We start from the raw sequence: 60948 nt of genomic DNA on the forward strand, positions 1-60948 counted from the left end.
CTCAAACCGGTTCCACGGAGGGCCTAGTGTATGCAGGTTTTCTCTTTTACCTTGAACCAAACTGACTGAGTAGGTCACTAATTGGTTAACCCTCTGAGGTCTGAGCTGTTTTCTGGGCACTGGAGGTGTTCTGACATGCTCTGACATTTCTGGTTATTTCTGTTACTTGTGACATTTTCATGGCTAAAGTCTAATTACACTGTATTCAGCACAAACTCTGTTACAATAATATATCAGCAGCATGTATGTAAAAGTTTGTAGTTTTGAGATAATGACATTTATGCGTGGTTTGTGAAAATACAAAAAAAAATACAAAAAAAAACACTGAAATAAGGCCATGAAACCCATACTGATTATTTCTTCACAAGACTTTTGAAAATTGTATGACGTAGCCTAGAATATTTGCTGCAAAACTATGTGAAAATCACCCTGACTGCTCATTCAGATAAGACAATATATTGATTTAAAAATTTTACGACGTGTTTTGTGTGAAAAAGCTTTATGCGGAGGTCATTAATATGTAAGCTTTTCACACCTGAGAAAGACAAAGACCCTCCCCTAACGGCCCTATTAGGAGCTATCAGGCCCTGTCATTCTGAGCAACCTTGCACAATACTGTAAATGAGGAGATTTAAAAAAGAATGGCTTTTAAATTGTTTGGATTTATTTACAACACAACATAATCCAAAGATACACAACAAATGCCAAAAAAGCACTTCAAAGACAGAGACCTTTGTGCCATTCCTAAAAACATTATACATACCTTTCATTTCCAAGATTTTCACTTTACCATGTTCACGTACAGAGACTCATGTGAATGTTGAAGTCCTCAGTGGCATCTGGGCCCTGAAAAAAAAAAAGTGAACATACTGATATCAAGAGAAAGGCCTGCACGATTTTGGAAATAAATATAAATAGATTTTTCTGGTTAAAATTGCTTTTTAAAATTCCTTTTTAAAATTCACAGAATACACACACACACACACACACAAATGTTTCCAACAATATATAATGAACACCAGGTTTGTTGTGCCTTGTAGGCATAAGGTATATGCGCAGTGCCGGATAAAATAATAATAACAATAAATAACCTATAGCAGTATAAATCTTCCAAAAGATTTCAGTAACAACTAAGCTAGAGAAAAATATATTGATTATCATGTTACTTCAAATGTTTCCATCCGTTATGATGATATGAAATGAGATAATAATAAAAACATGAAGCCGTTTGGTGCGTTTTGCTTTCATCCAAAATATGATACAGTACATTCAAACGCGATCACGCTGCAAAATATGATACATTCAAACGCGATCGCGCTGCAAAATATGATACATTCAAACGCGATCGCGATCCAAAATATGATACATTCAAACGCGATCGCGCTCAAATATAAAACATTATGGTTACCATATACATATCTACGTTTGAGCAGATATCCACAAACACAGTAACAGAAAACACGGGTTTAAATATTATAATATTCCCCATATATCTAGCAACAGTTCAACTGCAACGTGACATTTATGCAACAATAACAAACTAATATGTAAGAATTTCTTACCTTACATCTTTCTTGTCTTCAAATCGCGTTCTTCTTCTTCTGAGGTAGCCTAAATCCAATGTAAGCTCAGGCACGTCTTTCAAACTGACGAAAAGTGAAGTGAAGTGTTTTGTTGTTGAGGTAATGAGCGAGTTCGCGTTCCATGTGGAGATTTGCATGTGAATATCTTTTGCGCGAGTGGGCGTGGCCAAATTAACTGTAATGAGCAAGCGTTTGAGAAGCTGGACATCTTGTTGGTTTTATACAAATTACTTAAACAGAGAATATTTGTTTTCAGTTTGAATCTGATAATTTAAAAGTACACACTTAAATGTTTATAAAGGTATATGGCTCATAAATGTGTGACAAGTATTCGCTGAGTTTTGTTTCAGTTTATAGACGTGCTCAAGAAAAAAAAGTTCACCGCGACGGAGAGGCAGAACGCACACCCTGTTTATTTTCTTTATTTTACAAAAGCACAATGTTTTGATTTGATTGTAAGTGGACACATACAAAAGGAGAAATATCACAGATTCTTTTTTTATATTTCTTTTTTCTGTATGATCATAAATGACGGCGTAATTTAAGTTTATAGTGCTACAATGTGGAGAAAATCCAGCAAAACGCGCCGGCGCGTTTGTCGACCTCAGATCTCCCCTCACCTGGTAGTCTAGGTCTTAATTGGGCACTAATTGAAGGGAAAGACCAAAAACCTGCATACACTAGGCCCTCCGTGGAACCGGTTTGAGAACTCTGCATTAGACGATCTGCAAATCCGCCGTCGAACTGGGCCTTGTTTATAAAACCTATGCAATGCAGCACTGCCGATGATTTCCTGTTGAAGCGTGTTGATGTGTGCGGCCTCGCTCTCCTCTGGTCGACGTGTGCGCGGGCGCGCCTTTCCAAAAGAAATGCTCATATAAGGAGTTCCACTCTCGTCTACGTCATTAGATCCACGATCGAATAAAAAACAGCTGAAACTTGTACCAACCCGGAAGTAAGATTTTCGGCACAGAAATTTTCCGTTATTCGTCCAAAATATTTTTTTTAAACTTTGGCCATGTTTAGCATGAGAATCCATCTCTTTAACACTGTAAACAACTCTGAATACATGAAACACCATTTTATGGGGGGCTTTAAGATACAGTACACAGCATTAATTATAGCTTACAAATGCCTTTTCAGAATTTGCTACAGAATAGAGGAACAAAATGAAACCCAGCAAATTATTAAACCCAGCAAAGTAGATATTACAGCATTATATAGTGATATTAATCATCTAACTTTTTGTTGGTGAATAACCTAATAGGAGAAAGTATGAGGCAAGTACAGTACACAGCATGAATGATTACACCCCATCTGAACATAAAATATCAACAACAAAAACAAAACAAAAACTGCCAGAACCCCTTTTACATTTAATAGAAAATATAATAGGGATGGGTCTCGTTAAGGTTTTAACGGTATTACTACTCTTACCGATACTCCTTATCGATCCGGTTCTTTAACTGTATTCTTATCGGTTCTTTTTGTTATATTAAAGGAAAAAATAATAATTTAGAACATAATTAATATTGCTTTATATTTTGAAATGTTAAATAAATATCCATAGCAAAAAAAAAAGTAATGCTTTAACAAAACAAATAAAACATGTATGTTATGCAGAAGGGTGCAGGCTTTTGTGTTTTATATACAGAAGACATAGGACAACAAAAGTACAAACACATGGTCAAACAAAAAAAAAGTAGCCTACACAATAAAACAAATATACAAATTATATACACAGTACCCAGTGCTTTAATTTCAGTAATGTCTACTGACATTACTGTTCAGGAGTAATATGGGCTAAAAAGACATCTAATGACTTCCGCTTCCGGTCGCATGGCGTGAACAGAGCAAGAGACCAGCTCCGTGTAAATTGTATTAAATTTTATTTTCCAGACCAATTAGTTTCAAACAAACAGAGTCACAACGTTCGCGATATTAAAATGTCTCAAAGGAAGGGCAGACAATACACGCAGACGACTCTGGAGGTCGAGTCTCACGCCGCCACCGCAGAAAAAAGTGAAGGCGCTAAAGCCAGTGGAGCCGCGGGGCTAACAGAAGAAGGCCCAATCTCACTAGGCAGTCTGCGTGCCGAACTGAGATCAGAATTCAACTCGTACGGAGACACCATGCGAACATTTCTTAAAACAGAAATAGAAGGCCTTGGCAAAGAAATACGCGACGAGATCTCATCCTTGCGGGAGACAACCAAAGCGGACATGAAAACTATTCGTGACGATCTAACGGAAAAAGTCGAGAGACTGTTTTCAATGCAAGCAGAAGCAGCTAATACGCAGACGAGCATGGAGCAGTCCCTCAGCGACACTTCTGACAGGCTCACGGCTCTAGAGAATTCTTGCCAATCTCTTGCTGCTGATCATAAGAAACTTCAGGAAAAATGCGTCGATTTGGAGAACAGGAGCCGCCGCCAAAACATCAGGATACTAACCATCCCAGAGGGATCCGAAAACAACACACCAACCGTGTTTGTGGCCAAGTTTCTGTCTAAAGTGCTTGGTGAAGAAAACTTTGACGGCCCCATTCTTGTTGATCGTGCCCACAGAAGCCTTGCCCCAAAACCACATAATGGTGAACAGCCCCGACCCATAATCGCCCGCCTTCACTACTACTCGGATAAAGAAAAGATCATGTCGTTGTCCCGGTCCAAAGGCAAGCTGTCCTTCGAGGGAGTACAGGTTCATATCTTCCCTGATATGAGCCCAGAGGTAGGACGACAACGAGCAGCCTTTAATCAAGTGAAAGCCAAACTACGTGACGCTGGAATCCAGTACAGAATGCTTTTCCCTGCCAAGCTGGAGATTACAGCCGATGGTTCCAAAATGTCTTTCACCGACCCACGGGCAGTGGAGAGGTTTATTGACAGCAATAAATCATCATGAGCGTTGAACGTAAGAACACTAATTTGAACACTTGTGTGTGGTAATGCTATGGCCTACACGAACTGAGTAACGGACTCTCAACCAGGTACCCAAAGAATGTGAATCCTTTTACCATTTATTTATTTTATTTTTATGTATTTGTTCTTACATCTCTTTACTATAGAATATAATTACGGTTATTTTTATTTATGGGGAACTCTGGGTTACATTAGACATAGGTACTGGCCAAAATATGGTTAAGAAGGTCTGGAAAACGAATTTGGTTTAATTTTCTTTCTTTTTTTAGGAGCTTAGTGGTAAGTCAAATGTTCACACACCTCTCTGCGTGTATAAATAACTTTTCTTTTGGGAATATGCGCTTCCTCTGTAGTTCTGACGGAGCAGCTAGTTCAGGGGAGTTCAGGGAGGGAGCAGGGTTTGTTGTATTTAGGGACTTTGGTTTATTCTGTGTTTTTACCTGCACTACAATTGAATATAACTTTGATTTTTTATTGGAGACCGTCCAAAAAAACAAAACTGAGCAATCTAATTTTTTTTTTTTTTCCAACTAAACAGTTATGGCTAAAAACTATATTTTAGACTCATTTAGTCACAAAAACTTGGTCAAAATTATTTCCTGGAATTGTAAAGGACTCAATGGACCTATTAAATGAGGAAATGTATTGACCCACCTTAAAAAATTAGAGATGGATATCGGGTTTTTACAAGAAACACACTTGAGAGATCAGGATCATAAACGGTTACAAACTAAATGGATTGGACAGATATTTCATTCTAAATTCCCAGTAAAAAACAGAGGCGCAGCTATAATTATTAGAAAGACAACCCAGATAGCAACATTGTTTCGGCCCGGATCCGGCCCACATCTGGCACTTGTGGAATACGGATCTGGCCCACATGCAGCGTGGAATGACGGCCCTTGTGTGGCCCACTCCTGTTTGCCAGATCTGGGCCAGAAGCAGGCCATAGCAATGCCACATGTCAGCCAAGAGCAAAGAAATAAACCAGAACTGGACCTTATCTGAGCCACAAAGTCTGTGTATATTAAATATGGAGTCATCTCAGCCTTAATAAGCCTGTTAACAAGCAGAATCACTGAAGGAAAGAAGAGAACAGAAAAAGAGACGAGCAGAAACACAAGAACTACAACTGACTTCAGACACAGTCTTAGATGAAATCAACTGAAGAGAAAAGAAGACATTAAATCTGTGAAGATCTCAGCAGAGGAGGATTAAACAACTCCACAAACAGCATTACCAGCTTCACTTATTACTAACCAGACTGACTTTATTTCTGTCAGACGTCTACAGAAGTTTTTATTGAGAATTAACAGAGGTTTAACTCTGTTTCATTTGAAGTCACCATAAGAGTGATTAGTGTTTCCATTAGTTGGGCTCTTAACTCTTAGTATAACTTATGTCTTTTTTGGCTGCTGTGACAGTGTGTTTGTCAAACACATTTGCAGCAGCAAAGAAAGCTAAAGTGAAATGAGATCAGATCAGGTGATGATGGTTACCTGTTGATGATTTTATATTCATCATGAAATAACCTTTTTCACTGATGTTTTTGGAATCTAACAATTGTGTTGATCCATTAATATTGCCACATCACAAACCCTGTGTTACTGCAGAATAAGATCCAGCAATATAATAACAATAAGTTAGAAGACTTTTACAAACATGAGCACAAAAAGTCAGTTTAATATGACACACACAGACATCAACAATCAGCGTATGAATCTCAACAATGGTGACAATCAAAAGTACTTTGCTGCAATGCATGCTGGGTACCAGCATAGTACAAAATTCCCAGCATGCATTGCAACATTAATAAATGATGCTGCTGAATTGTCCTATAATTTTGTTTGATTCTAAGTATTTGCTTTTATTTTTTGCTGTTGTTTTTGTTGTGAATTGGTAGCTTTTCAGTGATGTTCTGAATTAATCTATCTACATATTTGTGATTGTCACCATTGTTGAGATTCATACGCTGATTGTTGATGTCTGTGCGTGTCAGCATAAGCTAATATTTTGATCTCATGTTTGTTAAAAGCTTTAAACTGATTGTTATAATATTCCTAGATCTCATGCTGCAGTAACACAGGATTTGTAATGTGAAAGTATTAATGGATCAACGCAATTGTTAGATTCCAAAAACATCAGTGAAAAAGATTATTTCATGATGAATATAAAATCATCAACAGGTAACCATCATCACCTGATCTCACTTCACTTTAGATTTCTTTGCTGCTGCAAATGTGTTTGACAAACACACTGTCACAGCCGCCAAAAAAGACATAAGTTATACTAAGAGTTAAGAGCCCAACTAATGGAAACACTATTCACTGTTATGGTGACTTCAAATGAAACACATTAGAATTAAACCCCTTTTAATTCTCAATAAAAACTTCTGTAGACGTCTGTTACGTGGAAGTGCATTTACTGTGTGGTGTTCATGGGGAAGATGTGTATTGGTGGGCTGGTTTTCTCTGGCATGTTCTCTCTCTTCCTCTCTCTTGCTACTCTCACTATAATGACTCACAGGTGGAGCTGCTAACGAGTGACCTGATTGGAGACTGGAGTGATTGGTGCTGTATTTAAGTCTTCTGAACCAGGGATCTACGGCTCCCCGCTCTCATGGCTTCCTTGACGGACAGACAGACAGATGTGGTGTTTGTATAGTCTGGTGCCCATAGTGATTGTTAAATGATTGATTTGATGTAAACCACTACCTTTTGTTAAGTTGGGATTTGTTAAGTCCTTATCCTTATCTACTTGGAGCATGGTAGGGAGGTGGGTGCCTTTTGATTTATTATTTGTTTTCTCTTGGTTACGATAGTTAGGGAGGGAAGTTTTTGTACTTTTCTTTTGTTATCTTAATTCTAGGTTAGTATCTTTAAAATTAGTTAGCTTTGTTTTGTTATTTGTTTTGGCTTTTCCCCCTCCTGAAGCTTATGTTGCTCCTTATTTACATTTGTTTAATAAATTCACTTTTTCACTTTAAAGAGTGTTTTTGGTGTTTTGAAGCCTTGGGAGTGAGAGCGGGGACTCCAGGGAGTCTGTTGATTAGATCCCTGTTAATTGTTATGAATGATTTTAATGCTCTTTGAGTAGGGATTTCAATTAATTCGTAACAACGTCTGACAGAAATAAAGTCAGTCTGGTTAGTAATAAGTGAAGCTGGTAATGCTGTTTGTGGAGTTGTTTAATCCTCCTCTGCTGAGATCTTCACAGATTTAATGTCTTCTTTTCTCTTCAGTTGATTTCATCTGAGGCTGTGTCTGAAGTCAGTTGTAGTTCTTGTGTTTCTGCTCGTCTCTTTTTCTGTTCTCTTCTTTCCTTCAGTGATTCTGCTTGTTAACAGGCTTATTAAGGCTGAGATGACTCCATATTTAATATACACAGACTTTGTGTCTCAGATAAGGTCCAGTTCTGGTTTATTTCTTTGCTCTTGGCTGACATGTGGCATTGCTATGGCCTGCTTGTGGCCCAGATCTGGCAAACAGGAGTGGGCCACACAAGGGCCGTCATTCCACGCTGCATGTGGGCCAGATCCGTATTCCACAAGTGCCAGATGTGGGCCGGATCCGGGCCGAAACAATGTTGCTATCTGGGAATTACCTTCTTAGCATCAAAAATAATATCTGATCCTCGAGGACGATATATTATTGTTACAGGAAAATTGTACAATAAACCAGTTACTCTAACTAGTGTATATGCCCCCAATATTGATGATGAGGCTTTTATTACCTCTTTCTTTACAGCATTACCTAATATGGATTCTCATAAATTGATTATTGGAGGGGATTTTAATTTGGTGTTAGACCCAATAATTGATAGGTCATCACAAAAACCATCCAACATGTCAAAGTCTGCTAAAGCCATTCATGCGCTCATGAATACCTATAAATTATTTGATCCATTTAGAGTTTTATCTCCCAACACAAGGAAATATTCTTATTTCTCTCCGGTTCATCATTCGTTTTCTAGAATAGATTTCTTTTTAATTGATTATGCATATTTAACAAACATCAAATACTGTGACTACGAAGCAATTGTGTTATCTGATCATAGTCCAGTATCATTCCACATAGAGATGGGACATGATCTGACAACCAAAAAATGGCGGTTTAATAATGCTCTTTTATTGGATGATAAAGTAATAGAAGAACTGCAAAAACAAATTGATATATTTTTGCATACAAATGATGATCCAGAGATTAAAAGATCCACCTTGTGGGAAACATTTAAAGCATACATGAGGGGCCAGATTATTTGCCTGAATAGCTTGAAAAATAAGCAGCGAAGGGACAAGGAGTTGAAATTGACCCAAGAACTTAAGGAAATTGACAGAGTTTATGCTAACTCCCCCACACCAGAACTTTATAAAAGAAAGCAGTCATTGCAGACCGAACTCAATTTATTATACACTGCAGAAACGACTAAATTCTTGACACAATTAAGACACAAAAATTATGAATATGGGGAAAAAACAGGTAAATTATTAGCCCAGCAAATTAAAGAAGAAGCAGCGTCAAGGTTAATAACAGAGATACGGACAGATTCCGGTCAGACAACAACCGATCCTAAAATAATAAATGACACATTCAAGAATTTTTATTTTAAATTGTACTCTTCAGAATCCAAAAATGATTCAAACTTAATAGAACAATTTTTTGATAAACTTCAGATACCTACTATAAATTTAGAAAACAAAAAATTATTAGAACAACCTATTTCAAACTTAGAAATAAAACAAGCTATACAGTGTATGCAAAACTCTAAGTGCCCTGGACCTGATGGTTACAGTGTTGAATTCTACAAGGCTTTTATAGATCAAATTTCAACACTTCTTTTGAGTGTCTATAATGAAGCATTGACTACAGGTTCTCTACCTCCAACGTTATACGATGCATGCATCTCTTTAATCCATAAATCTGGCAAAGACCCTCTAGAACCAGGTTCATATAGACCCATAAGCCTTTTGAATGTGGATAATAAAATTTTGGCAAAGATCTTAGCCATACGTTTGGAAAAGGTCCTTCCGACCGTTGTGTCACCAGACCAAACTGGATTTGTTAAAGACAGGCAGTTGTTTTTCAACATCAGGCGACTGTTCAACATTATCTACACTCAAAATCCAAATAAAGAGGTGTCCGAAATATTGGTCTCACTAGATGCCGAGAAGGCCTTCGACAGGGTCGAGTGGGATTTTCTCTTCTCGGCCCTGTCGAGGTTTGGATTTGGCCCCTACTACATTTCTTTAATACAACTACTTTATGCTCAACCTAAAGCATGTGTTCACACAAATAATATGGATTCTTGCTCTTTTCCTCTTCACCGTCCAACACAACAAGGCTGCCCTTTATCTCCCTTGTTGTTCGCGCTGGTCATAGAACCTCTTGCTATTTTGCTGCGCTCTACGGGGGATTATAAGGGGATTGTAAGAGGAGATAAGGAGCATAAGGTGTCCTTATATGCAGACGATCTGCTTCTATATATTTCAGATCCATCTCTGTCTCTACCAAAAATTATGACCATGCTATCGGACTTCGGTAAAGTATCAGGATATAAAATTAACCTGTCAAAAAGCATATTGTTTCCGATCAGCTCTAGGGCAAAAGATCAAGTACATACACTCTCCCCTTTTCCCTTTGCTGTTTCAGACTGTTTTAAATATCTCGGAATAAATATCACACAGGAAATATCTGGCCTCTTCAGCAAAAACTTTGTAAACCTATATAAACAAACGGAGCAACAGATCGAGAGGTGGTCTAATCTCCCGATCTCTCTCGCTGGCCGAATTAATATTATAAGAATGAATGTTTTACCGAAATATTTATTTTTATTTCAGTGTGTTCCAATTTTGATTAATAAGAAATTTTTTACCAAAATAGATTCTTTAATTGCGTCCTTTATTTGGAATAAAAAGATACCAAGAATTAAAAAATCCTTTTTACAAAGACCCAAACCCATAGGAGGAATGGGATTGCCCAGCTTCCGGCTCTATTATTGGTCCTGTAATATTCGATGTATGTCATTTTGGAATGGATCTCACAAACCTGATTGGGAACAGATGGAAAATCAAGCTTTTTCTCCTAATACATTGAAATCATTAATACATTACACCTCTGATCTTTCTAAATTTAAGGCTCAGAATCCTGTTGTGTCCCACTCACTAAAAATTTGGTCTCAGATTAGAAGACATTTTCATTGGAATCAATGTTCAGTCCTTACACCAATAATTGGTAATCAAGCACATAAGCTGTTTTCAGGTCAAACATTTCAACAATGGGACCTTAAAGGAGTGCACACAATTAAAGACCTCTTCATTGATAAAATATTTCCAACATTTGAACAATTAATACATAAATTTAATATTGATAACAAAGACTTTTTTAAATACTTGCAAATGCGCAACTTTACTAAAGCAACATTTCCCTCTTTTCCCAATCAGCCTGAAGTATGTCCTATGAACAATGTATTATTGAACAACCCACTTAAAAAAGGTTCTATTTCTAGAATATATAATTACCTTTCACAGCTAGATAGTACAACTACACTTGATCATATAAAGGATGCTTGGAGTGAAGACTTGGGAATAAACATCACAGACGACCAATGGATCGAAGCTCAAGAGCGGGTCCACTCCTCTTCAGTTTGTATCAGACACGGTCTGCTGCAGTTTAAAATCCTGCACCGATTACACCTTTCCAAACAAAGACTATCCAGGATGTTTCCGGGAATGGACGCCTCTTGTGAACGTTGTGGCTATGCCCCTGCTTCATTGTCACATACATTTTGGGACTGTCCCCACATCACCCTCTATTGGTCTAAAATAATTGAGACTTTGTCAGCAATTTTTAATGTTAGACTCCCAGCAGATCCAGTAATGTCACTATTTGGTGTTGTACCTACAGATATACATTTGAACAGCTCACAAATTGGTGGTGTGGTGATGGCGCAGTGGATAAGACACAAGCCTTTGGTGTGAGAGACCCGGGTTCGAATCCACTGTGAGACACCAATGTGTCCCTGAGCAAGACACTTAACCCCTAGTTGCTCCAGAGGCGTGCGACCTCTGACATGTATAGCAATTGTAAGTCGCTTTGGATAAAAGCGTCAGCTAAATGAATAAATGTAAATTAATGTATTGTGTTTTGTGATGTTGCTAGCCAGACGTCTAATTTTACTAAACTGGAAAAATAAAATTCCTCCTACTCACCAAAACCTTCTTAGAGACGTAATGCAATATTTACAATTGGAAAAAATTAAATATTCTTTAAGGAAGAAAGAACAAAAATTTTACTCAATTTGGCAACCTTTTATTAATTATTACAATAAGTAAAATTGGACGGCCCCCCTAATGCCTGATTTGATAAAGTTTTTTAGAAAAAACCTACCTACCCTGCCTTTAAGCCTTGTAGCACTATTGTATCACACACTGTACCGATGCTTGTATCGAAATGACACTACCATGTGATTGATGACGTTAGAAGCTTCGAATGTCGTGCAGTATAATTTTTTTTTAAAACCTCATCCGATGCATAAAAAGGGAAATGATTATTGAGGAAGCATTATTTAAATGATTTAACACTACACATCCCTATAATATAAATTATATATATTTTAAACAGAACACCTAAAATATTCTTCTCAATTACTTTAATTATGATCACATACTTGTATATTTTATATCATTGATCAGTATGTGAATCTGTTTACCAGACTACACATCACACGAGTTGTGGCCTCATTGGCACAAATGATATATTTCTCATGTCTGTGAGGCATCTAGCCTATACGCTGAGTTTTGGTTCATTTATGAGACGAGCTTCAGTTCACGTGCAATGCAAGTGATCGCGCCGGCGCCTCCATGCCCTGATTATATTGTCTGCTATATTTGCATATGTATTAAATCCAGGTGGGATATAAGATAACATAATCTGATACAGAATATAATGTATATTGTAGGCCTATATGCAGGGGCGGACTGGGACAAAAATTCAGCCCTGGCACTATAGCCACACAAACACAGTATACTGCCAAAAATGATTGTATACTGCCAGAAAGCATTTCAAGGTCAAAGGGGCAATGACCACTGGGCCACCTCCCCTCCAACCTTTCTTAACATTTCTGAGAACACTTTTTTCTGACAACACACTTTTTCATGAGACATTTCCTCAGTAGCAGAACTTAACTAGAACTACAGCCTCAGACTTCTTACCATATCAGGAACAGAGACTCCAGGTAAGATGTGATTTTAAAACAATATCAACAGGCAGTGTCAGTGTGTTTTGGAGTAAAGGTTAAGAGAAGGTTAATACAATGCTCAGCAAATCAATCTACATGTTCACTGAAAGAAAAAGTTAAAGCAAGTTTTCAGAGGATAGACATTAGTAATTGTGAAAATATTGTAATATCTCTGTAAAGCTGCTTTGAAACAATCTACATTGTTAAAAGCGTTATATAAATGAAGATGACTTGACTTGACTTGAAACCATGAAGTTGAAACTCGAAATACTAAAAAGTGCAAAGTTGTATTTAACTATTATATTATCTTTTACCTTTTATATTACTGATATATATGTGTGTGTGTGTGTGTGTGTGTGTGTGTGTGTGTGTGTGCTGTGCTAGCAGAATGAGTCAGAATGTTAATTCTTCTTAATATCATTAATTCATCTTTCTCACTAGGATACGTACTAAAAACCTTTAAGCTGGCTATGATTAAACCCCTTGTTAAAAAAACGCAACTTGATCGTACAGAATTAGTCAATTACAGGCTGATCTCAAATCTACCTTTTCTGTCAAAGATACTAGAAAAGGCAGTATCTCCACAACTGTGTTCCTTTTTAGAAAGAAATGATATCTGCGAGGATTTTCAGTCAGGATTTAGACCGTACCATAATAAATGGTAAAAAAAAATTAAACAATAAACCATTATAAATGATTTGCTCTTATCATCCGATCATGGTTGTATCTCTCTATTAGTGTTACTCGATCTTAGTGCTGCATTTGACACTATCGACCACAACATTCTTTTAAATAGACTCTGAAAATGATGTTGGCATTAGTGGAATTGCATTAGCATGATTTAAATCATACTTATCTGACCATTATCAGCAGGGGTTAAATTGGGATTTATTATGTGGGGGGGATCTCCTTAGGGGGGTCCGGGGGTATGCCCCCCTCTGGAATTTTATTTGAAAAATAAACCATTTAATGACACTTTCTGGAGAGTTTTGTGCAAAGAAATAGAGAAATTGAGTCTTACATGATATGTGAAAAACTGCAAGGTTAAGAGCATATGCTTTGCATTGTTGTAGTATCAACAAGTATTAGGACATTTAGCATTTACATTACTGTTAATCAGTCATCACTTGATTACACATTGTATTACCCTGTTATGATACAGTGACCCATACAATGTGCCAAACATAATGTGCCACATGAAGAGACAGTGCAGCATATGACAGTAGCAACAGCTGAGAAGATTTGGGTCTGTGGTGACAAGGTCCACCTCACACAAACTTCCTTCTCCCATTCTCTCTCTTTACTAAAAGAGAAACCCACTCTAAATCCAGCACATCTGGAAAATTACAGTATTACAGACCACATTGCTAGAACTGCCCGGTCATGTAGATTTACCTTGTACAACATTAGGAGGATCAGGCCCTTCCTTTCAGAGCTACACAACTCCTTGTCGATGATGACGATCCATAACAACAGAGCCTAAACCAATGAGAAAGCAGGACAGTGATGACGATACATAACAACAGAGCCTAAACTAATGAGAACGCAGGACAGTGATGACGATACATAACAACAGAGCCTAAACCAATGAGAACACGGGACAGTGATGACGATACATAACAACAGAGCCTAAACCAATGAGAACGCAGGACAGTGATGACGATACATAACAACAGAGCCTAAACTAATGAGAATGTGGGACAGTGATGACGATACATAACAACAGAGCATAAAATAATGAGAACGCAGGACAGTGATGATGATTCATAACAACAGAGCCTAAACCAATGAGAATGCGGAACAGTTTTGATGAAACATAACAACAGAGCCTAAACCAATGAGAACGCGGGACAGTGATGACGATTCATAACAACACAGCCTAAACCAATGAGAACACAGGACAGTGATGACAATTCATAACAACACAGCCTAAACCAATGAGAACGCAGGACAGTGATGACGATACATAACAACAGAGCTTAAACCAATGAGAATGCAGGACAGTGATGACGATACATAACAACAGAGCCTAAACTAATGAGAACGCGGGACAGTGATGACGATTCATAACAACACAGCCTAAACCAATGAGAACACAGGACAGTGATGACAATTCATAACAACACAGCCTAAACCAATGAGAACGCAGGACAGTGATGACGATACATAACAACAGAGCTTAAACCAATGAGAATGCAGGACAGTGATGACGATACATAACAACAGAGCCTAAACCAATGAGAACGCGGGACAGTGATGACGATTCATAACAACACAGCCTAAACCAATGAGAACACAGGACAGTGATGACAATTCATAACAACACAGCCTAAACCAATGAGAACGCAGGACAGTGATGACGATACATAACAACAGAGCCTAAACCAATGAGAATGCAGGACAGTGATGACGATTCATAACAACACAGCTTAAACCAATGAGAACGCGGGACAGTGATGACGATACATAACAACAGAGCCTAAACCAATGAGAACGCAGGACAGTGATGACGATACATAACAACACAGCTTAAACCAATGAGAACGCGGGACAGTGATGACGATACATAACAACAGAGCCTAAACCAATGAGAACGCAGGACAGTGATGACGATTCATAACAACACAGCTTAAACCAATGAGAACGCGGGACAGTGATGACGATACATAACAACAGAGCCTAAACCAATGAGAACGCAGGACAGTGATGACGATACATAACAACACAGCTTAAACCAATGAGAACGCGGGACAGTGATGACGATACATAACAACAGAGCATAAACTAATGAGAACGTGGGACAGTGATGACGATTCATAACAACAGAGCCTAAACCAATGAGAACGCGGGACAGTGATGACGATTCATAACAACACAGCCTAAACCAATGAGAACGCAGGACAGTGATGACGATACATAACAACACAGCTTAAACCAATGAGAACGCGGGACAGTGATGACGATACATAACAACACAGCTTAAACCAATGAGAACGCGGGACAGTGATGACGATACATAACAACAGAGCCTAAACCAATGAGAACGCAGGACAGTGATGACGATACATAACAACACAGCTTAAACCAATGAGAACGCGGGACAGTGATGACGATACATAACAACAGAGCATAAACTAATGAGAACGTGGGACAGTGATGACGATTCATAACAACAGAGCCTAAACCAATGAGAACGCGGGACAGTGATGACGATTCATAACAACACAGCCTAAACCAATGAGAATGCGGAACAGTTTTGATGAAACATAACAACAGAGCTTAAACCAATGAGAATGCAGGACAGTGATAACGATACATAACAACAGAGCTTAAACCAATGAGAATGCAGGACAGTGATGACGATTCATAACAACAGAGCCTAAACCAATGAGAACGTGGGACAGCGATGGCGATACATAACAACAGAGCTTAAACCAATGAGAATGCAGGACAGTGATGACGATTCATAACAACAGAGCCTAAACCAATGAGAACGCGGGACAGTGATGACGATACATAACAACAGAGCCTAAACCAATGAGAATGCAGGACAGTGATGACGATACATAACAACAGAGCCTAAACCAATGAGAATGCAGGACAGTGATGACGATTCATAACAACAGAGCCTAAACCAATGAGAACGCGGGACAGTGATGACGATACATAACAACAGAGCCTAAACCAATGAGAACGCGGGACAGTTATGACAATCCATAACAACAGAGCATAAACCAATGAGAATGCAGGACAGTGATGACGATACATAACAACAAAGCCTAAACCAATGAGAACGCGGGACAGTGATGACGATACATAACAACAGAGCCTAAACCAATGAGAATGCAGGACAGTGATGACGATTCATAACAACACAGCCTAAACCAATGAGAACACAGGACAGTGATGACAATTCATAACAACAGAGCATAAACTAATGAGAACGCGGGACAGTGATGACGATACATAACAACAGAGCCTAAACCAATGAGAATGCAGGACAGTGATGACGATTCATAACAACAGAGCCTAAACCAATGAGAATGCGGAACAGTGATGACGATACATAACAACAGAGCATAAACTAATGAGAACGCGGGACAGTGATGACGATTCATAACAACAGAGCCTAAACCAATGAGAATGCAGGACAGTGATGACGATTCATAACAACAGAGCCTAAACCAATGAGAATGCAGGACAGTGATGACGATTCATAACAACACAGCTTAAACCAATGAGAACGCGGGACAGTGATGACGATACATAACAACAGAGCCTAAACCAATGAGAACGCAGGACAGTGATGACGATACATAACAACACAGCTTAAACCAATGAGAACGCGGGACAGTGATGACGATACATAACAACAGAGCCTAAACTAATGAGAACGTGGGACAGTGATGACGATTCATAACAACAGAGCCTAAACCAATGAGAATGCAGAACAGTGATGACGATTCATAACAACAGAGCCTAAACCAATGAGAACGCGGGACAGTGATGACGATACATAACAACATAGCCTAAACCAATGAGAATGCAGGACAGTGATGACGATACATAACAACAGAGCCTAAACCAATGAGAATGCAGGACAGTGATGACGATTCATAACAACAGAGCCTAAACCAATGAGAACGCAGGACAGTTTTGACAAAACATAACAACAGAGCCTAAACCAATGAGAACGCAGGACAGTGATGACGATACATAACAACAGAGCCTAAACCAATGAGAATGCAGAACAGTGATGACGATTCATAACAACAGAGCCTAAACCAATGAGAACGCGGGACAGTGATGACGATACATAACAACATAGCCTAAACCAATGAGAATGCAGGACAGTGATGACGATACATAACAACAGAGCCTAAACCAATGAGAATGCAGGACAGTGATGACGATTCATAACAACAGAGCCTAAACCAATGAGAACGCAGGACAGTGATGACGATACATAACAACATAGCCTAAACCAATGAGAACGCAGGACAGTGATGACGATACATAACAACAGAGCCTAAACCAATGAGAATGCAGGACAGTGATGACGATACATAACAACAGAGCTTAAACCAATTAGAACGCAGGACAGTTTTGACAAAACATAACAACAGAGCCTAAACCAATGAGAACGCAGGACAGTGATGACGATTCATAACAACACAGCCTAAACCAATGAGAACGCAGGACAGTGATGACGATTCATAACAACAGAGCCTAAACCAATGAGAACGCGGAACAGTTTTGATGAAACATAACAACAGAGCTTAAACCAATGAGAATGCAGGACAGTGATGACGATTCATAACAACAGAGCCTAAACCAATGAGAACGCGGGACAGTGATGACGATACATAACAACAGAGCCTAAACCAATGAGAACGCGGGACAGTGATGACGATACATAACAACAGAGCCTAAACCAATGAGAATGCAGGACAGTGATGACGATTCATAACAACAGAGCCTAAACCAATGAGAATGCAGGACAGTGATGACGATACATAACAACAGAGCCTAAACCAATGAGAATGCAGGACAGTGATGACGATTCATAACAACAGAGCCTAAACCAATGAGAATGCAGAACAGTGATGACGATACATAACAACAGAGCATAAACTAATGAGAACGCGGGACAGTGATGACGATACATAACAACAGAGCCTAAACCAATGAGAACGCGGGACAGTGATGACGATTCATAACAACAGAGCCTAAACCAATGAGAACGCGGGACAGTGATGACGATACATAACAACAGAGCCTAAACCAATGAGAATGCAGGACAGTGATGACGATACATAACAACAGAGCCTAAACCAATGAGAATGCAGGACAGTGATGACGATTCATAACAACAGAGCCTAAACCAATGAGAACGCGGGACAGTGATGACGATACATAACAACAGAGCATAAACTAATGAGAACGCGGGACAGTGATGACGATTCATAACAACAGAGCCTAAACCAATGAGAATGCAGGACAGTGATGACGATACATAACAACAAAGCCTAAACCAATGAGAACGCGGGACAGTGATGACGATACATAACAACAGAGCCTAAACCAATGAGAATGCAGGACAGTGATGACGATACATAACAACACAGCTTAAACCAATGAGAACGCGGGACAGTGATGACGATACATAACAACACAGCTTAAACCAATGAGAACGCGGGACAGTGATGACGATTCATAACAACAGAGCCTAAACCAATGAGAATGCAGGACAGTGATGACGATACATAACAACAAAGCCTAAACCAATGAGAACGCGGGACAGTGATGACGATACATAACAACAGAGCCTAAACCAATGAGAACGCGGGACAGTGATGACGATACATAACAACAGAGCCTAAACCAATGAGAATGCAGGACAGTGATGACGATTCATAACAACAGAGCCTAAACCAATGAGAACGCGGGACAGTGATGACGATACATAACAACAGAGCATAAACTAATGAGAACGCGGGACAGTGATGACGATTCATAACAACAGAGCCTAAACCAATGAGAATGCAGGACAGTGATGACGATACATAACAACAAAGCCTAAACCAATGAGAACGCGGGACAGTGATGACGATACATAACAACAGAGCCTAAACCAATGAGAACGCGGGACAGTGATGACGATACATAACAACAGAGCCTAAACCAATGAGAATGCAGGACAGTGATGACGATTCATAACAACAGAGCCTAAACCAATGAGAATGCAGGACAGTGATGACGATACATAACAACAGAGCCTAAACCAATGAGAATGCAGGACAGTGATGACGATTCATAACAACAGAGCCTAAACCAATGAGAATGCAGAACAGTGATGACGATACATAACAACAGAGCCTAAACCAATGAGAACGCGGGACAGTGATGACGATACATAACAACAGAGCCTAAACCAATGAGAATGCAGGACAGTTATGACGATTCATAACAACAGAGCCTAAACCAATGAGAATGCAGGACAGTGATGACGATACATAACAACAGAGCATAAACTAATGAGAACGCGGGACAGTGATGACGATACATAACAACAGAGCCTAAACCAATGAGAACGCGGGACAGTGATGACGATTCATAACAACAGAGCCTAAACCAATGAGAACGCGGGACAGTGATGACGATACATAACAACAGAGCCTAAACCAATGAGAATGCAGGACAGTGATGACGATACATAACAACAGAGCCTAAACCAATGAGAATGCAGGACAGTGATGACGATTCATAACAACAGAGCCTAAACCAATGAGAACGCGGGACAGTGATGACGATACATAACAACAGAGCATAAACTAATGAGAACGCGGGACAGTGATGACGATTCATAACAACAGAGCCTAAACCAATGAGAATGCAGGACAGTGATGACGATACATAACAACAAAGCCTAAACCAATGAGAACGCGGGACAGTGATGACGATACATAACAACAGAGCCTAAACCAATGAGAATGCAGGACAGTGATGACGATTCATAACAACACAGCCTAAACCAATGAGAACACAGGACAGTGATGACAATTCATAACAACAGAGCATAAACTAATGAGAACGCGGGACAGTGATGACGATACATAACAACAGAGCCTAAACCAATGAGAATGCAGGACAGTGATGACGATTCATAACAACAGAGCCTAAACCAATGAGAATGCGGAACAGTGATGACGATACATAACAACAGAGCCTAAACCAATGAGAACGCGGGACAGTGATGACGATTCATAACAACACAGCCTAAACCAATGAGAACGTGGGACAGCGATGACGATACATAACAACAGAGCCTAAACCAATGAGAACGCGGGACAGTGATGACGATTCATAACAACAGAGCCTAAACCAATGAGAACGCGGGACAGTGATGACGATACATAACAACAGAGCCTAAACCAATGAGAATGCAGGACAGTGATGACGATTCATAACAACAGAGCCTAAACCAATGAGAATGCAGGACAGTGATGACGATACATAACAACAGAGCCTAAACCAATGAGAATGCAGGACAGTGATGACGATTCATAACAACAGAGCCTAAACCAATGAGAATGCAGAACAGTGATGACGATACATAACAACAGAGCATAAACTAATGAGAACGCGGGACAGTGATGACGATACATAACAACAGAGCCTAAACCAATGAGAACGCGGGACAGTGATGACGATTCATAACAACAGAGCCTAAACCAATGAGAACGCGGGACAGTGATGACGATACATAACAACAGAGCCTAAACCAATGAGAACGCGGGACAGTGATGACGATTCATAACAACAGAGCCTAAACCAATGAGAATGCGGAACAGTGATGACGATTCATAACAACAGAGCATAAACTAATCAGTCCCTCCAGGATTTCGCGATTTTTTTGTGTGATTTTTGCGATCAAAATGACTGATTTTGTGGTGGTAATTTCCAGAAATTTGTGAAAAAATTTGCGATTTTTATATTTTATAATTAGGACATCACATTTACCATAATAGTATTATGTCAGATGCACAATAGTCATACATGACACAAATCACAAACAAAAATTCTAATGAAATTCTCATCAAATGAAAAACTTTTGAAACAGCCTATATTAAATATTATTAGAGCAGGTGTAGTAATCAGGCATGTGATTGGTGAAGGACAAAAAAGCAGGAAAATATACTGAAATTCAGTCAGGCAATCATACATTTCACAATTTTATATTTATATATGAATGTCAAGAATTCAGAAGTGTGTATATTTATATAGCCTACTACACTACACTACACAGAAATAACATACAATCAAATTATGCTTATTTTAAATGTATTGTGCAGGCTAGGTATACAAAAATATAGGCTTTTAATAATATTTCAGTGCGCAAAACCATGAAAATATGAAATGCTTCAAAACAGAGCGTGCAAAGCGCGTATGCGCATCGCGGGTGCAGAATGATGTGCTCAAAGCAACATGGAGTCACAGTGTGCTGTCCTGCACAAGTGCGCATTTAAAAGTTAACGGCACAAAGCGAAGAAATGTCGAGCGCACAAATCCTAGTGTCTATCTGTCCAACAGTTTATTGATCATTTGTTTCTTCACAGTTTTAAATTCCAGTTATTGTGCGTTTGATGCCGATTAGTCCTTGTGATGTGTGTGATCTAACAGGCACACGGTAGCGAGTCGTTTAAAAACAGCAACAAACTCCAACAAAATAAAGTCATTTTATGCAAATCCACAGCCTTTTCTCTACAGATCAAGCATTATAATGTGAATATCATATTGGAGAGAGTTTTACCGTGCATGTATGCTGCTGCAACCGGACGAGGCGCGCGCGCTGTTCCTACTGAATGGAGAATGATTGACAGCCGCAGAGGAGGGAAAACGAGTTTTCGTAAACTTTAATGATGTAAATAAACTTCTGTCCCTCACATTAAGCTATGAAATAGGCTTCAGATGAATTTGTCACCCAAACTGACGTGAAAAAAGCGGGAGGCGCCGAAAAGCGCGCTGTTTGCATCCCTGTACTTGGAAAGGAAGGAAAAATGCATCTCTTTGCCATCTGTAACCATGGTGACGTGCCGCCCGGTGTGCGGGTGTGGCCCTGTTGCGCCGGGATGGCGATTGTGGTTTAAATGCGTTTTACATTACAGGCTTCAGTAAATCGAGGAAAAGGAGTTTCCCCTTTTCCCGCAACATCTGTATCCACGTAAAAATGCATTGAAACTTAATTAAACTAGATATATTTCAAACGGGTGATTATAATTTAATGTTTTGTGATTATTAATTTTTGTGATTATTTTGCGGTTAAATTAGGAATTATGCAGGATCGCAAAAAAATGCAACAATTTGTTGATTTTGCGTTGTATTCAGCGATCGCGGAATCGCGAAAAACTGGAGGGACTGACTAATGAGAACGCGGGACAGTGATGACGATTCATAACAACAGAGCCTAAACCAATGAGAACGCGGGACAGTGATGACGATACATAACAACAGAGCATAAACTAATGAGAACGCGGGACAGTGATGACGATTCATAACAACAGAGCCTAAACCAATGAGAACGCGGGACAGTGATGACGATACATAACAACACAGCCTAAACCAATGAGAATGCGGAACAGTTTTGATGAAACATAACAACAGAGCCTAAACCAATGAGAACGCGGGACAGTTTTGACGATCCATAACAACAGAGCCTAAACCAATGAGAACGCAGGACAGTGATGACGATACATAACAACACAGCCTAAACCAATGAGAATGCGGAACAGTTTTGATGAAACATAACAACAGAGCCTAAACCAATGAGAACGCGGGACAGTGATGACGATTCATAACAACAGAGCCTAAACCAATGAGAACGCGGGACAGTGATGACGATTCATAACAACACAGCCTAAACCAATGAGAACGCAGGACAGTGATGACGATTCATAACAACACAGCCTAAACCAATGAGAACGCGGGACAGTGATGACGATTCATAACAACAGAGCCTAAACCAATGAGAACGCGGGACAGTGATGACGATTCATAACAACAGAGCCTAAACCAATGAGAACGCGGGACAGTGATGACGATTCATAACAACACAGCCTAAACCAATGAGAACACAGGACAGTGATGACGATTCATAACAACAGAGCCTAAACCAATGAGAACGCGGGACAGTGATGACGATTCATAACAACAGAGCCTAAACCAATGAGAACGCGGGACAGTGATGACGATTCATAACAACAGAGCCTAAACCAATGAGAACGCAGGACAGTGATGACGATTCATAACAACACAGCCTAAACCAATGAGAACACAGGACAGTGATGACAATTCATAACAACAGAGCATAAACTAATGAGAACGCGGGACAGTTATGACAATCCATAACAACAGGGGGTAAACCAATGAGAACGCAGGACAGTGATGACGATTTATAACAACAGAGCCTAAACCAATGAGAACGCGGGATAGTTTTGACGATCCATAACAACAGAGCCTAAACCAATGAGAACGCAGGACAGTGATGACGATACATAACAACACAGCCTAAACCAATGAGAACGCGGGACAGTTTTGACGATCCATAACAACACAGCCTAAACCAATGAGAACGCGGGACAGTGATGACGATTCATAACAACAGAGCCTAAACCAATGAGAACGCGGGATAGTTTTGACGATCCATAACAACAGAGCCTAAACCAATGAGAACGCAGGACAGTGATGACGATACATAACAACACAGCCTAAACCAATGAGAACGCGGGACAGTTTTGACGATCCATAACAACACAGCCTAAACCAATGAGAACGCGGGACAGTGATGACGATTCATAACAACAGAGCCTAAACCAATGAGAACGCGGGACAGTGATGACGATTCATAACAACACAGCCTAAACCAATGAGAACGCAGGACAGTGATGACGATTCATAACAACACAGCCTAAACCAATGAGAACGCGGGACAGTGATGACGATACATAACAACATAGCTTAAACCAATTAGAACGCAGGACAGTTTTGACGATTCATAACAACAGAGCCTAAACCAATGAGAACGCAGGACAGTGATGACGATTCATAACAACACAGCCTAAACCAATGAGAACGCAGGACAGTGATGACGATTCATAACAACACAGCCTAAACTAATGAGAACGCGGGACAGCGATGGCGATACATAACAACATAGCTTAAACCAATTAGAACGCAGGACAGTTTTGACGATCCATAACAACAGAGCCTAAACCAATGAGAACGCAGGACAGTGATGACGATACATAACAACACAGCCTAAACCAATGAGAACGCAGGGCAGTGATGACGATTCATAACAACAGAGCCTAAACCAATGAGAACGCAGGACAGTGATGACGATACATAACAACACAGCCTAAACCAATGAGAATGCAGGACAGTGATGACAATCCATAACAACAGAGCGTAAACCAATGAGAACGCAGGGCAGTGATGACGATCCATAACAACAGAGCCTAAACCAATGAGAACGCAGGACAGTGATGACGATACATAACAACACAGCCTAAACCAATGAGAATGCAGGACAGTGATGACAATCCATAACAACAGAGCGTAAACCAATGAGAACGCAGGGCAGTGATGACGATCCATAACAACAGAGCCTAAACCAATGAGAACGCAGGACAGTGATGACGATACATAACAACACAGCCTAAACCAATGAGAATGCAGGACAGTGATGACAATCCATAACAACAGAGCGTAAACCAATGAGAATGCGGAACAGTTTTGATGAAACATAACAACAGAGCCTAAACCAATGAGAACGCGGGACAGTTTTGACGATCCATAACAACAGAGCCTAAACCAATGAGAACGCAGGACAGTGATGACGATACATAACAACACAGCCTAAACCAATGAGAATGCGGAACAGTTTTGATGAAACATAACAACAGAGCCTAAACCAATGAGAACGCGGGACAGTGATGACGATTCATAACAACAGAGCCTAAACCAATGAGAATGCAGGACAGTGATGACGATTCATAACAACACAGCCTAAACCAATGAGAACGCAGGACAGTGATGACGATACATAACAACAGAGCCTAAACCAATGAGAACGCGGGACAGTGATGACGATTCATAACAACAGAGCATAAACTAATGAGAACGCGGGACAGTTATGACAATCCATAACAACAGGGGGTAAACCAATGAGAACGCAGGACAGTGATGACGATTTATAACAACACAGCCTAAACCAATGAGAACGCGGGACAGTTTTGACGATCCATAACAACAGAGCCTAAACCAATGAGAACGCAGGACAGTGATGACGATACATAACAACACAGCCTAAACCAATGAGAACGCGGGACAGTTTTGACGATCCATAACAACAGAGCCTAAACCAATGAGAACGCGGGACAGTTTTGACGATCCATAACAACACAGCCTAAACCAATGAGAACGCGGGACAGTGATGACGATTCATAACAACAGAGCCTAAACCAATGAGAACGCAGGACAGTGATGACGATTCATAACAACACAGCCTAAACCAATGAGAACGCAGGACAGTGATGACGATTCATAACAACAGAGCCTAAACCAATGAGAACGCGGGACAGTGATGACGATTCATAACAACACAGCCTAAACCAATGAGAACGCAGGACAGTGATGACGATTCATAACAACATAGCCTAAACCAATGAGAACGCGGGACAGTGATGACGATTCATAACAACACAGCCTAAACCAATGAGAACGCAGGACAGTGATGACGATACATAACAACAGAGCCTAAACCAATGAGAACGCAGGACAGTGATGACGATTCATAACAACAGAGCCTAAACCAATGAGAACGCGGGACAGTGATGACGATTCATAACAACATAGCCTAAACCAATGAGAACGCGGGACAGTGATGACGATTCATAACAACACAGCCTAAACCAATGAGAACGCAGGACAGTGATGACGATTCATAACAACAGAGCCTAAACCAATGAGAACGCGGGACAGTGATGACGATTCATAACAACAGAGCCTAAACCAATGAGAACGCGGGACAGTGATGACGATTCATAACAACACAGCCTAAACCAATGAGAACGCAGGACAGTGATGACGATTCATAACAACATAGCCTAAACCAATGAGAACGCAGGACAGTGATGACGATTCATAACAACATAGCCTAAACCAATGAGAACGCAGGACAGTGATGACGATTCATAACAACACAGCCTAAACCAATGAGAACGTGGGACAGCGATGGCGATACATAACAACAGAGCTTAAACCAATTAGAACGCAGGACAGTTTTGACAAAACATAACAACAGAGCCTAAACCAATGAGAACGCAGGACAGTGATGACAATCCATAACAACAGAGCGTAAACCAATGAGAATGCAGGACAGTGATGACGATACATAACAACAGAGCGTAAACCAATGAGAATGCAGGACAGTGATGACGATACATAACAACACAGCCTAAACCAATGAGAATGCAGGACAGTGATGACGATTCATAACAACACAGCCTAAACCAATGAGAACGCAGGACAGTGATGACGATTCATAACAACAGAGCCTAAACCAATGAGAACGCGGGACAGTGATGACGATTCATAACAACAGAGCCTAAACCAATGAGAACGCGGGACAGTGATGACGATACATAACAACAGAGCGTAAACCAATGAGAATGCAGGACAGTGATGACGATACATAACAACACAGCCTAAACCAATGAGAACGCAGGACAGTGATGACGATACATAACAACACAGCCTAAACCAATGAGAACGCAGGACAGTGATGACGATTCATAACAACAGAGCCTAAACCAATGAGAGCGCGGGACAGTGATGACGATTCATAACAACAGAGCCTAAACCAATGAGAACGCGGGACAGTGATGACGATTCATAACAACACAGCCTAAACCAATGAGAACGCAGGACAGTGATGACGATTCATAACAACACAGCCTAAACCAATGAGAACGCGGGACAGTGATGACGATTCATAACAACATAGCCTAAACCAATGAGAACGCGGGACAGTTATGACAATCCATAACAACAGAGCCTAAACCAATGAGAACGCGGGACAGTGATGACGATTCATAACAACATAGCCTAAACCAATGAGAACGCAGGACAGTGATGACGATACATAACAACAGAGCGTAAACCAATGAGAATGCAGGACAGTGATAACGATACATAACAACACAGCCTAAACCAATGAGAACGCAGGACAGTGATGACGATTCATAACAACACAGCCTAAACCAATGAGAACGCGGGACAGTGATGACGATACATAACAACAGAGCTTAAACCAATGAGAATGCAGGACAGTGATGACGATTCATAACAACACAGCCTAAACCAATGAGAACGCAGGACAGTGATGACGATTCATAACAACAGAGCCTAAACCAATGAGAACGCGGGACAGTGATGACGATTCATAACAACAGAGCCTAAACCAATGAGAACGCGGGACAGTGATGACGATTCATAACAACACAGCCTAAACCAATGAGAACGCAGGACAGTGATGACGATTCATAACAACACAGCCTAAACCAATGAGAACGCGGGACAGTGATGACGATTCATAACAACATAGCCTAAACCAATGAGAACGCAGGACAGTGATGACGATTCATAACAACATAGCCTAAACCAATGAGAACGCAGGACAGTGATGACGATTCATAACAACACAGCCTAAACCAATGAGAACGTGGGACAGCGATGGCGATACATAACAACAGAGCTTAAACCAATTAGAACGCAGGACAGTTTTGACAAAACATAACAACAGAGCCTAAACCAATGAGAACGCAGGACAGTGATGACAATCCATAACAACAGAGCGTAAACCAATGAGAATGCAGGACAGTGATGACGATACATAACAACAGAGCGTAAACCAATGAGAACGCAGGACAGTGATGACGATTCATAACAACAGAGCCTAAACCAATGAGAACGCAGGACAGTGATGACGATTCATAACAACACAGCCTAAACCAATGAGAACGCAGGACAGTGATGACGATTCATAACAACAGAGCCTAAACCAATGAGAACGCGGGACAGTGATGACGATTCATAACAACACAGCCTAAACCAATGAGAACGCAGGACAGTGATGACGATTCATAACAACATAGCCTAAACCAATGAGAACGCGGGACAGTGATGACGATTCATAACAACACAGCCTAAACCAATGAGAACGCGGGACAGTGATGACGATTCATAACAACATAGCCTAAACCAATGAGAACGCGGGACAGTGATGACGATTCATAACAACACAGCCTAAACCAATGAGAACGCGGGACAGTGATGACGATACATAACAACAGAGCCTAAACCAATGAGAACGCAGGACAGTGATGACGATTCATAACAACAGAGCCTAAACCAATGAGAACGCGGGACAGTGATGACGATTCATAACAACATAGCCTAAACCAATGAGAACGCGGGACAGTGATGACGATTCATAACAACACAGCCTAAACCAATGAGAACGCAGGACAGTGATGACGATTCATAACAACAGAGCCTAAACCAATGAGAACGCGGGACAGTGATGACGATTCATAACAACACAGCCTAAACCAATGAGAACGCGGGACAGTGATGACGATTCATAACAACACAGCCTAAACCAATGAGAACGCAGGACAGTGATGACGATTCATAACAACAGAGCCTAAACCAATGAGAACGCGGGACAGTGATGACGATTCATAACAACACAGCCTAAACCAATGAGAACGCAGGACAGTGATGACGATTCATAACAACATAGCCTAAACCAATGAGAACGCAGGACAGTGATGACAATTCATAACAACATAGCCTAAACCAATGAGAACGCAGGACAGTGATGACGATTCATAACAACACAGCCTAAACCAATGAGAACGTGGGACAGCGATGGCGATACATAACAACAGAGCTTAAACCAATTAGAACGCAGGACAGTTTTGACAAAACATAACAACAGAGCCTAAACCAATGAGAACGCAGGACAGTGATGACAATCCATAACAACAGAGCGTAAACCAATGAGAATACAGGACAGTGATGACGATACATAACAACAGAGCGTAAACCAATGAGAATGCAGGACAGTGATGACGATACATAACAACACAGCCTAAACCAATGAGAATGCAGGACAGTGATGACGATTCATAACAACACAGCCTAAACCAATGAGAACGCAGGACAGTGATGACGATTCATAACAACAGAGCCTAAACCAATGAGAACGCGGGACAGTGATGACGATTCATAACAACAGAGCCTAAACCAATGAGAACGCGGGACAGTGATGACGATACATAACAACAGAGCGTAAACCAATGAGAATGCAGGACAGTGATGACGATACATAACAACACAGCCTAAACCAATGAGAATGCAGGACAGTGATGACGATACATAACAACACAGCCTAAACCAATGAGAACGCAGGACAGTGATGACGATTCATAACAACAGAGCCTAAACCAATGAGAACGCGGGACAGTGATGACGATACATAACAACAGAGCGTAAACCAATGAGAATGCAGGACAGTGATGACGATACATAACAACAGAGCGTAAACCAATGAGAATGCAGGACAGTGATGACGATACATAACAACACAGCCTAAACCAATGAGAACGCAGGACAGTGATGACGATACATAACAACACAGCCTAAACCAATGAGAACGCAGGACAGTGATGACGATTCATAACAACAGAGCCTAAACCAATGAGAGCGCGGGACAGTGATGACGATTCATAACAACAGAGCCTAAACCAATGAGAACGCGGGACAGTGATGACGATTCATAACAACACAGCCTAAACCAATGAGAACGCAGGACAGTGATGACGATTCATAACAACACAGCCTAAACCAATGAGAACGCGGGACAGTGATGACGATTCATAACAACATAGCCTAAACCAATGAGAACGCGGGACAGTTATGACAATCCATAACAACAGAGCCTAAACCAATGAGAACGCGGGACAGTGATGACGATTCATAACAACACAGCCTAAACCAATGAGAATGCAGGACAGTGATGACGATACATAACAACAGAGCCTAAACCAATGAGAACGCGGGACAGTTATGACAATCCATAACAACAGAGCGTAAACCAATGAGAATGCAGGACAGTGATGACGATTCATAACAACACAGCCTAAACCAATGAGAATGCAGGACAGTGATGACGATTCATAACAACCGAGCCTAAACCAATGAGAACGCGGGACAGTGATGACGATTCATAACAACATAGCCTAAACCAATGAGAACGCAGGACAGTGATGACGATACATAACAACAGAGCGTAAACCAATGAGAACGCGGGACAGTGATGACGATACATAACAACAGAGCTTAAACCAATGAGAATGCAGGACAGTGATGACGATTCATAACAACACAGCCTAAACCAATGAGAACGCAGGACAGTGATGACGATTCATAACAACAGAGCCTAAACCAATGAGAACGCGGGACAGTGATGACGATTCATAACAACAGAGCCTAAACCAATGAGAACGCGGGACAGTGATGACGATTCATAACAACACAGCCTAAACCAATGAGAACGCAGGACAGTGATGACGATTCATAACAACACAGCCTAAACCAATGAGAACGCGGGACAGTGATGACGATTCATAACAACACAGCCTAAACCAATGAGAACGCGGGACAGTGATGACGATTCATAACAACATAGCCTAAACCAATGAGAACGCGGGACAGTGATGACGATTCATAACAACACAGCCTAAACCAATGAGAACGCAGGACAGTGATGACGATTCATAACAACATAGCTTAAACCAATTAGAACGCAGGACAGTTTTGACAAAACATAACAACAGAGCCTAAACCAATGAGAACGCAGGACAGTGATGACAATCCATAACAACAGAGCGTAAACCAATGAGAATGCAGGACAGTGATGACGATACATAACAACAGAGCGTAAACCAATGAGAACGCAGGACAGTGATGACGATACATAACAACACAGCCTAAACCAATGAGAACGCGGGACAGTGATGACGATACATAACAACAGAGCTTAAACCAATGAGAATGCAGGACAGTGATGACGATTCATAACAACACAGCCTAAACCAATGAGAACGCAGGACAGTGATGACGATTCATAACAACAGAGCCTAAACCAATGAGAACGCGGGACAGTGATGACGATTCATAACAACAGAGCCTAAACCAATGAGAACGCGGGACAGTGATGACGATTCATAACAACACAGCCTAAACCAATGAGAACGCAGGACAGTGATGACGATTCATAACAACACAGCCTAAACCAATGAGAACGCGGGACAGTGATGACGATTCATAACAACATAGCCTAAACCAATGAGAACGCAGGACAGTGATGACGATTCATAACAACATAGCCTAAACCAATGAGAACGCAGGACAGTGATGACGATTCATAACAACACAGCCTAAACCAATGAGAACGTGGGACAGCGATGGCGATACATAACAACAGAGCTTAAACCAATTAGAACGCAGGACAGTTTTGACAAAACATAACAACAGAGCCTAAACCAATGAGAACGCAGGACAGTGATGACAATCCATAACAACAGAGCGTAAACCAATGAGAATGCAGGACAGTGATGACGATACATAACAACAGAGCGTAAACCAATGAGAACGCAGGACAGTGATGACGATACATAACAACAGAGCGTAAACCAATGAGAATGCAGGACAGTGATGACGATACATAACAACAGAGCCTAAACCAATGAGAACGCAGGACAGTGATGGCGATCCATAACAACAGAGCGTAAACCAATGAGAATGCAGGACAGTGATGACGATACATAACAACAGAGCGTAAACCAATGAGAACGCAGGACAGTGATGACGATACATAACAACAGAGCGTAAACCAATGAGAATGCAGGACAGTGATGACGATACATAACAACAGAGCGTAAACCAATGAGAACGCAGGACAGTGATGGCGATCCATAACAACAGAGCGTAAACCAATGAGAATGCAGGACAGTGATGGCGATACATAACAACAGAGCGTAAACCAAACCCCGGCGAACAAATGGCTTTGGGGGATGTAACACCGCCAGTCTGCGACTTTCTAAATTCCCCACGGATTTCAGGACTCGGCGGTGGCGTCGCAACTGTTTTTGAAAACTCTTTTAAATGCAGAATGCTATCTATGGACATGTATTCCAGTTTTGAGGCCAAGTTGTAAAAAATTGACATCTTGGATCCTGTTTTCTGTGTACTCGTCTACAGACCTCCCAAATTTAACAAGGATTTTATTCAACAATTTTCGGACTTCCTCTCTGGACTGGTGACTCGTGGTGATAGACTCCTCACTCTTGGGAATTTTATTATCCATGTATGCTGTCCATCAAAACTGCTGGTAAATTAATTTAGCTCACTCACTGAGTCACTAACCCTTGTACAGCACATCACTGATCCTACTCACAACAAGGGTCATACATTAGATCTGGTATTATTGTATGGTCTTTCTGTGTTCAATTTAGAGATTTTATATACTGGCATTTCTGACCATTATTCAATCATATTTGAGTCTGTGTCAACCTGCCCTCGCCCTACATACACTCAGCCTTTATGTAAAGCCCGGTCTATTCACTCGTCTACTGCCAATCTTTCTTCAGAATTATATTTAATGCATTTTTCAGATGGGTTAGGGTGAGGGTTAGGGTTAAGGTTAGGTGTCTCGTGTGCTCGGCCCGTTATGCCTCTTTATGGAGTTTCTTGTGTCGACTTCATGATCGTGTTTCATAAGCCCGTTCCCGGAGTGGAATGCACGTCTGTTAGATTCAGTTTATAACTTTATTTAGAGCTGGTGGTAATTGGTGATGGGTTTTTCACATGTTATTTAGTTTAGGATTAGTTAGGGTAGCAGTCAGAGGACCCGGAAGACTCACGGAGAACATTGTCTTTTGTTTTCGAAAGGGAGGTAGGCAAGTATTATTCCTCCGGTAGATATGTGGGTGCAGGGTAATCTTTTTGTTTGTTTTGTTACTTTCTTTTACCACCATGCTCTGCTTATGACAAATTATTCATTATTTAAATCATTTATAAATAAATAATTTATGCACCGTCACTGAATCTCTGTGGTCTTTATAAGTTATGATGTTCCATTTTAATTCATTTGATGGGCTCGTAACAGTCACCAATGAAAATTAAAAACAGCTTTATTTCAAAAACAGGTTGTGTAACATGAACATTGTTTAACAAATTAATAAAAGAGACAGGGTGTAGCTACATCACAGGTGGCTTGAAAGACATGGGTAATATGGTTTATCCATTTTGCAACACGAACTGAAGGTAAGCAACAGTAATTTGTGGCTAGTTTGATATCTACAGAACTTAAAGATCTCCCTCTTTTCGTTTTCTTTCTTGCTACATTAAAGATGAAATGGTGACACTTCTGTTTTCGCGCAGGCACAGTGAGGGAAAACACACTGAGTTTAGGGCAATCGGTTCGTAGCTCTGCTTCAGCTGTGCGATTTAGTCACGAGGAGCAACCAAAATGTCTGACATGCCAGAAATTCATCCGACCATCCGATTGCCGGTCAGGAGAGTTTTATCGCCTCTCGTATCCCCCCAAACACTGTGCGATTAACTACGCATGACAAAGCTGAAAATCGGCCCGACCCGAAAAAGAGTCGCACGAGTCAGATTTCGGCTCAAAATCGGACGAAGATTGCACAGTGTATGCAGTGACTGTGCCTTTTTGGTGAAGGGTCTGCAATTATGGAATAGTCTTCCTTTCCATGTGAGGTCATCTTCATCGCTAGCCATTTTTAAGTCTTCTTTAAAAACATATCTGTTTTCTTTGGCTTTGAATAGATCATGAAATGGGTTTTTGAAGCTGATATAATGTATGATGTTGTATTTAAAAAGAAAAAAGTTTATTCTTGCTTGATCTGTAAAGCACTTTGGGTCAACTTCGGTTGTATGCTATAAAAAATAAAGGTTGACTTGACTTGATCAGAGAAGGTTAGGAGAGGTTAGGAGGAGTCAGCAGGACTCATCAGTGGCATCTGGTCCCTGTAAAAAAACAACAACAACTGTGAACCTGCTGAAATCAGGAGCAAATAGGGCTGCACAGTTTAGGGGGGAAATCTGGTTACATTCTGGTTAAAATTGCGATTTGACATTCACATTGTGCCTACTTGTAGGGTTGCACTATTTCATTATTATAAAATTACAGTATTTAAAAATAAATATAATATAGTAATTAAAATAATAATAATAATTTTACCTTTATTTTATAAGAAAAATGCAGGCAGCCTATAACTATAAATAATTAGAAAGGAACACTTAAGAAACAACAAACAAAGAATGAGAACAAAGTGTGACAGGGGAAACTAAGCAGAATATGACCATGACACTAAACAAGACAAGGTCGTGACAGGCATCTCCTTCACATTGACATTCAAACAGGTCTCCTGGTTGACGATTCCAAGATGGCAGCACTTTTGACGTACCTGAAGCAGCCGAGCTGCATCTACTGTACATATCTATGGTTGGCGACCCTAGCTGTGGTGAATGCACAGGTAAGTGTGCAAGTGTAACCAGATGTATTTCATGAGATTAAGGATAAAAAACCTTTGTGGAAGTTTTTTTTTTTAACTTTTTTTTTTTTAACTATTCCTTCAAAAATAGGAAGTGTTACAACCCAAACCTGATGAACTTCAGATTTTAAATAAAGACAACAGAGGACTTCATTTCTTAGCAGACGAAGGAAATAAAAAACATCCAGGTAAGATTGAAATGTTGTTACAAAATGTGAATGTGCTATTTCACTGGACAGATTCAATATCATTTGAAGGAAAAATTGTCTCAGGTTACGAATATAACCTGGTTCCCTAAGAGGGGTTGAAATGACATTTCCATAGTGTCAACACCATGACAGCATCTAGTTCCCATTTCAGGGAACCAAGTTACATGCGTAACCGGAAACGTTCCCTTTCGGAACTCAACTCTGTCATGGCATTGACACTATGGGAATGTCATTACCAACGCTGCCACACTGAGGAAGATTGTCTGCTCAACAAGGCTGTGTAATACTGGCACAAACAACTGTTGAATGCAGACATGACTTGGTAAACCCTGAAGGACCTGTGACCCTGGGGTTGTGCCCATGTCCAGACTGTAAATCCTGTGTAATGTGTGCGGAGAGGGCCAGCCGGCTGCAGCACAAACCTTACGTCAGGGCCCACCCCTAGATAGAGCTATAGAAGATGCTACACTCCTTGTGGATTTCCAGAGGCAAAGCCATTACGAGAGCCTCATAGGACAGAGCAATAGCATCTATAATCCAATGGGAAAGGCACTGCTTGGTGACTGTGTTACTAAAGCAGACCAGAAAACAAGACAGGGGTAGCTGCAGGTCAGAGCACTGGGCGTGCAGAAAGGAGGTGTGTTTTGGAGGTGTGAATTGCTACAACAGAAACTAACCCTGCCGCACACCTTGGTCGACAGCTTTCGCGACCAATAATAGAGACCCTTCTACGCGCACCTACCATTCGGCATGCCCCAAACTTTCATAATGCTCATAACTCCAACCTGCAGATATCCACACTTGCAAAAGATTAGGAGAATGTACGCCACTGGCCCGACATAAATCCTAAGAGCCTGGATTGGTTATAGTAGATGCAGCCTCTCTGTTGCTATGGCGATTCATGCGGCGAAGGGAAGTACGACCTTGTTACAGGAGCTGGTTACAGGAGGTGTGCAAAATAGCTCTGATCATACCTGGGGCAAAGTCTACAGACAGGGCCTGCAGATCTCCTACTCTTTTGTCAATGCAAATAGTAGAGCCACCTTAAAAGTGAGAAGCCCCTCTGAGGCTGACTCTAAGGGCTCAAATGGAGCCTCTAATAAAAACATTTTTAAAAAAAACTTTCCAGGACCACAGAAAGATCCTACAAAGGAACTCTGCAATTTTAGGTCATACAATTTTCTTGTGGTGGGAGCTCTGGAAGTCAAAAGTGTCTCAAAATCCTCAGTTGAGAGATCAGAATCTATGAGCTGTTACCTTTCAGGGACAAGACCCAAAGTTTCCAAATCTTCAGCCAGAAAGTAAATTGCCCTCTGGAAGAGCAGTTTGGTTTCTGCCAAAAGCAGGAACTGCTGTGCTTGCCTGAATAGGAGGTGCAAGCACAGCTCGCTCTGGTGATTGATGTAAGACACTCTATTGTAAGTTGCTTTGGATAAAAGCGTCTTTTAAATGTGTACATGCAAATAAAGCATTTTATATGATATAATTATAGTTAAAGTTTAAAGTTTAAATCTGTATTTCCAAAGACCATTTTCTTTGCCATGCCATGTGCTTGCTATGGCTTCAGTGCTTGCTTGACCCCATATTACTGCTTGCATCTTTATTTTAAAATGGATTTCTTCAGTATTAACTCTTTCCCCACCATTGACGGAAATTTCCGGCATTTCGTGTTTTCACTGTTTTACAGTAGGGGGCACTATTATGTATCTTCTGAAAGAATACCGAATCTCCTGATCAAAACACAGGTGAAAAAGAAGCAGAAACATTCATTCATCAACATTAAATAGCGCATTAATCAAACTGCCTAATGTTACTGAATGAAAAGTCAACCCAGGACAAGCTATAGGACTGTGCAAGCTTTGAGGGTGTTGACTCAATCTACTCTATCCATCTATGTTTTGATCATCGTTCTGAATTAGATCTAGATGTAGTCTTTGACAAAAACTTTTTTTTGCTTTTTCAGCTTTTTGCTCAAATTGTTTCTTTTTTTAACTTAAAAAGGAAATGCATAGAGATAGAATAAAACCTTTTTGTTTTTTTAAAGCAGAGGGTGTGCTCTTTATTTTGAAATGTTGCATGTTTGAGATATTCACACAACAAAATATTCTGGGATCATGAAAATTTTGTGAAAATGATCAAAAATGCTGGCAGTGGCTAGCAACTTTTTTTTTAAATGCTGGCGGGTAAACAGTTAAACAGTATTCGTTACCATCAGATATAATTTTGTTAATATATGATAAATATTCTAAGTATAAATAATACCTTTTATTTGTTATTTACTGCAGCCCTGGCATCACAGACCATTGAAGTGGCAGCTCTAGGAAGACCTCTGTTTCCTGGTATGCTGTATGACTGCCGCAAGGATACCTTCATTCCAGGTGCTTTACAAACCTAAAATATATAAATAAATAAAAGTTTATTTTCCCCTCTTCATCAAATATTGCATCACTAATTACCAGTCCTTGTTTAACAACACTATAAAACCTGCATGTTTCTTCAACAGTAAATCACTTCCTCATACATCTATCTATAAATTACAGCAACGTCTGTCTGTCTGTCTGTCTGTCTGTGTGTGTGTGTGTGACCCTGTGTGTGTGTGTGTTATTCGCATATCTCTCGAACCGTTAGTCCGATGGATTTCAAACAGGTGTCTTGCTACAGGCACGAGTAAGTGCAGTGCCAAGTTTGACGTTGTTTGAATTAGAAATGCAAAAGATATTGTTAATATATATCGGTAAAAGAAGCACACACTTCACACTGAGTGAGCACAGCTGGCCCATCCCCCTCTCACACTGACACTGAGTGAGCACAGCTGGCCCCTCCCCCTCTCACACTGACACTGAGTGAGCACAACTGGCCACTCCCCCTCTCACACTGACACTGAGTGAGCACAGCTGGCCCCTCCCCCTCTCACACTGACACTGAGTGAGCACAACTGGCCACTCCCCCTCTCACACTGACACTGAGTGAGCACAACTGGCCACTCCCCCTCTCACACTGACACTGAGTGAGCACAGCTGGCCACTCCCCAGGACCAGAGACAGAGAGGGTCGTAGAAAGCAGTGGATCTTAAGTAGTGTTTTCTATGAGTTCACTGTGTAGCCTGCTCCCTGAATCGTGTAGTTAAACTTTCCACATTTATTGTATGTCATTATGTCAGTATCAGTATTTGTTTTCTACCATGCACAAATAAAAATGTCACTGAACCTTTGCTGTGTAATTGTAACAATGAGCACTCAAACACACCAAACTAACAATTACTAAAAACACACAAAAACTGATTTTGCACGGGCACTTTGCACTGCTCCCTGAATCGACGCACTTATTCATTTGTGGATGTTAACTGAATCTGTAAGTCAGCTATGCTGTTTACTTCTGAATATTATATTTCATTCTGCTGCGCTTAATGTTATCGCTACTGTGTAATAGTAGCCTATGCTATTCACCAGCTAAACATATCCTATTCAATGCGTTCACTGTCTCTTTCACAGACATCATTTGTAGTAGCCTATGCACAAACTGTTTGCTCAAGCATAGCGTTTTCTCGGAGTTCACTGTGTGCTTTCTATCATGCACAAATAAAAATGTCACTGAACTTTTGCTGTGTAATTGTAACAATGAGCACTCAAACACACCAAACCAACAATTACTAAAAACACACACAAAAACTGATTTTGCATGGCCATTTTGCACTAGTAACTCTAAAAGTAATTTCTCATTTCAGGTGTCACTCTGTGGGATAAGAAATCATTGAGAGAAGATTTGGACAGTCGTCCACAGCCCAGGACAGATGTGAAGTTCAGTAGCTCCGACTCTCTCTCTAGTAAGTCCAGTCTCCTGGATGTGAGTGCTTCCCTGAAGGCCAGCTTCTTGGCAGGGCTGGTGGAGGTGGGAGGATCTGCCAAGTTCCTGCGTGACACCAAATCCTCAAACCAACAGTCCAGAGTTACAATGTATTACAGTGAAACATCTAGATTCGAACAGCTCAATATGACTCAGCTGGGACAGATCACCTACCCTCAGGTCTTTGACCAGAAAACTGCAACTCATGTGATCACAGGTGTACTATACGGAGCTCAGGCCATCATGGTGTTTGATCGGACATTTACAGAAGAGGAAGACAAGCAGGAGATTGAGGGAGAACTGAATGTTATGGTCAAGAACATCCCTGGATTTTCCATTCAGGGACACGGAGCTGTAAATATGACAGATGCTCAAAAGAAAGTGGCTGAGAATATTGCCTGCACATTTCATGGTGACGTCCGCCTTGAGCAGAACCCCACCACTTACATGGAGGCCCTAGAGGTTTACAAGAAGCTCCCCACTATACTGAAGGACAATCCAGAGAGTGCAGTTCCAATAAAAGTCTGGCTCTATCCTCTTTCTCTACTGGATACAAAAGCTGCTCAGTTGGTTGGAGAAATTAGCACAAGTCTGGTTTCCAACACTAAAGATATAATAGAGGGGCTGGGAGAAGTACAGAGGACATGTAACGACCTCTCCAGAAAAACACTGGTAAATGTTTTCAAAGACATCAAAGAGAGGCTGCATTCGTTTCAGAGATCTCTTAGCACTTACGAAACGGTGCTCCTGAAAGCAGTGGCCAAGGTCTTGCCTGCTATACGAGGAGGAGAGATGGAGCAAAATTCATTGGAAGACATCCTGAAGATCCACTACAGCTCCCCCTTTAATGTTGACATGCTTAACCAGTGGTTAGATCATGCAAAGGATGAACTTGACCTCTTGAGTTCTCACAACAAGATGCTGGAGGGAATCAATACTGAAGACTCAAACAGTCTCAACACCCTCCTCTTTAATCCTGATATTGATGTTGTGGTGTGCTTGACCTTCACATCTCTGAAGTATGAAGACCCGTATCTTTCAGCCATGAAGAAGTTTGTGGAATCTGATGAGTTTAAAGGGCTAAATGTGGGAATGAAACCGCGTTCTAGCACGTTACCATCTATCAGAAAGTGGTTCACCGATACTGGTGTCATATCAAAGATGAGAGAGAACTTATCTCTTTTCAGACGTTTTTCAGAGGCTAATAAAGATGAAAAGAGATATCGATTCATTATTTCTGCCATCTCCGATCCCTCCAGTCCTGGCTCCTCTATCTATCTGTATGAAAAAGGGAAGCTGACAGACACACAGTTCCAGCCCGTGTCGAAGCCTCCTCCACCAGAAGTGATGAAGGTCCTGGAGCGCAGTGTGTCCCTGAAACTGCAGAAGTCCCCAACTGGAAAAACTGTGCAGTTCAGAGTGGAGTACCAGCCGGTGAAAGCAGATTCTGGCGCGGAGGAACAGTGGATTATCATAAACACCGCTGATGAAGTCTTTAATCTGACTGGATTGGAGTCTGGAAAGCAGTACTCGATCCGCTACAGGATAGTGGGTAAAGTGGGAGTGAGTGAAGCCAGTGACGCTATCGGCCCCATACAGTCTTCAGGTGCACTTTTTTTTTGCATTAATCTTTATCTTTTAAAAATATATATATTTCGCTTCATTCACAGTCAATGTTTGCATTGACAACCATATTTCCTACCATGTGTGGCTATAATTAAATGTGTAACATGTTGTAAAGTGTTTCCCACTTGACTGTATATATGAACGTATTATTTCCTTCGTTCATGTTGTTACAAATAGTCCTTAAAGACACAGAGTACAGATGTGGCCTTTAAAAACGCGCGTTTTCTCCCGCGGCATTCGGCAATTCGTCTCGCACAGTCTCGCAGAATTCTGCAAGTGCTTTCGGGGGGCGCTACTTACAAATTCCCTCAATGTGTTTCGCTTCACAGAATATCCACCAGGTGGCGCATAAAAACAACTTTACATTAGATTTTTCATTTTACTTCACATTATGTCATGATTGTGAGAAAACATCCACAGTAAAATATAAATTATAAATAATAATAGACACAAATATTTACAGTACTGTATTATACAGCCATTTGAAAATATTTGTAAATCCAAAAGGTTCATCAAAGTATTCTTAAGACGAGAAGGGGTATTGGACAACGTTTACGAATTTTTATATATGCTTTGCCATTGCTATGGTTTCCAGGAGATGAGTGCATGCAGAATATTTAACATTGCTTTTATTAAAACAGCAAAGTGACGTTCTTGCCAGCGCATAACTTTTTTTGTACAACTATTAAGATGATTGTGCGTGCAATGCGCATTTAAGTGCAACAGAGAATTTAGTGTGAGCATAATACACGTGACTCTGCCTGTAAAAACCCAGCATTATTTTTTATTTTATTTTTATACACAAAATCATCCTAACATAATGAAAGTCTTAAATAATGCGACTTACCCAGATTCTTAATTCCTGCAGATATTTATTGTGTGATTGTTCTTGTGAGATAATGTTGCAGCACAACGCGTTGCATTTATTTTGGGCGCATCTGATTGCCATTACAATTACATTATTAATAAATATTTTAATTAAACTGTCTATTTTTCCACGTTAGTCGCAGAATGTCCGGGGTTGGCTTGAGGTCTTGCCGACAGTTTGTAAATCTTTTAAATATTCATATTCACAAAATCCATATAAAGGGTGATCAAAAATGGCCAGATAAGAGGTATCTGATTGACAGTTTGACAGATGTTTTAAAAATTAATTACATCATTATGGGGAAGTGGTATTAAATATTTGGTAAAACATAATAGGTCTACAATTATTTTAATTACGCATTTTGTTCAGTTTTGTTTTTACAAAATGTTCCCTGTTTTTTATATAATTAATTTAACCTGAAATGTGCGTTATATCGCCTTTTGATAATTCTTTGTGTTGTCGAATTTTGACACAGTTTCATTGTTTGTTCATAATAATTTGATTCATAATTATGTCATTTTTTTCTAAAAGTAGCAATATTTTAAAGAGATAAAAAGACAGAGAAATGACAGAGAAATTACGTTAGTCTGGTCACAATTATGGCCAGATCAATTAATCTATTGCAGAAATACAAGACAAAGTGCATGAGAAAATTAGAAGTATGCAAAAGAGCACAGTTCAGATATTGTTAACTATTGAAGCAGGTTTTATACACGTTTCTGCTTTTTTTAAAATTGACCATTTAAAATTGTATTCGCCAACACATCAACACGTTTTGTGATTGATTTACGGATTTATTACAGAAACTTGTCAGAAGCAAAGATATTGTACTAGCATAAGCGTCGATTTCGGTGGGCACGGTGCGGTGTACCCACCAGATTTCGTCATGAGTCATTTTGTACCCACCACTTTTAACTTAAAGTCCATAATAATTTGACTTTTGTTTCGATTTTTTGACCGTTTTCAGTGGTTATGAGGAGCAATATGAGACAGAAATTTGGTAATCATTGTCTGACCCATTATAATATTCATTTTATTTTATTTTTCGTGTTCGCATTTATGAGGGAAAAAACAACGTGTCAGTTCTCTGTTACGGACGAGCGCCCTGAAAGCGCCACTAAAAGACTGCTTTAAAACTATCACAGAGACCTCAAACAGAACAGCTGCCTTTCTTTAAATTGAATTTCGTTTTGTATTAATTGTATCTTAATTTTAATCAATGTTTCATGAACCAATTGCCTGGATTTATAAGAAGTAAATATAGCAGACAATCACGACATTGGAGGCGCTGGCGAGTGAACTGGAGTTCGTCTCATAAATGAACCGAAACTCAGCGTATAATCACATTCACGGCGTATTTAGACACATTTAGACGCATTCATTACTTTTACTGGTTCTTTGTGGCAAGCTTTATGCGTGCGGTCGTGCGCTTGAGTGCGGCTATATAGTAGCCTAAACGCTCATTACTTAATACAAAGCATAAGCCTTTTCCTGCATGCAATCTAATCTACTAGCCTACAATGTCAGTTGGTTATATCAACATATGTCAAATTAAGTTACACGATATCAACTTATTTTTATAAGTTATAAACATTAATTTAAAATAACTTAAAGCGTGTATAGTAGATTTGCTTAAATAGCATTTAAACAAAGGAACTGCAAGGGATTAAAACCCCGCCCACACGCTGGTGAAAACTGGAAAAAACGGTTTTCTTTTGATTCCCTGAGAGGAGATCGATTAGCATTGGGGGTTGGCAAAGAATTAGCAGACCTGGGGGGTGGGTGGTTTGTAATTTCTTGACTCTGTGTCAATTGGTAGCAGCTAAAACAAGCAGCTAAAACAAAGACTGCAATTAATTACATTTTGGAACTAACTGCCTTCATGTCGTTTTATTTATACACTGTAAAAAAAAAAGTTTTTTTTTTTTTTTGTAAGTAAAGTTAGCATTAAATATGTTTTACAAATAAATGGTTTACAAACTCTTGGAGGTTTGTTACCATCATTCAGAAGAGTGGTGCTTGTGTTTTACGTGATTAAATCAGGAAGATTACATTGGTTTCTTTTCAGTGTAGGACAGTTTGTCAACAAAATGCAAAAATATAGTATATTTATAAACATTGCTAAAACAAAGAGTGAATAAGAATTAAAAAAGTAATGATGTTTTTTATGTTTATGCACTTTTAGTTTTGTTGCAATTTCACCAAAAGCTTATAATTAGGAAATACACACAACACGCTAAACTTATATTCTCTATATGTTAAAAATGTTGTAAAAAAAATACGTATTCTTATATAATAAGAATAACAATATGATAGCCTAAATTTATATTGCGCTCAAACTGATTTAGACATGGAAAGAGGAATTCTTCTCAACTACCACCAATAAAGTTTTAAAATTCTTCTTTAGAAAATATTATATTTTGATGTTTCTGCGCAAGTTCAGCAGACAGTGTGGTTCGGGTTTGTTCCGATCAGAGCTCGTGAGTGGAGAGCGCATTTCTGAATATTCCGCAGGGTCGCTCGCTAACCCAGATGTCCTGTTGCCTGGTTCGAAAATATGTGGAGTAAGGGCTGCTTCCAACTAAAAGTTTTAGTTGTTCATTTAAGTCATTCGTGGACAAATCTCCCCTTTATATTCATTTAATTACTACTTTAGCCTACAGGATAATGAGCGTTTACGTAATATAGCCGCACTCAAGCGCACGACCGCACGCATAAAGCTTGCCACAAAGAACCGGTAAAAGTAATGATTATGAATGCGTCTAAATGTGTCAAAATACGCTGTGAATGTGAATGTGCATTATACGCTGAGTTTCGGTTCATTTATGAGACGAACTCCAGTTCACTCGCCGGCGCCTCCAATGTCGTGATTGTCTGCTATATTTACTTCTTATAAATCCAGGCAATTGGTTCATGAAACATTGATTAAAATTAAGATATAATTAATACAAAACGAAATTCAATTTAAAGAAAGGCAGCTGTTCTGTTTGAGGTCTCTGTGATAGTTTTAAAGCAGTCTTTTAGTGGCGCTTTCAGGGCGCTCGTCTGTAACAGAGAACTGACACGTTGTTTTTTCCCTCATAAATGCGAACACGAAAAATAAAATAAAATGAATATTATAATGTTTTTTTGTTGGATCAGACAATGATTACCAAATTTCTCTCTCATATTGTTCCTCAACCACTGAAAACGGTTTAAAAAAATCGAACCAAAAGTCAAATTATTATGGACAGAAGTTAAAAGTGGTGGGTACACAATGACCCATGACGAGTCGTCCCCACCGAAATCGATAAAGGGAAACATGACAATATAAAAAGTACTGTACAGTAATGCAGAAAAGCGCATTACAACCATGTTAAAGCTATTTAAAACGTTCTGATGCAAAAAGGAACTAAATGTAAAATTAGATAAACTAGTTAATGATATTGCGCAAATGCTCTCGGTCTCTTCAAAGGTCTTCGCGAATTATTGTGTTAAGACTCAGTTATCATACATCACGTCTCTTCTACTGTAAGTACATAGAAAAAAAAAATGATGCGCGTTTGAGTCGGATTTTTATGAGTCGGATTTTTTATGAAGAATATGTGACTGTTTATGTAACTGGCAAAAGAAAACTTTGCCAACCAAACGCTTGCCAAAAAGCATGCATGTGCATGACATCAAAGTACTGCCAAAGCACCGAGAATCCCTGTCATGTTACTTCAATTTCATACAGTATGCTCAGCATGATGTCGAGCACACATACAGTATTGTCGTAAGTATGGCCACATGAAACACGACTGCCATCTACAGGTTTTAGTATTTCCTGCGTCCAACACCTAATCCCCCTTCTGCAGAATCCCGCAGAATTTCAGAAGTGCTCGTGGCATTCTTCTCTCTGAGACGCGCATTTTTAAAGGCCACATCTGTATATTATGTATTTGATGTCTAATGTAGGCTAGTGTACTTAATCATATGACATTCACAATAAACAATACAAAGCCTTGAACAAGTGACACGTACATTTCGCTGTATGAAAACCAATAGGACATTTAAATGCCTAATAAACTAGGGAATGAACTTCAGTGAAAAGAGGAGGCAAACGTACCCTGGTGCTATTTTACAGGTTTAGAAAACAATTCCGCCACTGACCAGGAGAAACCTCGTCTAAAGTTATTCATATGCTATTTAAGGGCGCATGCTTGTAGTAGTAGTAGTAGTAGTAGTAAAATCTTTATTTGTCCCTTTACATGGCAATTTAAGCAGCTTCAACCTCACAAACATATATAATATAGGCAGAAAATAGGCAGAAAAATAGGCATAAATCTAGCTTACACATTTACCCAAATTATCATACGCCTGTTTAAGCAAAGCTAATCTGGGTGTGTTTCTCCATCCTCAATGTCACTTCTCTGTGTTTTACGGCCCTGACGAGAACGCCGGTCTCCTCGGCTGTGAACCACTCCTGGCAAATCCGCCGTTATAATAGCAACATCGCCCGAGATCCGCCCACTAATCTACTTTTACATTACATTTATTCATTTAGCTGACGCTTTTATCCAAAGCGACTTACAATTGCTATATATATGTCAGAGGTCGCACGCCTCTGGAGCAACTAGGGGTTAAGTGTCTTGCTCAGGGACACATTGGTGTCTCACAGTGGATTCGAACCCGGGTCTCTCACACCAAAGGCATGTGTCTTATCCATTGCGCCACACCACCCCTATAACTACTTGCGATTCGCGCTTGCGTTTCAGATCATTAAAATAGAGCCCTAGGCATTTTAAATCAATTTTTGAAGGCAGATTAGCGCCATCTGTTGTAATTGCATGGTGTTACCTCAAGATGCCTGTATAGCTCTCTATGGAGAGGCTTAGTAGTTTTTGGACAGAATTAATTACTTTTAAGATGTGGATTTGAATGTGTTTTTTTTTTTTTTTTAAGAAATTCATTATTATAACTACAGCCAAACTTGAATACAGAGACATTTTGTTACACATAACATTAAAATGCAATAAAAATGTAACAAAAATAAACAGGAATGCTTTATCACAGCTTAATCCATCTGGATCTGATCTCATTTCAACCTCTTATTTCAGTCTTCTGACTCATTTTTGCTGTATGGTAGTAGCCCTAACAGTTCATTTGTGTGTAAAATTGTGTGTGTGTGTGTCTGTTTTTTCACCCCTTCATTGCTGAGCACTTTTTTTTTGCATCGTGGCCGATTTGTAGATTGTACAAATCGTACAAATGTGTTTTTGTAGATTTCACATTCATTTCCTATGGGCGGTCATTTTTGATCGAAGAGCACAAGTGTGACTACATTTTTATGACCACTTAGCCTGCTCGAACCATGCCCTCAATTTTTTTTGTGTGTTCACATTGCAAATGCCATGAAAGTCACCAAGTTTCGTACCATTCCGATGAAGCTGCGATTTAAAAAAAAAAAATTAAAACAGAAAATTTAACTAAAACAGACCAAAGAGCACCAGATGATATAGCTGACATAAAAATAAAATAAATAAATAAACAACAACAATCATACAACAAAACACACACACAGAAACAAATCAACTTAAAACACAAAAACTGTTGACTCTTAAAGGATTAGTTCACTTTAGTTTTGCTGATAATTTACTCACTCCGATGTCATCCAAGATATCCATGTCTTTCTTTCTTCAGTCGAAAAGAAATTAAGGTTTTGAGGAAAACATTCCAGGATTTTTCTTCATATAATGGACATACAATGGCAACCAACGGTTTGAAGGTCTCAATGCAGCTTCAAATTCTCGACACGATCCCAGTCGAGAAATAAGAGTCTTATCTAGCGAAACGATCAATCATTTTCTAAAAATAAAAAAATAAATTAATATATATATATATATATATATATATATATAATTTTTTTTTTTTTTTTTTTAGAAAATGACTGATCGTTTCGCTAGATAAGACTATTTCCCAGACTATTTATGTATGTGTGTGTATATACAGGCTTGGGAGGGTTACTTTAAAAATGTATTCCGTTACAGTTACAAATTACTTCATAAAAAAAGTATTCAGTAACGTAATCCAAGTACTATAATATGAAAATAATGTAACTGATTACTTTTGGATTACTTCAAGGTCACGTATATAAATAAAGTCAAGCAAGAAGAAATATTTTTTTTAAAACAACAACAACAAAAAAAACATTTATTTATTAAGAATTTGGTCCAGTGTACAATTATTTGCAAAATATACACACAGGCCTGAATATATTTATGTAAAGGGCTATACAGACATCTAGTGGCTAATGTATGGTATTACAAATACTTACATTTTTAACTAATTTTTAACTAAAAAAATAAAAAACATTTACATTTTTTACACAATATACATATTAGTTTATTTTAAAATAGGCCTGCATGTTGACTAAGAATAAGAATAAGAATCTTTATTGTCAATGTATATCAAGTATACAATGAAATTGCAATGCTCTACGGCCAGTGCATAGTAAATATAAAAATTGTTAAGACAATAAATAAATATATAAAAAATATAAGAAGACAGAATTTAAGAATATATAAGACAGAGACTACAGCTCACTCCATATTGTCCACATGTGTTATGAATTCAGTGATCTGATGGCCCAAGTATAAAAACTGTTTTTCAGTCTGTTGGTCCTGCACTTAATGCACCTGTACCTTCTGCCAGAGGGCAGGAGGTTGAGCAGGTGCTGACCTGGGTGTGAGGAGTCGGCAGTAATAGCCTTAGCTCTTCTGAGACACCGCATGTTGGCGATGTCTTCCAGTGAGGGTAGGCGACTGCCAGTGATGTATTGTGCCGTCCATATGACCCTCTGCAGGTTTTTCCTATCCGCCACTTTACAGTTGGCATACCAGGCTGTGATACCATATGACAGAACACTCTCGATAGTGCTGCGGTAAAAGGCCACTAACAGTTTCTCTTCTAGTTGGTTTCTTCTAAGTATCCTTAGAAAGTGGAGTAGTTGCCGAGCCTTTTTTACCACAGCAGAAGTGTTAGCAGACCAGGAGAGATCGTCGGTTATGTGTGTTCCTAGGAATTTATAAGACGAAACACGCTGAACACAATCCCCATTGATGATCAGTGGATCTGGTTCCCCCTTATTTTTCCTGAAGTCTATAACCATTTCTTTGGTTTTACTGGTGTTAAGCAGTAGGTTATGTTCAGAGCACCAGTCAACCAACCTGTTTACCTCGTCCCTGTATGCAGACTCATCCTCTCCGCTGATGAGACCGATGAGTGTAGTATCATCGGCAAATTTAATGATGGTATTTGAGGAGTGTATAGATGTACAGTCATACGTATACAGGGAATACAGAAAAGGACTCAGCACACAGCCCTGGGGAGAGCCTGTGCTGAGAGACAGGGTAGAGGAGCAGGTGGTGCCTACCTTAACCGTTTGAGGGCGGTCAGTCAAGAAGTTCTTAATCCAAGCACAAATGGAAGGGGGGATAGCGATGGTGGTCAGCTTATCCTCTAGGATATCAGGAACAATAGCCGCGTTTCCACTGTCGGGCCAGGGCCGGGCCGTGCTAGTGCGTGCCAGGGCCAGTCGCGTTTCCACTGTCACTTCCGGGGCTTGATCGGGGCTTGCTCAGGGCCAACGGCCAGGATTTCTGGCCCGTCGAATACCTTGGGCCAAAGCGGGCCAGCTCGGGCTAGAGGAGTGGTTACGAACAGAGGAGGAGTTCACCTTAGTCGGGAGACGGCAGCGCCGGATGATTCTGTCAGCATTAAAGACTTTTAAAATAATTTAACTCGCGTTCATGTTTGAATGCCTTCTGTTTGTGATGCAAAAGACTATGCGCGCTAACATTACCATAGTAAACATAGTAAACGCTTGAAGATACGCATAGTAAAAAAACAGTGAACGCTTGAAGAAATCAGACCAATCATAATTTTATCTGTCAGTAGCCTAAATTAGGTCTCGTCTCTTTATACCGGACTATCATAAAATAAAGCAACTTTTTTTTTTCGGGAGCTTCCTCTGTTTCTCTGACTGAAAATATCTGTATGGGAGTCGAGAGAGTGCTAAAGCTCCTCAGGTCGTATTTTTGGTGGCATATATTTGTAGAAATTATCATTCTTTCTAAATGTGATGTATTATGTCCTGTAACTACCAAATAAACAGAAACAGACGCGACTGAAGAAGTAAGCGTGTCCTCTTTCTTTTGTGAAATAGACCTAACGGTAATTTATTTCTGAGTGACTAATGTGCAGTTTTGACATAAATTCATTCATTATGATCAATGTATCACGTTTTATTGTAAACCTGAGGTAAAACATCGATGCTTGGGTTTTAAATATTCAAGTAAACAACAAAAATGCCAGCAAACGGCCGCTTTTATCATGTTTGTTTTCAACGCTGTTTCCAGTGATTTCTGATTAGTTTTCTGATAAAACTTCCATTTGTTGGTGAAATGATGGGTTAGTGTGACGTTGTTCCAGAGAGGCGTGTTACGGGCGTGTTTTAATGAAGCGCTGTGGAGCTTCTGGCCCGACAGTGGAAACGCAGGCCTAGTGCTTTTAGCCCGAGGCTATTAGCCCGGCACGGCCCGATTAAAGCCCTGGCTCGCACTGGCCCGACAGTGGAAACGCGGCTAGTGGTGTTAAATGCGGAGCTGTAATCTATAAACAGCCTTGACATAACTCCCTGGCTGCTCCAGGTGGCTAAGTGCTGTATATAGAGCTGTATTGATGGCATCCTCCGTCGATCTGTTTTCTCTGTATGCGAACTGATATGGATCTAAGTTTGGGGGAAGCCATGACTTGATGTGCTGCAAGATGAGCCTCTCAAAGCATTTCATAACGACTGATGTTAAAGCGATAGGTCTATAGTCATTTAGACACTTTGGAACCGAGGACTTTGGAACAGGTATGATGGTAGATGACTTCAGGCACTGAGGGATGGTAGCCTGTGACAGTGAAAGGTTGAACAGCCTAGTCAAAACTCCCACTAGCTGGTCGGCACAGGCAAAGAGTACTTTACCAAGTACCCCATCCGGACCAGCTGCTTTATTTGTGTTCACAGTCTTCAACACCTGCCTCACCTGATGCTCCTGGAGCGTGAGTGAGCTGTAACTGAAGGTCTGTGGTGAACGCGCTGCTGTGTGTGGTGCCTCACTCTCGAAGCGGGAAAAGAAAATATTCAATTCCTCAGCCAGTGATACATCGGTGATGGTAGCGACAGGTGAGGGTCCTTTGTAGTTGGTAATGCTCTGTAGCCCCTGCCACACCATCCTTGAGTTATTATTGGCGAGATGTTCTTCCACTTTCCTTTTGTAGGCTGACTTAGCAGCTTTAATGCCTCTCCGCAGCTCTGCCCTCGCCAACCTGTACTGTTCTTTATCACCCATTTTGAAATCATAGTTACGGTTTCTCAGGAGTGTCCGGACGTTCGAGGTCATCCAATGTTTTTGGTTAGGATAAGTCCGGATGCGCTTCTCCACTGTGACATTATCAGTACAGCTTTTTATGTAAAACAGTACAGTCTCTGTGCCCTCCTGTAAATCGAGTTGCTCAAATATGCTCCACTCTGTACGCTCAAAGCAATCTTGGAGCTGAGAGAGTGCTCCATCAGGCCAGGTTTGAACGTTCTTTATGGCAGGTTTTGATTTTCTCCTAAGGGGAGTGTATGCAGGGACCAGGAACAGTGAAAGATGGTCCGACATGCCCAAGTGTGGGAGGGGTACTGTCCTGAAGGCTTGCTTCAAGTTGGAATAGACGTGATCAAGTATGTTATTCCCCCTGGTTGAGCACCGTACATACTAGGGATGTCCCGATCAGGTTTTTTTACCCTCGAGTCCGAGTCCGAGTCATTTGATTTTGAGTATCTGCCGATACCGAGTCCCGATCCGATACTTAATAATACATAAAAAAAGAATAAAGAAGAGCGAAAAAACAGATCCAGGATGTTCCTTATTTTTTATTTAATTCACCTTATTTTAACATTCAACAACTCTGTTAACAAACAGAGCACTTCTGTGAGGTAGCTTGAACAATCAAGTAATACATAAATTCTTCACTTTTGGACTTTAGTGCAACAGTAAATATAAAAAAAGTCTAATATATAAACAAATAGCACCTCAACTTAAAATACCCGGCAGGCATGTAAACAAATAAAAAATAAAAGTGCTGCAGTGTTTGCAAAGCCAGTAATGTGCTTTTAGGAACTACACTCCTAACTCTTACGCCGGTTTCACACTGCACTGTTAGCAGAGCGTGCAGCGCGTATTTTTTTTCGCCGCCCATGTTACCAGATTAAACCAGGCTTTAGAGCATTCACACCGCGCGCAGAGGCGGCGCGGCAGTGCGTAGTAGAGCAGAGCAGCAGTGCCGCGATCGTTTCGGCGCCGAGTCTATTTTTGCTGCGCCGCTTTTGCTGAATTAAAGTGACAATACATTGATCATGGCCAAAATACACCGCAGTTTTATCCAAAAAGTGCATTGATGATATCTAATGTGTTTTAAACAGTCAATCAAATGACCAACAGCAATTTAAAAAGAAAACAAATGTCCAAAAACAAACTTGTTGCCATAACAATAAAATCAAAGATGAAACAAAAGTTATATAAATGAAATTATTAATAAAATAAGCTTCTTGACAAGTCTTTTCTCTTAAATGTATTTGAAAACGAAAAAAAGCAATGCCAACTTATCCATTATGGAGTACTCTGTCTGTAGCCTACACAACCCGCGGTTCAGCCGCGCGTGACAAAGTGTGAAAGCAAAACGCGCGTGTCCTGCTCCTGCTCACCATACGCACTGCTCCTGCGCTGCTTACTAACGCGTGCAGTGTGAAACCGGCGTAACTCTGTGCCACCGCATAAATATTGATGTGTTAAAAAATAATGAGAATATATATATCCGAGTCCTGATCGGGAGGTAACGTCCGATTCCGATCGAGTCTGAAAACACGTGATCGGGCCCGATTTCCGATCATGTGATCGGATCGGGACATCCCTAGTACATACTGAACAAAGTTAGGAAGCACAGACTTGAGGCAGGCTTGATTGAAGTCCCCTGCCACAATGAAAGCTCCCTCTGAATGAGCCTGCATTTGTTTATTTATAATGATATATAGCTGAGAGAGCGCTGTGCTAACATTAGCATTAGGTGGAATGTACACGGCAGCTATAATCACTGTTGTGAGCTCTCTGGGCATGTAAAAAGGTCTACATTGTACAGTCATTACTTCTAAGTCCGGTGTGCACTGTGTATGTATGACTCTGCTACTAGTACACCAATCCAAATGAACATAGATACAAAGCCCCCCTCCTTTGCTCTTACCGGAGCTTATTGTCCTGTCAAATCGGTGCATGCAGCGGCTGGTTAGCTGAACGGCCGAGTCCGGGATGAGCGGGTGAAGCCAGGTTTCCGTGACAATCATCACACTGCAGTTCCTGATATTTTGGTTGTCTGCTGTTAGTAACTCCAGTTCGTCAGTTTTATTGACGATAGACCTGGCGTTTGTAAGGAAGATGTTTGGCAGTGGGGGTTTGAAGGGCTGTTTCCTTAGTCGAACTAATAGACCGCCCCTGCAGCCTCGCTTCTGCCTCCGCTCTCTGCGCCGCCTCCGCCGTCTCACAGACCCGACAACAATCCAGGGTGAGCCCGGCGATCTCGCTATACCCAGCGGAGTGTTGTGACGCCGCTGGAACTCCAATGTGATATCAACCCGAGATGAGAATCCCACTTTTCTCAGCATCGCTAGGGTGTAGGAATGTTTTATCTCTCTCATATTCCCTCTTACACACATAAACAACCATAGCATTACAAAAACAAAACACTGAAACCGAGAGCTAAAAGCCGCTGCGTCTGCGCGCGCCGCCATCTTACACTTAGACTAAAGCCGTGATCTTTCTTAATTTGCCTGACTGAACTTGGGGCGTTGGCAGTGGGAGTTCCCCTACGTTACCTAGACAGCGAACATCCCGTTACGTGAGAAAAGATTAAGAAAGGACATTTTGGGTACTAAAAAAGCTACTCTCCTAATTTCTACAAAATAGCAGCGGAATTTCCATGAATTAAAAGCGATTTTACCCGCGGGCAGCATCGTTTCTACTAGCAGCAGTGATTCAATCTGCGTCTGAGGAGATTGTAGACAGCTGTTATTTGCACATGCACCAGCGCGTGGCACAAGTGAGTCATTACTGGCAACAGAACCAGGAACTACTGTATAAACAAGCAGCGCTTAATATAGTGTTATTATGCCAAAATACTGATTTATTTAGTTTTAAATGAAACCATTGTAATCCTGAAAATATTCCCCCTTTTTTCAAAATGTAACTATAATCTGATTACTACGTTTTTTGACGTAACTGTAACGGATTACAGTTACTGGATTTTTGTATCCTGATTACATAACGCCGTTACATGTATTCCGTTACTCTCCAACCCTGTGTATATATGTATTACATATAGGACAACAAGTATTTACAATATTTACACATGCACATAAGTATTCAGTTCAAAGTTATTAATGAGCATACAACAATCTCAGAATTCTCTCAATCATAAAAAGGTGCTTGAAGCCGCAGCAGTTCAAAACACACAGCCCTCGAGACAGGCAGAGTCCAAGAAGTCCATGATGGAGCAGTTCATAAGATCAGTACCAATGTGTAGATTTGTAAAATGTCCAAGGTGTGTGAAAATGTCTCAGAGTGTGTGTGCGCAAGTGTCAAAATTAGCAGCTGCAGTGCTTCCTACCCATTGGCGTCGGAAGAAAAAAAAAAGTAGGTGGGTCCTCCCCCAGAAAAATTTTACTGGAGTAAATACCATTTCATTCTGGTGCCTTTTAATTAAACAAGTAAACTAAACTCCACTTAACGTCGGGCGGTTCTTTGCCTTCACGTCGTGCATTAAATGCACAGCTATCCGTGGATTATCCCCCTAAAATACGGTCATCTGCCAGCAATGACAACTTAAAGCTGTTATTGATGTTTGCAACGCAATATTTGACTGGAAAGGTACAACGGGCGGTTACTTTCGTCAGTTGCGGCTTGTTGAGAAATATAATGTAGCGATTCAGCGGAAATGGAGTTTAATTTATTAATTTTAATTAAAACATATATTTATTTTAATTCCTCAAGTGGAATGGATTTGACTGACGGCGCTCTGAAAAGCGGACAGACAAATGCGCTGAATTAGAGACGGTAAAAGTGAGTGGATCCAATATCATTGATCTTAAAAAATGGTTCCGACGCCCATGTTCCTACCACACCGGTGGGTGTATGCACTCCGAAGCATCAGGTTTGGGCCTAGTGGCTCGCCATCAATGCACAGAACCTGGCCTGTACAAAACAGGACCAATTAATACATCACTCTGGTTCCAAGCATCACAACTATATCACCATAATCATAATATAATAAAGTCATCATATTATCATAATCAGTCTCACATAATCAGTCTCAGTTTGTTTGTTTTATCATGTACATGATTCAATATAAATACTGCATATAGCAATATAAATAATTTAACAATCAGCAAGAATACTCTTATAAATAGACAATATCAATAAATAGCTTCAAAATACATTTCAGAATCAAAGAGTAGTTGACTTCATAATTCAATATTCAACAACAAGATTAATTAATGTATTGCTCATTTAAATAGCCACAAAATGTATATATATAGTCAGACTCAGTATGATTAAAGTACAGCCAGCGCCAGCACCGGCTAACAGAACCATATACACATACAACACACTTTTAGCACCGTATAACAAACAGTGACAAACTCACCAGTTCCTGTATCATTAAGTCACTCAACAGCAGTCATTTGAAAAGGTAGAGGCAATCTAAAAGGTTGGCATACATAATAGTTAAACCAGCAGTTTAATTAATAGAATGTTTAAACGGCTAAATGCCTACCTGCAGCAGCTCAACACACCGGCTCGCGCACACACATACCAAACAACAGCGCGCGGCCGTATTTAAAGGAAAGTGACGCAACACTCTGTCAAGTCTCGTGATGCCACGAAGTCTCGCGACAACGCGAACACAGGGTGGAGCCGCGAATAAGGAGAATAACGGTGCGTGTCCACTGGCACGGTGCGAGCGGAGCGGAGCGAGCGTTTTCAATTCATTCCTATGGAAGTCGAGCTTCACGCTCGCGCAGTGCATTTTGGGATTGACAGCGGACCGGAGAAAGCGTTGAGAGCGACCGAGAGCGTCAAAAGGTTGGGCAGTTCTCGACTTTATGCAAATATCAAGCGAAAAACGCGGTTGGCAACCAATTGCTGTTCGGTTCGGGATGTGACGTCTGTCTTGAGATTTAAAAAAATATGCAAATTGTGACGGAGTTTATGCTGCATTTAGTGCGTAAATCATTTTGTTTAAAAATTAGACGCTTTGCAGTTGTTATATATGTTAAATATTTCATTTTGGATGTGTTTATTGTAATTATATTGGCTGGTTTTATAAAAGTTTATACAATTGAAAGGATATCTTTGCTTGGTGCATTTGGAAACAAAGCTTGTCTATTTCTAAATGTAATCGCGTGAATCTCTAATGATTATACTGTGTGTGTGTTGTAAAAAACTTAGATTAAACACACTCGCAACAGACACACCCCAAAGCGGAGACGTTACAGCGTTACCAGCGGCACTGAGCGGACTTTTGCCGCTGTAGTGGACACGCACCGTAACGGTACGTTCACACGGGGCGTCAGCGTCAACGCTTCCCATTGACTTTGAATGGGTGACGTCAAGCGTTGCCGAAAAGAATTGTGGATCCGTCGGCGGCGCTTCACTGGCGTTGCTCGCGGCAGAAGTTGAGAATTTTTCAACTTCTGCCGCGAGCAACGCCAGTGAAGCGCCACAGACAGAAGCGTCAGCCAATCAGGATCGCTCTATGCAAATACAGTAGCCAGGCGGCAGCCAATCACGTTCATCACGTTCATCCTGTTCAAGAGCAGCAAATTGAGGATAAATTTTAAAATGGAGGAGAAACTAATTATTGCGGTGGGCAATCACCCGGTCCTTTATGACCAATCACTTTTTATGTACCGGGATTCATACCGGAGAGACCAGGCGTGGAAGGAGGTGGCAGAGGCCGTTGGTGAGTTCCTGTCTAATTTCATTGGCTGACGCTGCTATGACCATGGCGTCAGTGCCAAACTTCAGCGACGCCTTCCGTCAAGCGTTGACGCTGACGCCCCGTGTGAATGTACCGTAAGGCAAAAATGTCTTGGTTACACTACGTTTAAATGTTGCAGATACGTCCACATTGTACATTTTAGCATCTATCCACATGTACAAAAAACTTACATTTTTGTGTCTCTGAAAATTACGTATTAATATCTACGTATTAACAATGGGACCAGGCTGTTCAATGATAAAATGAGAAAGATGAGAACAGATTCAATATTTTAGCAGATTAAAGCTTAATATACTGTATGAATTAGTTCCCCACATCATGACAGCAATATTACAGACAACACAACTCACCGTATTCTCTGTTGTCAGCTTGTCTTATTGCACATACTTGAATGAGTTGAATGTGCTTTAAGCCAATAATTTAAACCTGTATATCTGACATTAAATCCCCATACTCTGTGACTTTAAGTAGACACTATTTATGACAACAATGCATTTGTGAACATGAAGGAAACTTTTGATATTTACTGTTAAAATCACATTTAAATACTGCTGATCCTATTGATTCCAAAAGTTGAATGAATATCTAATGACAATATGTTTTTAAGAATTTAAGAGATATGATTTTGTGATATCAGCATTTAAAACCAAACATCAATGATGCATTTTTATGATTTTAATAATTAGAACTAAATGTGGCTTTCATGTATTCACAGAAATTCTCATAACTAGATGTACCGCATGGCGGTACAAAATATGACCGCCGCTCAGGCCTGCACTGGCTTTCCACAAAAAGAAATGACGTGGAGCAATTTGGCTGTATTGCGTGTTTATGTATATACCTAAAAAAAGTAGTAGTATGTGCATGTCTGTCTGTGTGTGTGTGTATGTGTGTGTGTTTGTGTATGTGTGTGTCTGTGTGTGTGTGTGTCTGTGCGTGTATGTATGTGTGCGTACATGTGTGCGCGTGTGTGTTTGTGTGTGTGTGTCTGTGCATGTGGATTTGTATGTGTGTGTATGGGTGTGTGTCTGTGCGTGTGGATGTCAGTGTGTGTGCATGCTTGCGTTTGTTTGTATTCCTGCATGTGTGTGTGTGACAGTATCATCCTAAACCAGCAACCCTTCGCTCAACACCACCATCTACAGGCCGATGAGTGTACAGTCACTAAATGTGCACATAAATGAATTTATTTTATACCCCCCATGGATGAAATTCTACGAAACTTAGCATACCCCCAGAGGATGTCAAGTTAATCATACACATGAAATATGGTGCAGTTCTGAACATCTCAACTGAAGATAGGGGCGATTAAAGCAGAATAATATTGCATTTTCATTTTTTATGGGAGGGGCGCAAATCACAAATGAGTGATTATGGGCTCAGTTGATGTGGGCCCTTAAGACCAACAAACCATAAGGAAGTGGTAGACAACCCCCAAATTAATTTTCATTTATTTTTTAATTTACAAATCTTGTTATTTTCTAATTATCTAATTGTTCTTATGAATTTATATGATCAAAAACACTCAAGTCAAGTCAAAATGCATTATCTAAAAGCAAATTTAGGTTTAAATATCACAACACCAATCATATCAGATTGAACGTTGATCAGACGCAGTAACATTACGTTACTGTAATATCGTTAATTGTTTTCTGAAAAGAAAAGCAGATGTGGGAGACAGACCTGTGTAGGGAAAAGCTTCGAAGTGTGTGGTGAGAAAATACGACGCTGAATACATTAAATTTGGTTTTATAAGGGCAGGTACTGAGGGAGTCGCACACGGACGAGAAGCGCAGCGCCGCGTCTACAACTCGAGGTATCGAACACGCGCACTTTCTCAGTTTATGGCCAGCAATATTGTTATATTTAAGGACATTACGAAATTAAGATAATGCCTGTACTATGTTGCAATTCAATTTTCAATTACAATTAAATACAATCGTTGCTGAGTCTGCAGTATGAACACTTTACCTCAGGAAGTACATTAACTGAATTAATTGAGAATCTCACCTGAAAATCTGATCATTTTCATCCACGCAGCTGATTTCTGTAAATAAATATAAAACTAAATGTATCTTGCAGCACAGGGTGAAGTCAGTAAATAGGCTACATTAATGACGCTTTGATACAAATATAATGTAGTAAATTTAATATAAAACTATGCAAATGGCGCTCTGTGGCGCGAGTCATCATGAAGAGGCAAAAACAACACAAGAAGTGCTCAAAAAACCAAGTGCAGGCATTGTTCAGAGTAGCATAAGCCCGATAAGCGAGGATTTAAAGGAAAAGATTTTTTATTTTTTTTATGAGGTTAAGTGCTCACGGAAGAGATGGGTTTTCAGCTGTCTTTTGAATGTTGCCAGGGACATGTTTCAACTGTGCTCATCCACACAGTCCAGACCACATTCACTCAGCCATTCTATCCGGGGTTTGGGGCTTTCAGTAGAATGATTAAAATGATTGAGCATCAGACATGTATTGATCAACTGATGTCTCTCTGAAAAAGAATAAAAAGGAGGTAGAGGTTTAATCCAAGTCTTATAAAGCAATATGATTACTTTGTATATGATTAATATGATTAACCATATTCCCTCTGATCAAATCTGTGCTCAGTTCATGTCTACAGAAGCCAAATCAGATATGGTGACGTGTCAGTAATATCAAACCCTCAACAGTGTTTGTGTCAGGATCTGGGCTCAGTAAACAGCAGAGACATCTCTAAATATCTCCTGTGTTGGGGGATTTCTGCATGTGTTAGCAATGGATGCAGGATCACTTTCTCTTGACATGATAATCACACTCTTCATGTCTGTTGATTTCCACAGTCACTGTTCCCAGGAGCGACTTCCTTCAATGTAAGTCAGAAAACAAGCAGAGAAACTCACTGAGTGTGTTCATGTTCTTCCTGGAGAAGCTGAAAGAACACACGACAGAAGAGTTTTAGAGTTGATCATGTGAATGATGATTAAACTGCACTGAGACACTGCTGATATACTGAGCATGAAGAGTTCAGATACATTAAAAGATCAGATTCATAATTCCTGACTGTGATGTGTTTTATCTCCATCAGATTTCCAGCTCTTCACTCTGGATCCGAACACAGTGAATAAACTCCTCCGTCTGTCTGAGGAGAACGAAGCGATTACTAACACTTTCCTAGAGTTTCAGCCGTATCCTGATCATCCAGACAGATTTGATTATTTTCCTCAGGTGTTGTGTAGAGAGAGTGTGAGAGGACGCTCTTACTGGGAGATTGAGTGGCGTGTTACTGCGTATATATCAGTGTCATATAAGAGCATCTGCAGGAAGGGAAACAGAAATGAGTGTGTGTTTGGATATAATGATCAGTCCTGGAGTTTGGTCTGCTCTTCCATCGGTTACTCAATCATACACAATGGCATAGTGACTCATCTCCCTGTAAAGCCCATCAGCAGTAGAGTAGGAGTGTATCTGGGTCACAGTAGAGTAGGAGTGTATGTGGATCCCAGTGCAGGAACTCTGTCCTTCTACAGGGTCGACGGAGACACAATGAGCCTCATCCACACAGAGAACACCACATTCACTCAGCCGCTCTATCCGGGGTTTAGGGTTTGGTCTGGATCAGTGAAACTGTTGATGAATGAGAAAAGCCTGTAGAGAGATTCTACCCATAATGCTTTGAGCTTCATGATAAATCAGTAACAGTGAGATGATACAGAGTCTCTTATTCTCTCTTCATTACATTAATAACATCTGAACTTCTGTCAGTGAAATATGTCAGAATAACTGTGTAATAAACCCTCATATAGACATCAGTGTGTGTGACGGTGTGTGTCTTCCTCATATAGACATCAGTGTGTGTGACGGTGTGTGTCTTCCTCATATAGACATCAGTGTGTGTGACGGTGTGTGTCTTCCTCATATAGTCATCAGTGTGTGTGACGGTGTGTGTCTTCCTCATGTAGACATCAGTGTGTGTGTGACGGTGTGTGTCTTCCTCATATAGTCATCAGTGTGTGTGACGGTGTGTGTCTTCCTCATGTAGACATCAGTGTGTGTGACGGTGTGTGTCTTCCTCATGTAGACATCAGTGTGTGTGACGGTGTGTGTCTTCCTCATATAGTCATCAGTGTGTGTGACGGTGTGTGTCTTCCTCATGTAGACATCAGTGTGTGTGACGGTGTGTGTCTTCCTCATATAGACATCAGTGTGTGTGACGGTGTGTGTCTTCCTCATATAGTCATCAGTGTGTGTGACGGTGTGTGTCTTCCTCATATAGACATCAGTGTGTGTGACGGTGTGTGTCTTCCTCATGTAGACATCAGTGTGTGTGACGGTGTGTGTCTTCCTCATATAGACGTCAGTGTGTGTGACG

General features: G+C 40.3%; 1 protein-coding gene and 1 long non-coding RNA gene across 4 annotated transcripts; one reads left to right on the forward strand and one right to left on the reverse strand.

Annotated features, from left to right (window-relative positions):
• The first annotated feature begins 12610 nt into the window (after window positions 1-12610).
• LOC307169465 (stonustoxin subunit beta-like) lies at window positions 12611-60393 on the forward strand. Of its 3 annotated transcripts, none has more exons than XM_079890126.1 (7): window positions 12611-12735; window positions 34816-34928; window positions 35038-35134; window positions 37441-37533; window positions 38880-40604; window positions 59420-59449; window positions 59665-60393. In XM_079890126.1, the coding sequence occupies exons 2-7, from the start codon at window positions 34839-34841 to the stop codon at window positions 60228-60230; spliced, it is 2601 nt and encodes an 866-aa protein (XP_079746252.1). In that variant the 5' UTR covers window positions 12611-12735; window positions 34816-34838; the 3' UTR covers window positions 60231-60393. The 3 variants fall into 3 exon arrangements, with proteins under 3 accessions (XP_079746252.1, XP_079746253.1, XP_079746251.1); XM_079890125.1 differs by lacking the exon at window positions 12611-12735 and adding an exon at window positions 30718-32758 and having other exon boundaries at window positions 59665-60387; XM_079890127.1 differs by lacking the exon at window positions 59420-59449 and having other exon boundaries at window positions 12637-12735; window positions 59665-60387.
• On the reverse strand, window positions 54729-55402 carry LOC307172169. Its single transcript, XR_013823669.1, has 3 exons — window positions 55368-55402; window positions 55239-55294; window positions 54729-54787 (listed from the first exon to the last, which is right to left on the reverse strand). It is a non-coding gene; the product is annotated as an uncharacterized lncRNA (long non-coding RNA).
• Window positions 60394-60948: the final 555 nt, after the last annotated feature.

Source organism: Squalius cephalus (assembly GCF_949319135.1).
Source record: "Squalius cephalus genome assembly, chromosome: 1".
NCBI classification, from domain to species: domain Eukaryota; kingdom Metazoa; phylum Chordata; class Actinopteri; order Cypriniformes; family Leuciscidae; genus Squalius; species Squalius cephalus.

Coding starts and splice junctions, on each gene's coding strand:
- LOC307169465 (XM_079890125.1), top strand. CDS start 32,737: ATGCTGTCCATCAAAACTGCTG. Junction 37,534..38,879: donor CAAGGATACCTTCATTCCAG/GTGCTTTACAAA, acceptor TTCTCATTTCAG/GTGTCACTCTGTGGGATAAG. Junction 40,605..59,419: donor CGGCCCCATACAGTCTTCAG/GTGCACTTTTTT, acceptor TGATTTCCACAG/TCACTGTTCCCAGGAGCGAC.